This window comes from Papio anubis, chromosome 14, assembly GCF_008728515.1.
Source record: "Papio anubis isolate 15944 chromosome 14, Panubis1.0, whole genome shotgun sequence".
Classification (NCBI taxonomy): Eukaryota; Metazoa; Chordata; class Mammalia; order Primates; family Cercopithecidae; genus Papio; species Papio anubis.
Genome location: NC_044989.1, coordinates 62,068,534 through 62,140,622, shown reverse-complemented (window position 1 = coordinate 62,140,622; position 72,089 = coordinate 62,068,534).

Here is a 72,089-nt window from a genome sequence, read left to right as displayed (position 1 = left end):
CTTGACTTGTCCAAGCTCCTTCCAAAGCTTGGGAGTGGGGCTCCCTCATGATGTGTTCATGCAGCCGTGTGTGTCTGTAAAACTGGCAATCAGTTCAGACTGTGGTCTCGTCACTCTGGCTCCTCCTCCATCACACGTACCCTCCCATCAAGTGGCACTGGAGTGACTGTGGACATTTTTGGGATAATGCTGAATTGGGGATTGGGGGCTACATCTGATTTGGGTTAGTTCACAATCTCTCTTGTGTAAAGTTAAACTATCACTGCCTGTGTTGCTGTAGGAATGGCTTTTAGTAATATTCTTACCATTCACTGCGAGAACTCATCTGGTGGTGTTACAGTTCAACCAAAGGAGTTAACAAATGGTGGAGAAGAAAAGAAAATATTTGGGAGGCTGTGGCGAGTGGATCACTTGAGGTCAGGAGTTCGAGACCAGCCTGGCCAAAATGGCAAATCCCCGTCTGTACTAAAAACTCAAGAATTAGCCGGGCGTGGTGGTGCATGCCCATAATCCCAGCTACTTGGGAGGCTGAAGCAAAAGAATTGCGTGAACCCAGGAGGCGGAGGTTGCAGTGAGCCAAGATCACACCACTGCACTCCAGCCCGGGCGACAGAGCAAGACTCTGTACCCCACCGCCCCCACCTTGCAGAAAAGTAGAAGCAGTTAGAGCAAAAATTACATTTTGGACATTTAAAATTAAACTTGCATAAGAATTCATAAAATTTAAATAAAAGTAGGCTCCTTTTAGAATTAATTAAACCATTAATGAAATTAGGTACAATATAGTATTTAAACATCTTAGAGAGATTTTTATTAAATGGTTTATATAAATGAACATAATTTTTCTGGGTAATGCGCTTATAGGAAGCAGCTTATTCCCCTGTGGTGAATGATGAATCATGAGTTTGATGAAGAACCCAGGCATATTATGACATACAATGGGTGATAAATTTGGGACTCTCTCAGCTTGAATTGTCAGATGAGCAGTGACGGCCAGGTCTCTACCTTCCTGGTACATAGTTACTGAAGCATTTGTCAAATTAATGATCAAATCAATGAGTGAATGAATCATCAGATTTATATACAATCCTCTAGATCGAGACCCCTTGGTTCAGAGAGGCTGGGTGATTTATCTCCCATTGATCAGTGGCAGGATGAGACAAGGACCTGGGTTGCCTCACTTTCAATCCTGCGTTCTTTAATAAGATTTCAAACTGTGAATATTTTCTAGAAGGCTTTAAATAAGTCTCCACAATTTCCAACAACAATAGTACTGAAAGTATATCATTTATACCCTGGGGACTGTTGTCCTATAGTTAAGGATGCCTCCTTAGAAAATCCAGGAAACAAGGCAGTGATTGCTTTATACATGCTTTCATATTATCCGACCTGGTTCTGATCAACAATATGCCAACAAAGTGTTGGGGGGAGGGGGGGGAGTCTCTCCAGATCAAGTGTTTTTAAACTAAGGGTCTTGACCCCTTAGTGGTTAATGAAATCAATTTAGTAACTGACTTTTAAAAATAGAATAAAAAAGAAAATAATCAGATTGCATGGCCACATGGTAAGGGATTAAGTATTATTCAGGGAAAACTTTATACCTTGTCACAAAGTAAAATATATATATATATTTTACCGTGGATCATAGTAAAAAAAAACTAGAGTTGGTGAGGCCGGGCGCGGTGGCTCATGCCTGTAATGCCAGCACTTGGGGATCAGATCACGAGGTCAGGAGATGGAGACCATCCTGCCTAACACGGTGAAACCCAGTCTCTACTGAAAATACAAAAAAATTAGCCGGGCGTGGTGGCAGGCGCCTGTAGTCCCAGCTACTCGGGAGGCTGAGGCAGGAGAATGGCGTGAACCCGGGAGGCGGAGCTTGCAGTGAGCTGAGATCCCGCCACTGCACTCCAGCCTGGGCAACAGAGCGAGACTCCGTCTCAAAAAAACAACAACAACAACAAAAAAAAACCCAGCTAGAGTTGGTGATTGAGTGCCTAGCACAGAATAAGAGGGTAACGTTCAGCATAATATGTATTTAGGAAAAGTAAGCCTAGGTATAAATGTAACTGGAGTTGAGGGGGAAAGGAGGAAGAACTACCACAGTTGGGTGGGCTCTTAAATCAAGCACAGAGGAGAAAAAGCTCAGGGCCCACGTGCTGAGGCCAGAGTTCAGGGTTAGAGGTTTCAGCAGACTGGGCTGGAGACCCAGGATCCTGAGAAGCCTCTCACTAGGTGGAGATTCAGCCCGAGTTCAGGTCTGTGATGGAATACAGCTGGAGTTCAATTGCGAGGGGCCAAGGCCAAGCTGAGGTGTCCCTGGGCATGGGCGAGGATTAAGGTGTTGACTTTAAAGTGCGTTGAGCCCAAGTTTCAGGTGTAGTTGATTTTATTCAGTGCTGGGTTTTGAAAGAAACACTTGAAGAATGGACTCTGGATGTGTCCAGCGTCCATTGGAAGTGTATGTAAGAGTACTGGGGAAACTGGAACTGGGAGCCTATTGAATTGTGTGGGATGCAGTAGCCAATGGGGAGGGGATAAGGCAAGGGTCATACAGTGGGCTTAGAAAATCCTCTCTATTACTTGTTTTTTCTTTTCTTTTTTTTTTTTTTTCTCGGATTACTCAGTCCATAAACAACTATCTATGAATGATACTGTAATGCTGCTATATTAAATATTATCCAAGTAGAATAATGAGTATAAAAGTGCTATATGTGCCTTTTCGTTAGCATTTTCCTACTGAATCTTTTTCCATTCCTTTATTTTTAACTTTTTCCTTGACTTTTTTTTTTTTTTTTTTTTTTGGAAACCAAGTCTCGCTCTGTCACCCAGGCTGGAGTGCAATGGCACGATTGGCTCACTGCAACCTGTGCCTCCCGGGTTCAAGTGATTCTCCCACCTCAGCCTCCCAAGCAGCTGGGATATTTTGGGCTCCCGCCACCATGCCCGGCTAATTTTTTGTTTGTTTGTTTTGCTTTGTTTTTGAGACAGAGTCTCGGTTTGTCACTCCGGCTGGAGTGCAATGGCGCTATCTCAGCCCACTGCAACCTCCACTTCCAGAGTTCAAGCAATTCTCCTGCCTCAGCCTCCTGAGTAGCTGGGATTTTGGGCGCCCGCCACCATGCCCGGCTAATTTTTTTTTTTGAGACAGAGTCTTGGTCTGTCACCCAGGCTGGAGTGCAATGGCACTATCTCAGCCCACTGCAACCTCTGCTTCCAGAGTTCAAGCAATTCTCCTGCCTCAGCCTCCCAAGTAGCTGGGGGTTATAGGCATGTGCCACTATGCCGGGCTAATTTTTGTATTTTCAGTAGAGACAGGGTTTCACCATGTTATCCAGGCTGGTCTCAAACTCCTGACCTCAAGTGATCCACCCGCCTTGGCCTCCCAAAGTGCTGGGATTACAGGCATGAGCCACCGCCCCTGGCTGGCATTTTGTTTTATTTGTGTCTCTTGTAAATAGGATATAGGTATTTTTAGTTAAAATATATCAAAATGTGAAACAGTTTTTTGCTAGGAAGGTGAGTAACTGTCAAGATCCAAAAAGTTTGAAGTAGCAATTACAAAAGAAAAATACTTTAAAATGCTAATTATCTAACTAGATGGATTAAAACGTGGATTAAAACGAATAATTTGCCAACTGGCTCAAAATACAACTCAGTAAATCTTAATCTATGAAATTATACTTTAGAGTAAGTGACCACAAAAAAAGGACTGTGGGGAGCAAATAGTGCTATCAGATCATATTAAACCAATTCCAGAGTACTGGCGATTTGATATCCACCAACTACAACCAGGAGGAAAAAATGATAAAAACATATATTTTGTTTTATTTTATTTATTTTTCGAGACAGAGTCTTGCTCTGTTACCCAGGCTAGAGTGTAGTGCCACCGTCTTGGCTCACTGCAACCTCTATCTTCCAGGCTCAAGCGATTCTCCTGCCTCAGCCTCCAGAGTAGCTGGGATTACATGCGCCCACCACCACGCCTAGTTAATTTTTGTATTTTTAGTAAAGACGGGGTTTCATCACGTTGGCCAGGCTGGTCTTGAACTCCTGACCTCAGGTGATCCACCCGCCTCAGTCTCCCAAAGTGCTGGGATTACAGGCATGAGCCACCATACCTGGCCAAAACATATATTTTAAAATCCTATCTACTTTTAAAATCCTTTGAGACTTTAGAAAAGGGTCAGAATTTAACTTGAAACGTTTTATTTATTTTTTGAAGGAGTGTATAGGCTGTAATTGATGGATAGACTGTGGAATTAAACTGGGTACAGCCTCAAGCCCCATCTTTACCTTGTGCAGTGACTCATGCCTGTAATCTCAGCACTTTCGCAGGCTGAGGTGGGCGGATTGTCTGAGCCAGGAATTTGAGACCAGCCAGGGCAAAATAGTGAGACTCCTGTCTCTACAAAAAGTAAAAAAAAAAGAAGTAAGAAAATGATTTGGGTTTTTCCACTCTTTTAACTTTTACTTTTATTTATTTATTTTTTTTCCACAAAACTAGTTCAGAAGGAATTTTTTATTATATATATTATATATAGCATATAATAAAATATATAATATATAATAAAGATATATATTATATATAATAAAAATATATTTTGTATATGTATCATTATATATATGATTGTATCATATATATGTATTTGAGACAGGGTCTTCCTCTGTCTCCCAGGTTGGAGTGTAGTGATGCAATCATGGTTCACTGTAACCTTGACCTCCCCAGCTCAAACAACCCTCCCACCTCAACCTCCCAAAAAGGTGGGACTACAGGCACATACCACCATACCCAGCTAATGGTTTTTTTTTGTTCTTTTTAGAGATGGGGACTCAGTCTGTTGCCTGGGCTGGTTTCAAATTTCTGGACTCAAGCAATCCTCCTGCCTTGGCCTCCCAAAGTGTGGAGATTACAGGCATAAGCCACTGCACCTAGCTATTCTTTTACTTCTCTAGAAGAAAAATTATGTTTTTAAACGACAGGTTACAAAAGAAGTGACTGATACTGCAATTAATATAACTGGCCTCTACTACAAATTGGGTTCATACCTTTGCACCAATTTTTGTGTATATATGTGTGGGCTAGAATGTTTATGATATATGGTAAGTTTGAGTGAATGTTTTTGGAAGTACATATCACAATGTAGATATAAATAGACATTCTTATTCCTTTTGAAAATGACAGGTGACCATTGTCATTGAAGCTGATAGAGGGCAGCACGGTCTTGTTATTCTAGCAACAGATTCTGAGAAATGGGCCGTGATCCCAGTTTTGCTAACTAAAAGAAGCAGACCAGCTCAGCCATTATTTAAGTGACAGTCATTAAGAGTTCAACACCTTACTGGAACAATGTGGCATAATGGCTGGAATCCTGACTTTGGTATTTATCAGCTATGTGACCTTGGGCAAATATTACACAGCCAGGCTCAGTTTCCTCTTCTGTAAATGGGAAGAAGAATACCTAGTTCAAAGAGCTGTTATAAGGATAAAATAATATATAGTTCATTAAATATCTAGGATGAAATACATTTCATTAAGTATTTAGAACCGCATCTGGCATGTGGTATGTGCAATAAATGGTAGTGTTATTATTACTGTCTGCCCCAGTAAGCATAATAATACTGTCTCCAAAGTGGTAAGTAGACAATAGAAATATTCCTAGCAATAAGTAGAATATAGAAATATTCACGGTGGTAAGTGAAATATAGAAATTGAATTTTTATCTTGCACTAGGCATCCCAAGCTAGACATAAGCAAGACAACCTAACTCTTGACATGGGCAGCATTATCCAGACACGGTTTCCTTGGGCAGCATGTCAGGGTCCTTGACTTTTGAGGATCTAACATCTAAGATTCCCTTTGCCTCCTGGGGCTGGCATTTTGAGGACTTGAGCCAGTAGGAAGCTGGCCTGCCAAAGCCTGTGCTGTCCTCTCACCTGGCATCTCCACTGCTGGACTCCTCTTCCAGGTGCCCTTACTTCCAATTTGTCTGACTCCAGGGAGACCCCTGTCACCATGAAAATTGCCCAGAGTTCCCAAAGTCAGACGCTACCAGCCCTATCCTTTGCATGCCATTGCCTGTGTGGAGTTTGGCCACTCTCCCTAGGACTGGGTGTGAAGACTTCTAGTCTTCCCAGCTAGGAGAGAGTCCACCTTTTCTAATGATGGCTCTCCCACTGCAGCCTTCTCCCAGGTTCTATGTCCTACCCACCCCCAACCTATCCTAGCATGCTGTATGACAAGTGTAAGTATCTAGCATATAGAAGATATTCTGTACATTTTGTTCAATAAATGATGTTTATGCTCATGATGATGAGGGTGGGAGGATATCAGTTGGAAGGGACATGGCCATGGGTATGGAAACCAACTAGTCAGAATGGACACCAGCCACAGGGCTGGAGAAAAGTCCTGAATGCCCCCCCTACAGTACTATGTATTAATATTTTAATGTGTGGGCTTCTTGAGGATCTCTAGAGAAGGGCTGGGCAGCAGGAGGGCCCTTAGGGGGTCAGGTTAGAGGCCATTCCCAACCAGTATGAGAGATGGTATTTCAAGACAACAATCTCGGTGCTAGGGATGCTTATTGCTTCTAGGGTCATCAGTGTTTTTAGGCCTTTTCAGTAGACAGGCCTTGGAATTGTGTATCTAGTTTTTAAAGATAAAGCATCTCAAAAATTCATGCAGACACGCACTTCCAATTCAAATTAAGGACTCAGCGTTTTTACTTACCCTCTTCTATATCATATTTGCATCTTCTTTCTTTCACACCAAGAATCCTGATTCTCAAGAACACAAGGAATGATAGAATTAGAATAACTCATAGTTTCAATGCTATTAGCAACACTAACAGTACCACCACTGATGTGTTTACTGAAAACAGCTACATTTTTTTGCCTATGCTATCTCCATTTCCCCCACTTAAAAGCATCTGTTCTTTAACTTCACTAAACAGAGCATGTAGCCATTACATGCTATACTCTCTCTTTCTATGCTCATTTGTCTTAGTTCTATAAGTAATTGTATATTTAATGTTCACCCCTACCCCCCAGTCCTTATGTTGATGTCTTCCTAGTCATTTTGATGGACTGAAGCCCATTCTGTAATATATTCCTGAGGAAAGGCACAGGACAACATATTTCCTGAGAGCAGTTTGTTTGTGTCCTTTATATTTGAGTCCATTTTGCTAGATATAAAATCCTTGGCTTCACTCTCAAGCAGGCTTTCTATAGGTAGAGATAAGATGTCTACCAGTGGCTCCAGAATTATACCTTTCTAGCTTAATAACCCCAGAAGACAGAGAGTTTTGCTTTTTAAATAATTCCAGCAAGTCTTGGGATGAGTTCTGATTGCACTGTCTTGAGTCATGTTCTCATCTTGAAGCCAGTCACTATCGCCAAGTGGATGAAATGCAAAGATGAGCCAGGCATGAATTGCACACCCATTCTGGATCTAAGGAGTGGGATAGCCCCACCCAAGCTAAATGGACCAAGAGTGGGAAGGGATGGATTCCCAAAGGACTATCAGTGTGCTGTCAGTGGAAGAGGCAGGAATCAAGGTTAGATAGGCAAAAGCAATAGGTTGATGCCCACTATAGTTTCACATGTATGGACAGATTTTCCTCAAATTATTTGCCAGTTATTTCAGGGACTTATCCTCCATCTGTCCAACTAGGAATGGAGCAGGCCTACTTTTGTGATTGTGACAGCACCTAATAAGAGGCCAGATATTTACTTAGTTGGGCAAAGCTACCTCAACACCCCAATACTTAGATGAATCTGCTCTAACATTGTAATAGTATGAATCCTGTGGCCAGATGTATTGTCATGATCAGTTATTAGGATAAATGCTTAACTGAAAAGACATTCAGACATATCAGTTGACAACAAATATGTGAAACAAAGAGACCAGCAAATAGAAAAACACATTAAGAGAAGGCTCTGACCTTTTGAAATATAATCAGAAATAGAATTTGCTTTTAATGCTGCAAATGGAAACTTCTAATGATAGAATCGGTTAAAATTACATATTAAATCTAAATAAAATTCCATTTCTAGTAGCAGAAGAAGAGAATGTTATGTGTCACTATCAAATGCAACAAATTAATTTGGCAAAAGAATCTTTTGAAGTCAGGGGCTTGAAAAAGTCCAGTTTCATGGACTGGGTTCCAATTGGGTATCAATATTTTAGATGACAGAAATGAAGTAGCAGTTACTCCATTAGATGGGGAGGGGGTAGGTCTTTTGTAGATAAAGCATTTAGATAACAGAATACAAAGTCATTTTTTAAAATTCTAGCATTTGTCACATGCGTTTTCCCTTCTGATTTTCCTTGTTGCTTGGGCTTGAGCTATGGAATGATTGAACCCTGCCTTTTTCCAGTGATTTCTTACTGCATCTCCCTTAGTACCCATGGGGAGCAGTTACATTAAAATTTAAACATTCCATTAAAAAAATCTCCCAAATACAATTTACCTACATTGGTATCTCCTTTCATAACTGTTTTAGCTATAACATGTGTACTTCTAAAATAATTAAGGTAGCACAAGAAAATGTGACCTAAGATTACTTCTGAAAAAATAATTAAATAAAACAAGTTCCTTATTGATAATGGTTTGGATTTATGTACCCACCCAAGTCTCAGGTCAAATTGTAATCCCCAGTGTTGAAGGAGGGGGTTCCTGGGAGGTGATTGGATCGTGGCGGCAGATTTCCTCCTTGCTGTTCTCATGATAGTAAGTGAGTTCTCACAAGATCTGGTTGTTCTTCTTTTTTTTTTTTTTTTTTTTTTTTTAAATAGAGATGGGTTTTGCCATCTTGCCTAGGCTGGTCTTGAATTCCTGACCTCAAGCAATCCACCCACCTGGGCCTCCCAAAGTGCTGGGATTACAGGCATGAGCCACCACGCCTGAGATCTAGTTGTTTATAAGTATGTAGCACCTCCCTCTGCTCTCTCTCCTGCTCCAGCCATGTAAGACATGCCTGCTTCCCCTTCGCCTTCTGCCAAGATTGTAAGTTTCCTGAGGCCTCCCCAACCATGCTTCCTGTCAGCCTGAAGAACTGTGAGCCAATTAAACCACCTTTCTTTATAAATTACCCAGTCTCGGGTAGTTCTTTATGCAATGTGAGAACAGACTAACACAATCATCTTTTATATTGTCAGTAAAAGCTAAATATTGATTCTGTTTTTCTCTTTACCCCTTTTAAATCTTCATACCACTCATTTAAAAACAATCAGATAATTGGATTTCTCAATTTATGAAGCACAGTAGATTTTGTCAAGGGGACATAACTCCCCACAAACTCGGATAACGTATCTCCTCAAGATACAGTTGAATATGCCTAGAGTTTTAATTATAAGGCACTTTCAGACTTCTCGTCTCAAGTTCAGGTTAAATTGGAATTTGTTAGGATGTAAGAAGATGGAGTAATTTATATACACACACACCAATTTAGACATTCCAGATCCATTCTGATGGACCAAAAAAGTACTGAAAGATAATTTTGGCTTTATAAAATTGTTGCAGAATATATGATTATTATAATTTTGCTCTATTCCAATTTGTCCTTACGTTTGTGCCCTTCACACACGAATACACACTTCTTCAATTTTTTCCCATTTCTCAAAAATCCAAGGATTCTATACATGTGGTACAGCTTGTCCCTGGATTTTCTGACTTCATTTTTGCATAATACTTTAGTCTCCATGAATACATTTCTCTATCAGTTGAAGATCACTAAACTTTTCTTCCCTGAGCAGTATAGAGAAAAAACTCTTTTGTTCAACAGGAACATGGACAATTAGGCTTTTATTAGGTAGAGCATGGGAAATTCATTATGTTCAGTAAGTGTTTCATTTCATCAATTAGGTACTTTTAAAGACCTTTCATGATAGTCACTGGTCCACTAGGGAAATATAACAGTTCATATCATTATCATCATGGAAATGTCTGCTGCTAAATGTCTCAGTTCAAATGACTCATCACTCTCCACGCCAGTGATTTCCAACTTTAACTTCTCAAATCTCTGACCACCCCCTCTTACCCTCTCATTGGCAACAGCTAACCTCACCTCCTACGTTGTAGAGGAAATAGAAGCCACATCTTCTCAATATAAGACATATAAGCCTACCTTTCCTCCTTCCTGTTGTTACAATAGAGAATTTATACTGATTGCTCTTTAATGTTAATCCTTTCTTCCTGATTTACAGTCCATTCCCTCCCTGCTTCTAAGGAGCACTACTTTATCAGTTATCCTTTTCTGCTCTTGTACATTCAATCTCTCCCCACCCATCTTGATTAGATCCTCCTAATGGAGCTCTAAATACATTTAAGTCATTCCCATTTTTATTTTCATTTATTTTATTTTATTTTGAGACAGAGTTTTGCTCTTGTCGCCCAGGCTGGAATGCAATGGCACAATCTCGGCTCAGTGCAACCTCCACCTCCCGGGTTCAAGTGATTCTCCTGCCTCAGCCTCCTGAGTACCTGAGTACCTGGGATTACAGGTGCCCACCACCACGCCAGCTAATTTTGTATTTACAGTAGAGACGGGGTTTCACCATGTTGGCCAGCCTGGTCTCAAACTCCTGATCTCAGGTGATCTGCCTGCCTCGGCCTCCCAAAGTGCTGGGATTACAGGTGTGAACCACTACGCCAGCCTCATTCCCATTTTTAAAGAAGTCACTCAGTCCCACATCCCCTTCCAACTATAATCTCATCTCTCTCCTTCCCTTTATGGACACACTTTTTGAATGTGTGATTTGTACTTGCTGTTTAGCTGCTGTAGTTACCTTCCCCAAATCCACTTCCCCTTCTTTCTAACAAAAACTGATTTGTGGGAGGGGAGCAGCAATGGGTCCAGCTAAAGAACTACATTTCCCAGCCTCCCTTGCAGCTAGGAGTGGCCATGTGACACAGTTTTGGCCAATGATGTGTGAGCTGAAGTCAGCTGGGAATGTATAGCGAATGTTTGCTTTCCTGATATAGCACCAGACCTTTCCCCCTTGATGTTTCTTCCTTCTTCCTATCTGAAACACTGATTTGAGGATTAGCAGCCTTCTTGCATTCACAATGGAAAAAAAAAAAAAAAAAAGAAGAAGCCACATACTGAGGATGACAGTGCAGAAAGACAGAAGGATTCTAGAACATTGATGACATTGTGTAATCACTGCACCAGCTTGAACCGTCAACCTCTGTCATTCTTGTTATATGAGAGAAATAACCCAATATAGTAAAACTATCGTCAGCAGATTCCATTACATGTGGCCAAGTGCAATTCCTAATCAATGCTCTTGATCTCTACATTTGCTCATCCTCCACTCACTCTCAAGCCATGTCATTCTGGCTTCTGGCCTGTCATTCCACTGAGCTCACCAATGACCTACATGTTGTGAAATCCAGGGGACATTTTTAGGTTCTCATATTAACCTCTCAGCAGCATTTGCCTCTGCTGTCCATGTCCTCCTTTTTGAAACCATCTCCTCCCATGGCCTCCATGTCCAGTCCTCTCTGGGTTTGCTCGTTCACCTCCAGCTGCTCCCTCTCTGTCTCCTCCACGGGTTCATCTTCCTCTTCTAGCCACACTAACCGTCTTGCAGCCTCTAGGACATACCATGGCCTTTGCCACATGCTGTTCCCTCTGTCCAGAATGCTCTCTTCTCCTTCCCTTTGCCTAACTAACTCTTCCTCAACCTTCAGTTCTCCATTGATTCTCCATGTCTTCAGGGAAGCCTCCCTTGACCTCCTTGTGAGATTTCATTTCCTTGTTGAATACTTCTTCATAGCTGTTAGCCTAGGTGCAACTTCACCTTCTCTAGCATGACTCCTTGAGTAAGTCATCTCTTCCTTCAGACAGTAAACACTATGAAGAGAGGGGCCAGTCTATTTTTGCTCTTTATTGTAATAAACCCACATAATATGTGCTCAATAATTATTTCGTGAATGAGTAGACGGATCAATGTGTAATTATATAGTGATCTACTTGCTTACTTGCTTATTATCTGTCCTTCTCCATGACAGCGGGAAACAAAACTGTTTAGTACATACAGTTCCTAGCACATCGCGCATGGCACACAGCAGGAAACATTTTAATTTTTGAATCAATGAATAAGGAGGATTCCAAAGAAGACATTCTAGTAGTTCTACCCATAGTATGTCAGTGTTTTGAGGTTTTTATTTTTATTTTTTTACTGTCTTTTAATATAGTTTCTGGTTACAATAGAACACCAAATACCTTTATTGCCTGTAGAGAAGAGTTATTTGGAAAATGTTACCAAATAGTTTGTTCTCACAATATGTGATGTATAAAATAGACTGTCTATGAAGATCTTGAATCTATACACTTCTCCCTCTCTTCATGGCCACCACCTTACTTGAAATTACTATCATATTTCCCCTGGACCACATTGAACCACACACCTTTCCTTAAGTGTGTTTTATTGAACTATATATAAACTTGGATGGCTCAGAGTTTTGATTGAATCTTAAAACCAAGAATCATATCTAATTATATTATCCCCAAAGAAAACTAGGCACATATGGGTGCATAAATAGTTTTTTATTTTGTTGCGGCAGATTATTTCCATTCTGCATTTGACAAAGTGTTTAGTTCAGTTAAAGAAAATAAGTATTTTTAAACTAGCAGCAAATTTTTGTTTTCAAATGACCAAACTGAAAATATTCAGTTAAAATAAAACATCAGTCGTCAGGTGTGGTGGCTCATGCCTGTAATCCCAGCACTTTGGGAGGTGAGGTGGGAGGATCACTTGAGGCCAGGAGTTCGAGACCAGCCTGGGCAACATAGTGAGACCCTGTCTCTACAAAAAAAAAATTGTTTTTTAAATTGCCATGGTGCGACCCATGTCTGCAGTCCTAGCTACTCAGGAGGCTGATGCGAGAGAATTGCTTGAGCCCAGGCAGTTGAGGCTACAGTGAGCCATGATCACACCACTGTACTCCAGCCTGGGTGACAGAGTGAGATGGTATCTCAAAAAAACAATAATAGGCCAGGCGCAGTGGCTCACACCTGTAATCCCAGCAATTTGGGAGGCCAAGGTAGACAGACCACTTGAGGTCGGGAGTTTGAGACCAGCCTGGCCAACATGGTGAAACCCAGTCCCTACTAAAAAATACAAAAAATTAGCAGGGCTTGGTGACATCTGCCTGTAATCCCTGCTATTTGGGAGGCTGAGGCATGAGAATTGCTTGAACCTGAGAGGCAGAGGTTGCGGTGAGCCGAGATTGCACCACTGCACTCCAGGCTGGGCAAAAGAGCGAGACTCCGTCTCAAAATAAATAAATAAATTAAATAATAATAATAATAAAAAGAAAAAAAATCAGTCAATGACTTTTTAAGTCCTCCCCCTCTTTCCTGCCCCATGAATTCTTAGCCATTAAGGTACCCGAGACGTTCAATGAAGCTGACCAGAAGAATCATTTATGCAACTATGACAGCCCTGAGCATGCCCTCTGCCTGTGGTCAGCTCATCTGGCTCCTGCTTCTCTTCTAAGGCCAAGCTCCTGTCTGTCTCCTTGACAGGCCTTCCTTGACTCCTCGTCCTCTCACACACGTGCCACATCACTTATTACATGTTTATATAAACATACGTGTGGATATTTCCTTTCTCCCCAACCACCCAGGGAAGGGTGAAACAAGTATCTTATACATTGTTTAGCCACAGGGCCTATGACAGAAAATGTTCCACTCCTGCCAATGCTTGTTTTCTTTTTAGCTAATGCAGTTTAACAATCATTTACTATCTGCTGGGCATTGTTACACTCAATAGGTGCTGCTGTTGTTCCCTTCCCACAGATGAGAGTCTAACCAACTTGCGCAAGTCTCACAGTTAGTGAGTAGTGTGCCCCAGACTCAAAACCCAGCTCACCAGATTCCAGAGCTAAGGCTCTAACCATCAGACCACCCTGCTCCTCATCGATATTCCAAGGTGCCAGACTCCAACCAGGCTGCACTTGCTCTAGACTAACTTTGAAGGCATCAGGTGACCAGTTTTGCTCACAACTAGTCGGAGACATTTCACATCGTTCTCAAATGAAATCCTAAGTCTGCAAATAATTAACAAAGAAATCATTTTGGAAACAGCAGGAAGGGGTGATCTGTAGAAACCCACTTTGACGTTGGGATGTGCATTTAGACACACAGCTCAGGGCTATAAAAAACCATTACACTAAGATTGCAAAAGCATTAAAAATAAAATTGCCTTATAATTTTTTAGAGAACTGTAAATGGCACCCTATCATCTCTGAGGAGATCTTTCCCTAAAGCTCCAATCCTCTTGGTCACTCGGATGAATAAATTGGCCTGCTTCCTTTTCATCTCTTCATTCTCTGCCCCATCAGGTCAAAAGGAAACCATCTCATTTTAAGACTTGTTGAAGTTTCTAGCTAGTTAAGCTGAAAGCAAGAAAAGTCACTTTGGCCAGGTGTGGTGGCTCCCACCTGTAATCCCAGCACTTTGGGAGGCCGAGGTGGGCGGACCACCTGAGGTTGGGAGTTCGAGACCAACCTGATCAATGTGGAGAAATCCCGTCTCTACTAAAAATACAAAATTAGCCAGACGTGGTGGTGCATGCCTGTAATCCCAGCTACTCGGGAGGCTGAGGCAGGAGAATCGCTTGAACCCGGGAGGCGGAGGTTGTGGTGAGCTAAGATCGAGCCATTGCACTCCAGCCTGGGCAATGAGAGCGAAACTCCGTCTCAAACCAAAAAACAAGAAAGAAAGAAAGAAAGAGAGAAAGAGAGAAAGAAAGAGAAAAGTCATTTCATGTTGGCATGATAGTAGAAAGCATTTGGCCACATTTTAATTTAATAATGGAAGATTATTAAGATTTAGCCTCCCCATTTAACTCATAAGGTCGGTTAATACCTTTCCTGTTAAGAAGAAGAAGAAAAAAAAAAGCTGTGCAATGTCTTAATTATAGATATTTTAACCAGATTACTCTTTTGTATTTTGAGTGTAAGGCACTATATTATGGACCACTGAGTTCCTCGAAAGCTCAAGAGACTTTAACATTTGGGGAAAAGTCCAGGGGTAAGATAAGTCAGAGGCATAAACCTGCAGCAAAACGGAATTTCTTCAAGTTAGGCATCAGGAGAAGCAACAGATAAAAGCAACTGGCAACTGGAGATATCCTTTTTATTCTCTGGGCTAGAAGCAAGCTGGCAGAGGCTTTAACTAACTAAATTTACTTGCAAGTTCTCCGAAGGGAGCGATCATATTGCACGAGGGTAACTTTTCAGAACATTTTACTTTGCAAACAAGTTCCTAGGGCCTTGTAAAATACTCCATTCTGAACCTCAATATAAGTATAAAAATGCCAGCATGTCCATTGCATATCCCAACTACAAAAAACATGAGTTTAAGTATTTGCTGAAAATGGAAACTTCAGTAATATTTATGATTTACTGGAGCATGCAATCTTCATTTTGAAAGACTTAAAGCATCAAGGAGGTATTTATCCAAAATTAGCATCCAGTAATAGCACCTTGGGATATCCCTGTTTGGCAGCATCTGTACCCAGATCTGGTTACAGCTCAATCAAATGCTGGAGCCATTGACCTCAGGAAGACAGGTGTCCTCTCCAATAGCAGGTCCACATTCTGGGCAATGAGAAATGTGCTTGATCTAATTGCCTGGAGGCCTGGCCTGTTTGCTCAGGTATCTGGCCAGCACAGTGGCCCCTTCACAAAGAATGAAGTTTTCATCTCTTCCTCAAATTAATTGCCCTGTAATTAATTTAGCATTATATTTCCCCCCCACCCCCCCAAAAAAAGGTTTGCTTGGCTGAATACAATACAATACAATACAATACAATACAATACAATACCATTTATTGACTTATCTATTAATGAATCCAAAGTTTATTGAATGTCCACTATGTACCAAGCACTTGGCAGGCCATGGAGATAAAAATATTAAACGACAAGGAATTTCTTTCATTAACAAGCTCAACATAGTAGCTCTATAATTGTTCAAAGGACCCAGAATAGATTTTCTATCTATATTTTATCCTTCCAGCTCAATCTTTTTTTTTTTTTTTTTTTGAGACGGAGTTTCGCTCTGTCACTCAGGCTGGAGTACAGTGGCGCCATCTCGGCTCACTGCAACCTCTGCCTCCTGGGTTCAAGCAGTTCTCCTGCCTCAGCCTCCTGAGTAGCTGGGATTATAGGTGCGCACCACCACGCCTGGCTAATTTTTGTATTTTTAGTAGAGATGGGGTTTCACCATGTTGGTTAGGCTGGTCTCGAACTCCTGATCTCGTGATCTGCCCACCTCGGCCTCCCTAAGTGCTGGGAGTGAGCCACCTCATCCGCTGATTTCCATCTCAATCTTAAAGGCCCAGTTCAGGTCTTATCTCCTTGTTCATTTATTTAGGAAATCTCTATTACGTTCCCAAAACAGTGTTGGGCACTGGAACTGCAAAGATATGGAGATTGCAATCCCCATCACTAGGAGCTTTTAGCATTGCAGGCAGAAGGTAAGTGAGGCAGACAGGATCGGATCATGGCAGGTATAAGCCAGGCTAACCAAGGAGTATGGGCTTTATCCTACAACAGTGAGGAGGTATTAGACAATCTAAGGAAGAGAAGCCTGATTACATTTTCATTTTGGAAAGATCAATTTGAGAATGATAATAAAGATGGATGGTAAGGAAATGTGGCTGAAGGGAGGGAGACCAGAGGAGAGGAAAAATCAGATTCCAAAGCTATGGAAGATTTAGCTAACAAGATTTAGCAACAAATCAAATGCGAAGACAGAGGGAAAACATAAAATCTAGGATGACTCTTAAGATTCTGGCATGAGTGGCATTAGCAGAAGGAGAAGGAGGAATAGGCTAGTAGAAAAAATGAGTTCAAATGTGACTGCGTATTGTTGCCCCTTTGTAACATCCAGGTGTCACCATCAAGTTTGTTGTTTAAAATATTTGCCTGAAACTCATGAAAGAGGTAAGGATTCATGAATCGTCACCTTGTAAATGGCAGCTGAAACATGATTGCGAATGACATTGCCAGTTCTGTAGCCAGCCCATACTACTCCCTGGTTCCAAATACCTTGTACTCATCCCCACTGTGTTTAACAGGAGCCCTGCCTCCACCTGCTAATCAGGGACAATGACCTCTGCCAAGAGGTCTGCTTGTCTCCTGGCTCCTGGACACAAGGACTCCAAAGTATCCATAGGACACTCCAAGGACTCCAAAGGTGGCAGCCATAGCTTGTAGTTCACTGCATCCCCTGGCAGGAATGCACTCCCTTACCAGGCCCTTCAGCCATGCGGAGCCCAGAGTTGCAGGGGTGGAAAGAAAATCCTCCAGTGGGGTTTTCAGAGCGATGATAAGTCAAGGAAAAAAAAATGTTTTATGAAGTCTTGACTTGATATTTTAACCAGTTTACCCTGTTGTATTTTAAGTGAAAGGCACTATATTACTTAAATACAAAAGGGTAAGCTGGTTAAAATATCAATAGTCATATCAATGACTCACCAGCATTCATTTTTTCATTCATTTATTATTCATTAATTAATTCCTTTTTGGCCAACTAATACAAATGGAACTTCTATCTCATATCCTAGGTAATGTGAAAGACTATGGTGGACATGGATGAGTAAGCTTTGACTCCCTACCCTAAAATATCGCATAACCTGGTTTATGATGTTTAGGAAGTTAGGTGTCTTTTTTCTTTTCTTTTCTTTTTTTTTTTTTTTTTGAGATGGAGTTTCACTCTGTCACCCAGTCTGGAGTACAGTGATCTGATCTTGGCTCACTGCAACCTCCACCTCCCGAGTTCAAGTGATTCTCATGCCTCAGCCTCCCAAGTAGTTGGGACTACAGGCGCCCACCATGACACCTGGCTAATTTTTGTATTTTTAATAGAGACGGGGTTTCACTATGTTGGCCAGGCTGGTCTCAAACTCCTGGCCTCGTGATCCGCCTCCCTCGGCCTCCTAAAGTGCTGGGATTACAGGCGTGAGCCACCGCATCCAGCCTAGGTTAAGTGTCTTAAATGCATTTTCAACTTATTTTCAACATATGATGGGTTTTTCAGGATATGACCCCATCATAAGTCAGAGAGCATCTGAATTAAATTATCATCATAAAAAAAGAAACATTAAACATTAAAAAGATAAAGAAAATAACAATCATTTTTAATATACTGTCCAAATATAAGCACTATTCATATTTTATGTAGAATACTCAGTCTTTCTTCTAACTATAAAAACATCTTTTAAAACATTTTTGGTAAAATGGATCATATTAAGCACATATTTGTGCTTTCTTTTCATTTATTCATGTTATATCATGAACATACTCCCATGTCATGAAATATAGATTCTCATCATTGTTTTCAACTGTTTCATTGTATCCCACTGTATTGCATCCCATGATTTATTCAGCAGTTTCTGTACTGATGGAAACTTATATTTCCAAATGTTCACTACTATAAACAATGTAACAATGAACATCTTTGTACTTAAGACTTTATACATTATGTGGTTTATTCCATATAATAAACTCAGAGAAATTGGCTTATATATTTCTAAGACCCTTTGGGTACATCACCAATTTGTTTTTTTGTTGTTGTTTTGAGACGGAGTCTTGCTCTGTCACCCAGGCTGGAGTGTAATGGCACGATCTCGGCTCACTGCAACCTCTGCCTCCTGGGTTCAAGTGATTCTCCTGCCTCAGCCTCTCCAGTAGCTGGGAATACAGGCATGTGCCACCTAATGGCCAGCTAATTTTTGTATTTTTAGTAGAAACAGGGTTTCACCATGTTGGCCAGGTGGTTCTTGAACTCCTGACCTCAGGTGATCCACCCTCCTCAGCCTCCCAGAGTGCTGGTATTACAGGAGTGAGCCACCACGCCTGGCCACGAATTTGTTTTTTCAATACAAGACTATCCCCACCTAGAGTTTGGGTTTCAAAATCCTAATTAAGGTTCTTTATTAAGGCTATTTGGAAGCCAAAGGCAGAGATTCATGACTTTTTTTAAAAAATGAAATATAGCATACATAAAGTTCACATGCCAAAAATGAGCTTGATAAAAATTTATAAAATAAACACACACATAAAACCCAGATTAAGAAACCGATCATTACCCTAAACCCTCTCCTGCCTCCATCTAGTCCCTACACACCATATCCATTTTCTTCCCAGAGAGCTCGCAGCCAGTGTCTGAGCACAGTCTAGCATGGCACTCCTCTAGGATTTTCTCAGAGCTACACCTTAGCCTGAGGCTCTTCCTGTTCAACCCTCTGTCCTTTCTCCTCTGCTTTCACAGGTGTCAGACCTGCACCATAGCCTAGAGACTTTCCCTGACTACTGCTGCTCCTTTTCCCTCTTGTCCTTTACCAGAAATTACCCACAATGAATCTCTTGCCCTTCTAACTTTGCCTTGATGTCTGCTTCCTAAGGACCCATCAGCACAGTTGGTCCTGAAGGCAATCAGAAACAACAAGCTTTGTTTGGGAACTGGACTGCGTGCCTCCCAGCTGGCAAGGAGAACCACATCCCAAGTGGTATGTGGACAGGGATAGTCCCAGTCACAAGGGCTAGCCCAGTTGCTAAAAATACTATCAGTAGTGACTTGAGAGTGACATCCCAGTGGAGAAAATGCCGGCTGGTGATAGGATTCAAGCCCTGGAAAGCATGGGGGCCTGGGGGAGGGGAAGCACCTCACACAGGAGCGATGGAGTGAGCTGATTGCTCAAAAGCTGCATTGACATCCTACAGAACAGCAGTCCCCCACCTTTTTGGCACCAGTGACCAGTTTTGTGAAAGATCATTTTTGCACAGACTGGGGTGGGGTAGGGGAAGGTTTTGGGATGATTCAAGTGCATTACATTTATTGGGCACTTTATTTCTATTATTATTACATTGTAATATATAATGAAATAATTATACAACTCACCATAATGTAGAATCAGTGGGAGCCCTGAGCTTGTTTTCCTACAACTAGGTGTCCCATCTGGGGTGATGGGAGACAGTGAAAGATCATCAGGCGTTAGATTCTCATAAGGAGTGCGCAACCTAGATCCCTCGCATGCATGGTTCACACTGGGGTTTGCATTACTGTAAGCATCTAATGCTGCTGACCTGACAGGAGGCAGAGCTGGCAGTAATGATAACTCGCCTGCCATTCACCTCCTTCTGTGCAGCCCATGGGTCCGTGGCCCAGGAGTTGGGGATCCCTGCTACAGAGGAAGCATTGCAAATAGAGGGCAGTCAACAGTTACAGCTAAGTGTGAGAACCAGAGGGTCTCTTCAGTAGTTTACAGGGTGAAAGAGCTACCACAACTAAGGAACAAACTCAGGATCTGAGAGTCAGGGACAAAGTTCTCCAAAATGGCTGAATGCTCAGTCAAGACAGGTCTGTTGTGCCCCAGTCGGGAACTTCCGGGGCCCTGAAACATAGGATGGGAAAATCTGGGTGGATGACCTGAAAGATGGCGTATCTGCAGACTCCCTGGTACCCCCAGAATGTGCATAGGTGGCCCACCTCTCCCTGTGCAGAAATACACCGCAGAGGCCTCTTCCCTCCAGGCAACTGGTGTCCCCCTGAGAAGCTGTGCCCACTTCCTCTCCTGGCTGCCAGGTCGATAATTCGGGGTAATCCCAGCATAACTTCACTGGGGACATCTGGGCCTGACAAGGGCACTAGCGTCCCTACCTCAGCTCACACCCGTGGCCCTGGGGAACATCACGACCAACTGATGGAGGAAGAAACTCCTATGCTTGGTTTATCGGTGGGTCAGCTTGATGTACAGGTACAAGCTTTGTCATTGGAACGGGCACAATGGGCAGGTGAAGGGGTGGCCACAGTGGCAGAGACAGAGGCTACGTGTGGACCCAAAAGCATGGACTCCACTGACCAAATCTGACTTTGCCATTGCTGCCTCCGAATACCCAACCCGGCAGCAACAGAGAGCAACGTTCAGCCTCTGATGCAGCTCCATTCCTTGAGGATACCCACTCGCAATACATTGACTAATTGGGCCCCTTCTGTCCTGGAGAGGCAGATTTCATTCTCAGATAAACAGACACTGATTTGAATGTGGATTTGCTTTCTCTGTCCTCAGAGCTGCGGCCATTACCACTATCCAGGGGTTTATGGGGTGCTTGATCCACGGGCATGGAATCTCATACAATATAGCATCTGACCAGGGGATCCAGGTGCTATGGGCTGAATGTTTGTGTTCTCCCAGATTCCTATGTTGAAACCCTAACCCCCAATGTGATGGTGTTAGGGGGTGGGGCCTTTGGGAGGTGGTTAGATCATGAGGGCAGAGCTCCCAGAGCTCTCATGAATGGGCACAAGGGGTGGCTCGTGGCAACCACAGAGAGGTGCACTGTTTGCATTTCCCTTCAAGAAAGAACTGAATGATCAGCTGCAAGCAGAATGGTCAACTGACAGCCTCCAGTTGCAGCACCTTTGGGACCCGCTGCAGTATTTGAGCTGAGGCCATGCTTTTCCCCACTCCTGCAGTGCCAGCCAATGACTGAGTGTGGCAAGCGCCCACTCAGCACCCTCCCTTATATTTGGGAACTTGTTATCCAAATCCCCAACCCCAATCACGGGATTCCAACAGGAGCAATCATGCTTTTATATGTCCTGGTTCCCATGGTCAAAGTAGAACTTGTATAAGGATGAATGCCCAAGCTAGGCCACTCATAGTCCTTTCCCTGGCTTTTGTTATTTTTTAAACTATAGTTGAGAAGAACATCTCTCTAGTACAGGAAGTTGCAAGAGATAGCCTTGGGAGTAGTTGATTTCTGGCCACATGAGGAATCCCATCTGCAGTGAATGAGAAAGAAACCAACAGACACAGATGCACGGAGAGGAGACAGAAAGTGCCTATAGTGGCCAGGTGCAGTGGTTCACGCCTGTAATCCCGGTACTTTGGGAGGCCAAGGCGGGCAGATCACCTGAGATCGGGAGTTCGAGACCAGCCTGACCAACATGGAGAAATCCTGTCTCTACTGAAAATACAAAATTAGTCGGGCATGGTGGCAGGCACCTGTAATCCCAGCTACTTGGGAGGCTGAGGCAGGAGAATCACTTGAACCTGGGAGGCGGAGGTTGCAGTGAGCTGAGATGGCACCATTGCACTCCAGCCTGGGCAACAAGAACAAAACTCTGTCTCAAAAAAAAAAAAAAAAAAAAAAAGTGCCTGTAGTGTTGGAGCTCTAAGGTGCAGCTGTACCCAGCTCTCCTGGGTTTGATTGTTCTAACCTTTTCTAATATTGGGTAAGATAGTCTGGTATGTTTCCAATAAACATTCTAATTAGAATCAGCTGTCTATCGCGTGTGACCAAATAAGTTCCGACACACATTTAGAAGTCTCCTATACCTATTTTATATTAATAGTTAATATAGAGTGAGTTGATGGTTTATTATGTTCTAAATAATGGGCTAAGCACTTTACATATATGAATTCATTTAGTCCTCCAAGCAACAATATGAGTCTCTTCTCTCTCTGTAATTTCTCCCAATTTACATATAAAGAGACTGAGGCTAATTTCTCTAGAATCAAGGCTACTACATAAGGTATTTTAGCACATGACCTTATAATGGGGACTTCGGAGAGCAGAAACTTTGGAAAGTGCCATCTTCAGTGTTTTAGTTTCTCACCCAGTGATGACATCTCTGTCTTGTGGCATGAGCAGGACAGGTTTGCAGCTGCAGGTGTCCTACAACCTTGGCTGAGGGTTGAAGGACCATTTTAAGGAATAAGGAGGGCAGCATAACACAGAAGCAGAACTGATCATTCCCTACATACGCATATTTTGGAAGCTTAAACTGGGATTCAAGATTGGACAAGTATGAGTACTTACATGGTCAGAACATATACATTGGGACAATCCTAGAAATCTAAGAAGTAAGGATATCAGGGGTACCTACCAATAGATAGCTCTCAATAGACACTCCTGGAAGGCCAAATCCTTCCCTCCCAGAGGCCTGGAGTCCAATGTCAGTAGTCAGTCCTTTATGTGAAGCATCCACATGACCTCTGCTCTCTTTTAAAATTAATCTCTGAGGCCAGTCAAGGTGGTTCATGCCTGTAATCCCAGCACTTTGGGAGGCCAAGGTGGGAGGATCACTTCAGGCCAGGAGTTCAAGACTAGCCTGAGAAACATGGTGAAACTCCATCTCTACAAAAACTACAAAAATTGGCCAGGCATGGTGGGTCACGCCTGCGGTCCCAGCTACTGGGGAGGCTGAGGTGAGAGGACTGCTTGAGCTCTGGAGGTGGAGGTTGCAGTCAGCCAAGATTACACCACTTTACTCCAGCCTGGGGGACAGAGCTAGACTCCGTCTCAAAAAAAAAAAAAAAAAAAACAAAACAGAGTAGTAAAAGGTGGGAAAGGCCTCTCCAACCCTACCACTAAGTGGAACTTCTGTTAGTACCAGGACTCGGCCTCTAGGTCAAGAACATCCAAAAGAATATAATGCGAACCATGTATTTCATTAAAATGTTTCTGATAGCCATATTTAAACATTTTTTTCTAAAAAGAAGTAAAGCTAATTTTAATAACATGTTTACTTAATGCAGCATATCAAAAATATTTCAACAGGTGGTCAATTAAAAATTATTAGTGAGCTATTTGATGTTCTTTTTTAATATAAGTCTTTGAACACTAATTATCTTACACTTATGGCATATCTCAATTTAGATGCTAAATTCTCATCAGAAATACTTGATCTGGCCAGGTGCAGCGGCTCACGACTGTAATCTCAGCACTTTGGAAGGCTGAGGTGGGTGGATCACTTGATGTCAGGAGTTCGAGACCAGGCTGGCCAACAGGGTGAAACCCCACCTCTACTAAAAATACAAAAATTAGCCAGGCATGGGGGTGGGCGCCTGTAATCCCAGCTACTTGAGAGGCTAAGGCAGGAGAATCGCTTGAACCTGGGAGGCAGAGGTTGCAGTGAGCCGAGGTCATGCCATTGCACTCCAGCCTGGGCAACAGAGCAAGACTGTCTCAAAAAAAAAAAAGAAAAAAAAAGAAAAGAAGAGAAATACTTTATCTGTATCTAGACTTCATAAAATTGAAAACTGAAAAATTAGTTTCATACAGCAAGTTGTTCAAAATATACTTAAATTTTTCCAATAACTGAATCCAGTATCAGTTTTCAAATTTAAATTTAAACTAATTAAAATGCACAAATCCCTCCCAAAGTGCTAGGAGGCACACAATTAAAACTCCCATTCGTTGGTCACAGCAGACACATTTCAAGTTCTCAGTGGCCCCAGTGGCTAGTGGCACCATGTCAGACAGCACAGGGAACATTCCAACAGCACAAAAAGTGCTTTGGGACTGTGCCACACTAGATGGTTCCAGCCTTGGTCCTGCAGAGTCGGAAGTGAGTTATGTAAACAAATAGGGTCCTCAACTTCCCAGAGGCCTTCCCATGCCTCTCCCTGGACTCCCAGACTAAAGTTCCTGAAGCCTTTCCTCCACCCATTCCCCAACGACCTCCCCAGCAAAGTAGTTAAGAGCAGGGGCTCTGGAGTCAGAGATCCCAGGTTCATCTCAGCTCATCACGTACCAGTTATTTGACTTCCAACAGGCTAATTAACTTCTCTGAGCCTTGGGTTTCTCATTAGTAAACAGACGATAATATTTTAAAGGAAGTTGTGAGGAGTGCATGAGGTAATGAGTATAAGGCATTAGCACAATGCCTGACACAGAAAATAGTGAAAGGTAGTTATTATCAGACAAAAACCCCAAACTCTTCTGTATATGCTTTTGTAGATCCCTCCCCAGCATCCTCCTGCCACCCGGGCTGGGTTATTCCTTGGTATCCCCGGGAGGGATCAGGAGTCAGTGGGGGTGGGGAGGGACTGGGGAGGGCCTGGTGTGTGGGTACCGGGGTGCCCCTGTGAGCCCTGTGGTTGTTATTTTACAGGGCATTTGTGCTGCTGCTCTCTTCAGCTCTTTCTTCCCTGCTTATCGGTTCAGATGGCTTTTGCTCTGGAACTCTCAGTCCTGTACGGCCCCCTCTGTTTTCTGTGACCTAGAACAAATGATTAAACACACCAAACTATCACCAACACCCTCTTTCCAAGGACATCAATGACCTCATTCAGTCCAAACCCACGGGTACTTTCTCCTCCACCTCTTGGCAGTGTGTGAGCTGTTATTTCTCCCCCTCCTCATCCTGGCTGCCTCTGCCACCCTACAGACCCTTCCTCCTCCTGCCTTTTCGAAGGCCGATCTTTTTACTGCTCCCTAGGCCTGAGCCTTCTCCAAGCCACAGTCTCACTTGGGCAATCTCATTTACTCCAAGGCCTCAGCTCAGGGCCCCTAAACTGACAACTCACAAACCTGCACCTCCAGCTCCCACATCAGGCCCAATTCACAGCTCCCCACTGGTCTCGCCTCCTGCATGACCCACCTCTGAATTCATCCTTATTCCCTTCAGACCACTCAGGTTCTCACTTGCTGTGAGTGGGGGAAGAGAACACACAAGTAGCTACAAGTGCCTGTGTGCCCTTCCTTTGCCAAGAACTTCATTTAACCTTCACAATGACTCTGAGAGGAAGGAATAACGGTCTCCAGTTTACACCTGGAAAAGACAAGACTCAGAAGAGGAAGAAACCCAAATCCAGGACCAAGCGTGTTGGCTCACACCTGTAAACCCAGCACTTTGGGAGGCCAAGGTGGGTGGATCACTTGAGGTCAGTAGTTTGAGACCAGCCTGGCCAACATGGTGAAACCCTGTCTCTACTAAAAATACAAAAATTTGCTGGGCGTGGTGGCGCGTGCCTGTAATCCCAGCTACTTGGGAGGCTAAGGCAGGAGAATCGCTTGAACCCAGGAGGCAGAGGTTGCAGTGAGCCGAGATTGTGCCACTGCACTCCAGCCTGGGCAACAAGAGCGAGACTCTGTCTCAAAAATAAAGGAAAGAAAGAGAAAAGTAAAGAAAAGAAAGGAAATGAGTTTAGGAAGCTTCGAAAGGCAGCTCTCCTGAAAGCTTCTACCAGAAAAGCACCTGCTGCTGAAGTTCCAGCAAAAAAGATGATCACTACAGGCAAGAAGGCTCCAGCCCAGAAGATTCCTGCCCAGAAAGCCACAGGCCAAAAGGCAGCACCTCTTCCGAAAGCTCAGAAGGGTCAAAAAGTGCCAGCCCAGGGGGCACCTGCTACAAAAGCATCTGGCAAGGAAGCATAAGAGGTTACTATCAAAGTAATAAAGGCTCTTTTTGACATGTTAAAAAACAGGGAAAAAATGCTTTAAAAATTTCATCAAAGAAATATGTGCAAATGGTTCAAAAAAGCAACAGTCCTGAGCCACCCTGAAGAGGCAAGCACTTTGAACTGCTTCTGTGTTGTAGTAACCTCCAGATCACTAATTTACCCCGGCCTAACTATTTTTTGATTTATCAGCCTTAGACATTCTCTGTTAACTTCCTGATATGCTGGATGAGAATTTAGTTCACTTACACTCCTTTCGTTCCCCTCTCCTCCAAAGTGGTTGCATCACCGTTCTCAATCTCTCCACTGGCCCTCTTTGCAACCTTCTTACGATGGCTTTTTCATTCTATTTATCATAGATAGTGTCTCTTGACTCCCTACTTCTACGATAAGGACATTAATAGTCTATTCTTCCTCTAAAGAGAGAAAGTTTGTTTTGGTATGGTTTGGTTTGGTTTATTTTATTTCTAAAATGTGGAGATTCTTAAATAGGCTTAATGGGAAGGAATCAATGGCAGTAAATAATTGAAGATAGATGACAAAACAGTTGTTGGCGTGAGATCCCCGAAGAGGCATCAGAGGACGAGGTAGCGCCCAGTGTGGGACACCTCCTCCACAGCAGCACACAGTTTCCTAGCACACATCGAGGAATCTTCTGAGACCTATGGAACTCCTTTGCATCCTGGACCCAATCAGCTATACAATTTCATAGATTTGCTTCTTCAATTTCTCTCTTTCTATTCACTTCTCTCCTGCTCATGGCTTTAGTTCAGGCTTTCATTATTTCTGACTTGGACAACGGCCTTGTTTTTTGTTTTGTTTTGTTTTGTTTTGTTTGTTTTTTTTTTTAGTGAAGGCAAGTTTATTAGGAAAGTAAAGGAATAAAAGAATGGCTACTCCATAGGCAGAGCAGCTGACAAAAGACTTCTTTTTTGTTTGTTTGTTTTGAGACGGAGTCTTGCTCTGTAGCCCAGGCTGGAGTGCAAGGGCATGATCTTGGCTCACTGCAAACTTTGCCTCCTGGGTTCAAGTGATTCTCCTGCCTCAGCCTCCCGAGTAGCTGGGATTATAGATGCCTGCCACCTCATCCAGCTAATTTTTGTATTTTTAATAGAGACAGGGTTTCGTCATGTTGGCCAGGCTAGTCTTGAACTCCTGACCTCAGGTGATTCGCCTGCCTTGGCCTCCCAAAGTGCTGGGATTACAGGTGTGAACCATTGCACCCAGCCAATAAAAGACTTCTAACTGATCTCTTGCCCTACCCACTTTTCCCTGTCAAGTCTCTTACACTGATGCTGGGTTAATCTCTTACAGCAGAACTCTCATCATCCTACTCCCTTCTTCAACCTCCGCAGGCTGGCTTTCAAGGCCTTCCATAATGAGGTCCCAGCCCAGCATGGGATAATAAAAGGTTCAATCTGGGAAGAGTGAGGCAGACATCAGGGGCAAATGGAGAGTGTTCCTCAGGCACAAACACAGTTCCTCAGGCCCACCTATTTCAACAAGAGCTTCAGGGCCAAAGGAGGTAGTGAATAGGCACCCAGATGTGTCTACTGCGAAGTCAAATGGCCATAGCATGGGCTCTGGTTCAGAAATTCTCTTAATATTTCCTTTGGAAATTCACAAAAGAAATACAAAAAGCCAATAAACATATTTAAAAGTTCAACATCACTGATCTAGAAAGGCAACCATGAGTGTGTCCCATTTTGTAAAGGGCTTCCTCTGTATCTGTTCTTAAATGAAATCAGTTGCTGGACATCTAAGCTGGCAGCTGCCTTCCCCTCCTTCTCTGATCTGAGTCATTTGGGAACTGGATATGCCTGACTTAGGGCACTAACTGTGGAGAGCATGTGAGGTATGTACCTCTGTGTCACAGAAGCTCTAACCCTGAGCAAGATTATTTTTAGAGGTGACCTTCTAGGTTCCACGGAAAAGTAAACAGACAGATGCACATGATTTCCTCTGAGAGACTCACAGTAAACAAACCAGCACACATGTAGTCACTATTATCCTGTGTCAGGTGAAAAGCTTTATTGAAAGCTGGAAATCAACCAGAATGAAGAGGGGATAACTGAGTGAAAGATCGCAGCATCCAGCTACACAATCAGAAAACTGCAGGTGGAACAACTTATCCATTCTAAATTCTTGGAAAACATGTTGTTTTCAATAAATTTTCAATACTTCCCCATGAAAATATTTGTAAAATGTATTATTTAATTTCTTGCCTTTCATTTTGTGTTATTCTTTTTGTTATTACCTTCATTATTTTTCTTGTGTAATGTGTTTATTACTTTTAAATGAACATTAAAAAAATAGAAAAGTCTCCATAATCCTGCCCCTTGTTAATAGTTTGTTGGCCACTGGGGTGGCTCACACCTGTCATCCCAGTACTGTAAGAGGCTGAGGCGGAGGGATCGTTTGAGTCCAGGAGTTTGAGGCCAGCCTGGGCAATATGGTAAAACCCCATCTCTACTAAAAATGCAAAAATTAGCCAGGCATGCACCTGTAATCCCAGCTACTTGGGAGACTGACGTGGGAGGATCGCTTGAGCCCAGGAGGCAGAGGTTGCAGTGAGCTGAGATTGCACCACTGCACTCCAGCCCAGGCAACAAACCTGTCTCAAAAGAAAAGAAAAAAAAAAAAAGAAAAAAGAAAAAAATTGTTGTATATGCCTCCAGATATTGTATACAAATACTCATATCTATATATATCAACAAAATAAGAAATACAGTCTTACAACTTTCTTCAGTCATGTAGCAGTATATGTTGGGCATCTTTTCATGTTAGTGTATATAGGTCTCATTCTATTGTTGGATGTTTCGGTCATTTCCAGTGTTTCACTGTTACAAACAACACAGAAGTAAGCATCTTTGAAAGATATCTTTGGGCACTTGCACTCGTCCAGCAAAAACTTGGACAACTTCTGGGAGGGAGAATTCTGGATCAAAATATTTACATATTTTAAAAGTTTTAATGTGGTTACTGCCAAATTGCTTTCCACCTGTCTCCTGAAACATATAAAAATAAATTTATTTCTCATGAAGACTTAGTACCTGATGCAGTGCCTGGCACACAAGAGCTGTTTATTAATTGCTGTTTAGATTAAATCATCATAAATATTCGTTATTGTTCTGATTATGAAAAACGATGCCTCTGACACGACTGAAGTGCTTACCCTGTCTGCCTCACTCCTAATTGTCCCAGACATCGGAGGTATTTAAGTGCTGGTAAAGCACTAGAGTAGTAGTGGTGGTAGTAGCAAATATAATTTTCAAGAAATAGTACAAAGGCCAGGCTCAGTGGCTCATGCCTATAATCCCAACATTGTGAGAGAACCAGGCGGGAGGATCACTTGAGCGCAGGAGTTCAAGACCAGCCTGGGCAACATGGCAAGATCCTGTCTCTACAAAAAATTTTTAAAATTAGCCAGCCATGTTAAAAATTGGACCTGCAGTCCCATCTACCCAGGAAGCTGAGATGGGAGGATCGTCACCTGAGCCCAGGAGGTCGAGGCTGCAGTGAGCCGTGATCGCACCAGTGCACTCCAGCCTGGGCAACAGAATGAGACCCTGTCTCAAAAAAAAAAAAAAGTCCATATCACAATACTCCTGATTGACTGCTTGCTGGCAAGCTATTTGTTGTCACCTAAAATCATAGAATTCTACAGTAAACAGGAGCCTAAACATTAAATTATCTAAATGTTTCTTTTTTTATATGAATAAGTAAAAGCCCAGAGAGGTAGTGGTTGGTCAAAGGTTTGAGAATTGTAGATTTTACTTAAAGTACCTCTTCTTTCCCACCTTCTTTTTTTGACTTAAATGCACAGATTTAGTATATGTTTATTGCACTTGACTATATCATATAAATAAGGCACATTATTGACTAGAAGATGTTTCCTCAAGTCTTTTTAGGTCTGTCAATTTATCTGCCTAGAGCTTCCCTTCTTGGCTTCCTGATTTTCTACTTCAAGTCAGCCAAGGATTGAAAATCTGATAACCAAGCTTATTAGAACTGTATGTCAAGCGTGAAACTATTAGAACTACATGTGAAGAGGTGGAATCACTGTGTGGTCTAAGGTTTTCCTACGAGTGAAACACAGGATCTCAATACCTTTTTGTCAGCTGTTTTGGCCACTCAGGACAGCTCATGTGTGTGTGCAGGCACATCCAAGGCTTTAGCAGTGTTGCCATGTTCTGGATTGTAGGGCAGATACACCTGACAGTAATAACTTAACTTGCGCATACCCTGAGAATGACCCTTCTGGCAGATGCACCTGACAGCAATAATTTAACTTAAGCATACCCTGAATGGCAGATGCACCTGGCAGCAGCAATAACTTAAGAAATGAGCGTTGCCGGCTGGGTGCAATGGTTCACGCCTATAATCCTGGCACTTGGGGAGGCCGAGGAGGGTAGATCACTTGAGGTCAAAAGTTCAAGACCAGCCTAACCAATATGGTGAAACCCCATCTCTACTAAAACTACAAAAATTAGCCAGGTGTGGTGGCAGGTGCTTGTTATCCCAGCTACTTGGGAGGCTGAGGCAGGAGAATTGCTTGAACCCAGAAAGCAGAGGTTGCAGTGAGCCGAGATCGTGCCACTGCACTCCAACCTGGGCAATAGAGGGAGACTCTGTCTCAAAAAAAAAAAAAAAGGAAAGAAAGAAATGAGGTTTGGCACGTGGAGGTTGCTGGGGGGAGGGTGCTGAGTGAGGGTGCTACATACACTGCATGCCTTTTGCAAGTGGTTGCAGTTCTTCTGTCCAGCCAGCCACCGCTTGACTGTCCCTGTATGTAAGTTCTTCCAAATAAAACCCTATGTCTTGTTTGCTGGCGCTGGGTCTCTTCTTCAGCCTCTTGAACCTGGTGTGATCCTGGTTAAAGTTAATCGGGATCTAGCATAGCATAGATAGATGAGATTATGTATTATATAGGGTGAAATCTTAGACGGTATTCAGAACCCTTTAGATTTCAAAACTTCCCAAATTCTATGAAAACAAGTAGCTAAAGAGTTTGTCTTCAAATGCTGTTAGCTTTTGGCCAAGGTCTAAAGTACAGTGAAATAAGAATGCTTTCTCCATCCCTTTGCAGAGATATAATACCAACTTTGGTTTCATTATTAGGAATTTCAGAAATAGCGTCCACAACAGACAGAATAATGACTGAAAATGTTCATGTTCTAATTCCTGAAATCTGTGAATATGTCACCTTACATGGCAAAAGGGAGTTTGCAGATGGGATTAAGTTAAGGATCTTGAGATGGGGAAATGACCCTGGATCTTCCAGGTGGGCCCAATGTAATAACAAGCATTTTTATAAGTGAAAGAGGGAGGCAGGAGAGTCAGAGTCCAGGCGGATATGACAACAAAAGCAGGGGTCAGGGTGGAGAGGAATGCCAGAGGAAGAGACCTTGAGCCAAGGAATGGAGGCAGCCTCTGGAACCTGGGAAATGCAAGGAAACGGATTCACCCCCAGAGTCTCCTGAAAGGTATGCAGGCCGCTACTGACATCCTGATCTCAGCCTAGCAAGACCACTTTGGGTTTCTGACTCCAGAACTGTAAGATGATACGCCTGTGTTGTGTTTAAGTCACTAAGTTTCTGGTAATTTGTTCTAGCAGCAATAGGAAACTAACACAGTGTTTTACCATAAAGCAGTTCAAATCTGCATTTTGACTGAAGGACAACTGTTCTTTTGCATATTAATCAGGGCAAACATCTCTTAAATATAAGTGGTAATTTAGGCCAACATATTTAAACAGTATCCAGTGAGAATTTACTAGAATCCCCTGGTTTTATTTCCTTTCCAAAGAATCGCTGCTGACATATCTGGTAAGTGTAAATTATCTGTAGAAATACAAAGCAGTGCTTTTTTTTTTTTTGTAGCAACAGGGTTTCACTATGTTGGCTAGGCTGCTCTTGAACCCCTGGCCTCAAGCAATCCTACTCCCTCAGCCTCCCAAGTAGCTGGGATGACAGGCATGACACCATGCTCAGCTCTGCTTATTATTTTGAAGAACATGATCATGATTATTAATACTGCACCCCAAAAGTAATAAGAAATAAAACTGGCTGGGTGCGTTGGCTCATGCCTTTAATCCCAGCACTTCGGGAGACCAAGGCAGGTGGATCACCTGAGGTCAGGAGTTCGAGAACAGCCTCAACATGGAGAAACCCTGTCTCTACTAAAAATACAAAAATTGGCATAGTGGTGGGCACCTGCAGTCCCAGCTACTCAAGAGGGTGAGACAGGGAGAATCGCTTGAACCCGGGAGGCGGAGGTTGCAGTGAGCCAAGATCATGCCACTGTACTCCAGCCTGGGCAACAGAGCAAGACTCCCTCTTAAAAAAAAAAAAAGAAATGAAATAAAATGTATATAACCTATGTTTATCATGTTTCACATTTTAATATACATTATGCCAAAAAACTATTAAATATGATTTTTATCATTTCAATTATGAACTTTATTACAAACTATCGCCATTTATTTATTTATAGCCTGTCACCCAGGCTGGAGTGCCACAGTGCAATCATAGCTCCCAGCTTCCAACTCCTTGGCTTAAGCAATCCTCTGGCTTCAGACTACCAGCTAGCTAAGACTACAGGTGTGCACCACCACACCCAGCTAATTTTTTATAGAGATAGCATCTCACTTTGTGCCCCAGGCTTGTCAGACAAACCATCCTCAGACAAACCATCTCAGGAGAGCAGAAAAATATTAAGCAACTAGCAAATTCACATAATTCTGTGCCTTAGTTAAAGCTGGAAATGCTTTGATAAACTTTTTTTTCAGGATGCCCCACCTAACTGAACATAGCAGAAGCCTCATAACTTGCATGGACTTGGGTATAAAGCATTCCGGGGCCTCAGGCAGGAACAGGACTAGAGTGAGGTGAGAAAAGCACAAAATTTAAGGAGACACCCCAAATTTTAGTAATCAAGATAAGTGATATTTATTTATTTATTTATTTATTTATTTTGAGACAGGGTCAAATTCTGTCACCTAGGCTGGGGTGCAGTGGCACAATCTCAGCTCACTACAGCCTCCGCCTCCTGGGCTCAGGCAATCCTCCCACCTCAGCCTCCTGAGTAGCTGGCCTACAGGCGCACACCACCACACCCAGCTAATTGTTGTACTTTTTGTACAGATGTGGTTTTGCCATGTTGCCCAGGCTGGTCTTGAACGCCTAGGCTCAAGTGATCCTCCCATCTTAGCCTCCCAAAGTGCTGAGATTACAGGCATGAGCCACTGAGCCCAGCCAAGATTAATGGTATATTAATGTAATATTCTGAAAAATCAAATCAACAAACCATGGCCTATGGGCCAACTGCCTGATTTTTTTGTAAGTAAATAAAGTTTTATCAGCAGCTCTAAGTGGGCCAGGAGAGGAGAAATAGGGGCCAAGAAAACTGAAGTTAGCTGTAGTATCGCCTAAAAGACAACCAAGTAAACAAATGCACCTACTGAAAAATGCATAGTAATGTGCCAGAAAGCAGCAGGAAAAGAGAACAATGACCACAACAACTTAGGAAACCATATCAGTCACAAATATATCAAAAAGGTAATAATGTGTACATAGTTAACAGTCAATAAGAAAAATCGTGTTACACAACTATACAACTGAGCTAAGAACAAATAGATAAAAAACAAATTGGCAATAAAGGCACCAAAAATGTCCAACCTCATTAGTAAATAATACCTGCAAGTAAAATAGAGATGACATTTCAACTATCAAATTAATTTGCTTTTAAAAGATAGTGCAGGCAGACAAATCTCAAGGAAAGTATAAATGGTATAACTTTTTGGAGGGAAATTTCGCGATCTGTATTAAGAGCCCAAAATGTTTTGTACTTTTAGACATAGTAATATCATCTCTGGGAATCCATTCTGAGAAAATATTGCACAGTGTCGTGAAGGAGTTCCATACAAGGTTGTTCCCCAAAGCTTTAAACTTTCATTTATTAATTAAATATTTATTGGTTGCTTATTTACTAGAAAAAAACCTATTTACTTTGGAGACTGAAATGAACTCAGTTATGAAAACATCTGTCTCTGACAAGCTGCAAGTCAAGACATTCATTTTCCCTATGGGTCTGTTGTGCAGTTTTCTTTTAACATTCTTAATGATTGGTCTTGAATGTGTGATCAAAGGATAGTAAATAGATGATACTCATTTGCTGAAAGTCCTGCCATTCCTTGAAAGAAATGGAATTTGACATATGTTTCCAATTGAGTTTAACTTAATTACAAACTCACAGGGGAAATATGTATTCATACACTCTAGGCAGAAATATACAATGGTAAAACTTTATTAGAAGGCTTTTTAGTATCTGCTATATTTAAAAATACTCTTTCCCTTTGACCTAGTAATTTTACTTCTAGGAATACATTCTATGAAAACACTCACATCCACAGAAGTATAAAAAAATATATGCACAAAGATGTTCATTGAAGTACTCTTTGTAATTTTAGGCCAGGTGCAGTGGCTCACACCTGTAATCCCAGCACTTTGGGAGGCTGAGACGGGTGGATCACTGGAGGTCAGGAGTTCAAGAACAGCCTGGCAAACATGGTGAAACGCTGTCCTACTAAAAACAAAAAAATTAACTAGATGTGGTCGCACATGCCTGTAATCCCAGCTACTTGAGAGGCTGAGGCAGGAGACTCTCTTGAACCAGGAGGTGGAAGTTGCAGTGAGCTGAGATTGTGCCACTATACTCCAGCCTAGGCAATAGAGTGAGACTCTGTTTAAAAAAAAAAAAAAAAATTTATAATTAAAAAAAATTAGAGACAATTCAATTTTCCAATATGGGGGCTGGATAAATAAATTATGGTACTCCCATTCAACAGAATAGTATTAATATTAACAATTAGCCAGTTGGGCATGGTGGCTCACACCTGTAATCCCTGCACTTTGGGAGGCCGAGGCGGGTGGATCACTGAGGTCAGGAGTTCGAGACCAGCCTGCCCAACATGATGAAACCACGTGTCTACTAAAAATACAAAAAATTAGCTGGGCGTGGTGGTGGACGCCTGTAAACCCAGCTACTCTGGAACCTGAGATAGGAAAATCGCTGAAGCCTGGGAGGTGTAGGTTGCAGTGAGCCGAGATCGTGCCACTGCCCTCCAGCCTCGGTGACAAGAGTGAAACTCCGTCTCAAAAATAAATAAATAAATAATAATTAGCCAGTGGGAGCGCCGGTAAGTTGTCCAAAAACAAAACTTTGATTTATAGTGTTTGACAATTTTCAGGGTACATGTTCTCTCACCACGGCCCTATTTATTTACTTAAGAGACCATGTCTCACTATGCCCAGACTGTTTCAAGTGATCCTCCCACTTCAGCCTCCCAAAGTGTTGAGATTACAGGCATGAGCCATCATGCCTGGTGCCATGGTCCATTTTGAGCTACCAAGGTAAGGTGATGTTACTTGAAGTTTTAAAGAGATGTGCATATTTGGCTCTCTCAAGCCTGTACAAGAAGGTTCTGGCATACTGCTGACTCAGTAGAAAGATAGTAGGGAGGAAGGAAGGAGAAAAAAATGAGATAGATCTAACTATACTGACATAAAAAGATGTCCAAGATGTATGTTTAATTGAAAAAAGAAGTTAAGAAGTATTAGCATATGGTTTTGTAGAATAATTTTTATTTTTCTCTATTTATATATTTTTTGAGACAGTGTCTTACTCTGCTACCTGGGCTAGAGTGCAGTGGGACAATCACAGCTTACTATAGCCTTGACCTACCAGGCTCAAGCAATCCTCCCACCTCCACCTCCCAAGTGGCTGGGACTACAGGCTCACACCACCATGCCCAGCTACTTTTTATTTTTTGCAGAGACTGGTATGTCTCAGGCTGTTCCCAAACTCCTAGGCTCAAGCGATTCTCCTGCCTCGGCTTCCCAAAGTGCTAGGATTACAGGTGTGAGCCACCACGCCTAGCCATATATTTGTTAATATTTGAATTTGTATAATCCATGTGTTATTACTGTAATCAGAAAAATAAATACAGTATTTAAAATCTACAGCCAAAGGCCTTAAACTGTGAACAACGGAACCGTGTTTAAATAGCACAAATAGTGCTTTCTCACACTCTGTTGCTGGCAGTATAAATTGGAGCAATCTGGCCAGGCGTGTGGTGTCTCACACCCGTAATCTCAGTACTTTGGGAGACTGAGGTGGGTGGATCACCTGAGGTCAGGAGTTCAAGACCAGCCTGCCCAACATGGTGAAACCTGTCTCTACTAAAAATATAAAAATTAGCCAGGCGTGGTGGCAGGCGCCTGTAATCCCAACTACTAGGGAGGCTGAGACGGGAGAATTGCTTGAACCCAGAAGGCGAAGGTTGCAGTGAGCCAAAATCATGCCATTGCACTCCAGGCTGGGCAACAAAAGTGAAACTCCATCTCCAAAAAAAAAAAAAAAAAAAAAAGGAGCAATCTTTCTGGAGAGTAATTTGTAATATGAACCTAAGCTCTAAAAATGTATTTATCTGTTGACCCAGTGATTCCACTTCTGGGGATTTATCCTGGAAAAATGGTTAAGGATGCAAGCAAAAATTCAGCTACAAGAATATTCTTTGTGTTTTCTGTCAAATAATCTAAATGTTCAATAATAAGGAACATTATTAAATGTTCCTTAAAAAGGAAAAAAAAATTGTTGTAGATTCATATAAAGTATTCAGCCATTAACAACAATATAGAAGTCTATTGATGTAAAAAGGTGCTTACTTGTTTTAAAATGTATAAAAATAAAAACAGATTACAGCTCGGGCATGATGTGGCTCACACCTGTAATCCTAACACTTCGGGAGGCTGAGGTGGGCAGATCACTTGAGGTCAGGAGTTCGAGACCAGCCTGGCCAACATGGTGAAACCCATCTCTACCAAAAATACATAAAATTAGCCGGGTGTGGTGGCACACGCCTATAGTCTCAGCTACTAGGAGGCTGAGGCAGGAGAATTGTTTTAACCCAGGAGGAGGAGGTTGCAGTGATCTGAGATTATGCCACTGCACTCCAGCCTGGATGACAGAGCAAGACCCTATCTCAAAAAATAAATAATAAAAGCAGATCACAAAGCCATACGTACGGTATATTCCCCACTTTTATAAATCTAAAGCTACAGATCTTTTGACTTCACTAAGTCCCTGGCTCACATTCAGGTATATGATTTGAGAGGGGAATGAGGCTAGATGTAAACTATGACTTTTCCCAAAGCAATTCAGTAACTCGGGTTGTATGATTTTCACTGCCTGGAATGGCCTTCTCTGCCCTGTGTGAGGAATTCTATTCAGGCTGTTCATCATCTCTTTAAATATTATTTATTATGCTCCTAACCAATGCCCTTTCAGTGCTCAGGAGGACTCCTACAGGAATACTCAGTCTATAAGTGCTCAGGACTGGGCTGAGAATGGGGCAAGGTGATTTACAGAGTACAGTATCAATCTGCTTTGGTACAGGCATGAAGCACCTGGGACCATCAGTTACAGCAATGTGTGGATTTGACAATTTAAGGGAATTTAATAAATGAAGTTTATAAACTGTTTTAATATGTAAGAGAATTTGATTTGTTAAATCTGTATGCTTTTATAACTTTACAATGCTTAAGAAAATTCTATTATCTTTATAAATAGTGTTTAAATGGGAAATTTAATATGTCAAATTAATAAGCTCACTGAACATTAATCAAAGCACAAGTGAAAGTGTTTTGTTTTAAAATGAATTGATGGGCCAGGAGCCCTGGCTCACGCCTGTAATCCTAGCACTTTGGGAGCCAAGGCGGGTGGATCACCTGAAGTCAGGAGTTCGAGACCAGCCTGGCCAACATGGCAAATCCCTGTCTCTAAAATTAGGTGTGGTGGCGGGTGCCTGTAATCCCAGCTACTGGAGAGGCTGAGGCAGGAGAATCACTTGAACCCCGGGAGCGGAGGTTGCAATGAGCTGAGATTACACCACTTCACTCCAGCCTGGACAAAAGAGCAAAACTCGGTCTCAAAAAGAAAAAATAAATAAATTGATAGATTTACACATAAATTTCAGAAATGTGGTTAAACGTTTAATAACAATTAGGCTTAACATTTACTTCCGCAATAAATTAAATATCAACTGAGATGCAAGCAGCTTTATGAGTTCCTTCCCATGCACAAAAAAGTACTCTCAGCCATTTAAAATCTCAATTGGCAATTGGTACAGATATGGTGCCATTTTGCAGAGGGGGAAACTGAGGTGAAGATAACCTCCCAAGGTGATGGAACTAGGAAGTGGTGGACCCTGCATTCCAGCTCAGGTGACACCAGATTGCTAGAGTCAGAACACTCCACCACTTTCCTCTACCACCTCCAGTATATGCAGAGAGATTCCATTACTATATAAAACAATGTTAGTTAGGAATACATAACCTGGAAGAATATATGCCAATATGACAACATTGGTCTTTCCTGGAGTGGGAATTACAAAGGACTGGCTTTTTTTTTTTTTTTTTTCTGTAATGTTTATGATTTGAGTAAAAGGAATTCTCTACCTCTTCACCCCATTTTTCAACTAATCTCTTTGCTGCCAATTTAAAATTAAGGTAATGGCCAGGCACAGCAGCTCATGCCTGTAATCCCAGCACTTTGGGAAGCAGGAGGATCGCTTGAGCCCGGGAGTTGGAAACTAGCTTGGGTAACATATCCAGACCCCTCTCTAGAAATTTTTGTTTTTTATTCTGAGAGGGAGTCTCGCTCTGTCTCCCAGGCTGGAGTGCAGTGGCGCAATCTCGGCTCACCGCAAACGATTTCAAACGATTTTGAACCCTGGATGACAGAGCAAAACCCTATCTCAAAAAATAAATAATAAAAGCAGATCACAAAGCCATACGTACGGTACATTCCCCACTTTTATAAATCTAAAGCTACAGATCTTATGACTTCACTAAGTCCCTGGCTCACATTCAGGTATATGATTTGAGAGGGGAATGAGGCTAGATGTAAACTATGACTTTTTATAGTCATAGTTTATGACTCCGGGTTCAAACGATTACCTTGCCTCAGCCTCCCCAGTAGCTGGGATTACAGGCGTGTGCCACCATGCCCAGCTAATTTTTTGTATTTTTAGTAGAGACGGGGTTTCACCGTGTTAGCCAGGCTAGTCATGATCTCCTGACTTCGTGACCCGCCCGCCTCAGCCTTCCAAAGTGCTGGGATTACAGGCGTGAGCCACTGTGCCTGGCCTAATTTTTATTTATTTTTATTTTTATTTTTTTGTTTGCTTTTGAGACGGAGTCTCGCTCTGCCGCCCAGGCTGGAGTGCAGTGGCCGGATCTCAGCTCACTGCAAGCTCCGCCTCCCGGGTTCACGCCATTCTCCTGCCTCAGCCTCCTGAGTAGCTGGGACTACAGGCGCCCGCTACCACGCCCGGCTAATTTTTTTGTATTTTTAGTAGAGATGGCGTTTCACCACGTTAGCGAGGATGGTCTCCATCTCCTGACCTCGTGATCCGCCCGCCTCGGCCTCCCAAAGTACTGGGATTACAGGCGTGAGCCACCGCGCCCAGCGAGAAAAAAATTTTAAATTAGCCAGACGTGGTGGCCCACGCCTGTACACCCAGCTCCTAGGGAGGCTGAGGCAGGAAGATTGCTTGAGACCTGGAGTTTAAGGCTGCAGGGAACTAAATGATAGTGCCACTACACTCCAACCTGGGTGATAGAATGGGACCTGTGGAAAGAGAAAGAAAGGGAGAAAAAGTAGAAAGATGAGAGAGAAAGAAACAGAGAAAGAAAGAAAAACAAAGGGAATTCTGCACCTCCTTATGTTTCTTTTCTGTGTTGTCAATCAGCATTCTGTAGTCACTTAGTAGTATCTACTTCTTTTCTCTTTTTTTGAGACAAAGTCTCGCTCTGTCGCCCAGGCTGGAGTGCGGTGGCGCGATCTCGGCTCACTGCAAGCTCTGCCTCCCGGGTTTACGCCATTCTCCTGCCTCAGCCTCCTGAGTGGCTGGGACTATAGGCGCCCGCCACTACGCCTGGCTAATTTTTGTATTTTTAGTAGAGATGGGGTTTCACCATGTTGGCCAGGCTGATCTTCATCTCTTGACCTCGCGATCCACCTGCCTTGGCCTCCCGAAGTACTGGAATTACAGGTGTGAGCCACTGCACCCGGCCAGGGGCTTTCTTTTATTACATTCCTGTTGGTGCTTCAAATGCCCCCTCAGATGGGCCTCACTCCGGGTTGAAACTTTTTGTTTGTTTCTTTGAGACAGAGTCTAGCTTCTTCGCCCAGGCTGGAGTGCAATGGCTCGATCTCGACTCACTGCAACCTCCACCTCCCGGGTTCAAGCAATTCTCCTGCCTTAGCCTCCCCAGTAGCTGGGACTACAGGCACGCCCCACCAACGGGGTTTCACTATGTTGGCCAGCCTGGTCTCGAACTCCTGACCTCAAGTGATCTGCCCACCTCGGCCTCCCAAAGTGCTGGGATTACAGGCGCTAGCCACTGCGCCCGGCCAAAATTTTTTCTTAGGCTCCCATTCCCCACATCTCATGAAATTAGTCACTCCCTCACCTATGCTACCTTTGTGTCTACCATATGTTTTTGTTATTAAATGTATAATGCTGGAGTATAGTTACTTTTCTGTGTCATATGTCTTTGTTTTCCCACCGTGTAGCACAGAAGTTGGCTGGTTAAACTGAATACATAAAAATCAATTATATAGTTTTCTTTCTTTCCTCTAAAGGCTTAGTCTCCTTTGATCCTTTAGACTTAACATTGGGGTAGGTGACACAATCAAGACTTAAGCTAAAGTAAAGGAATTCAGTTAAGAGGGTATCACAAAACTAGAGAAATGGAATAGTCTCTCTGAAAAAATCATGTGCAGGGAGCTGCTGAGAGAGGACCCATGTCACATATGAGCAATTGCGAAGGAGGGAGAACCTTGTCTTCGTTTCCCAGGGTGTGTCATGTCCTGCTGCTCACAAGCTAGCCTGGCCGTACGTATTTCTCAGGGTCCAGTTTTCTACTTAAAGCAAAAAACAAAATACAAAAAACAAAACAAAACAAAACAAAAAATCAGGTAGGGGGGCAACTAACCCGTTAAGCTGGAAGAATATTTTTAGATAGCTGAGGCCTGGGAATACGTCTATTATTTATCATGACCCCAGCCAGTGTGCACTTTATTCTGGACTGCCTCAGGGGTGGGAATCTCCGTGAGGTTAGGGTGGCACTGCTGAGGGGTAGCCCTGAAGATGCCCTGCCCACACAGCGCAGACCCCCTGCCTGTGCCCCCGCGTGGGAGCCAGCCTGAGGGCGGAGGGGCGAAACAAGGGTCTGCCCTGCCCCTTTCTCCCCTCCAAGTCAGCAGCGGCAGTGGAAAGTGAAAATGAAAGCAGAAACCATTCTGAGCACCCTCGCTCAGGCTGGCGACCCACACTGGTCATGTAGGCTGTGGGAGAGGAAGGGAAGCGCGGGGGGCTTACAGGCAGGTGACGCTCTCAAGGGAAACCAGGAGGTGCTTTCTCTGGCCGCGGCCCCGCCCCGCCCTGCCTCCCTTGGACCCCGCCCCCATGAGTCTCCTCCCCCCACGAGGCCCCTCCTGGTTCCTGCGCCTCAGCCCCGCCCTTCGCTTTCGTTTCTGAGGCCACGCCCCCTAGGACCTGACCAAGCCCGGTATTGAGGCTTCACAAGGCCTCGGCCTGTGCGGCCGCTTCCTCTTCCTCCTGCCTCTCCTCTTTTTTGGGGGAGAGGGGCACGCCCTGCCGCTGGCCCACAGACCTCGTGGATGCCGCATAGAATGGCCCGAAGTAAACACGGGGTTCTTTCCCATAAGGGCCCCGTCCAGGGACGGGGGTTGAGTCACCTTCTCCCCTGTAGTCTTTGCGGTGAGACCTGTTGGGGGGTGCAGACGCTGAAAATCCCTTTGGGTTTCTTCCTCCTGGCTCACCGGCCGGACCCAAGTGATGAGAAGGGGAGCAGGGAGATGAATTGTGGAAAGAAAAGAATGCTGCTGAATTACTGAGTGCCTAACCGAAGAAAAATTGGGGAGCAAGAGCATGACGGGGCACTAAAATTTTTTGAGGAAGATTCGTTGTCAGAAAATAGAAATGGCTAGAATCATCATCAAAGTGTCAGTCATTTCAAACTGCCTTTTAATTACAGTCCTCAGGATTCCTGGTAATTACAGTAGACATCTGACCTCATACTCGCAAACCAAGTTCAGATGGAAATATTTAGAGAAATGCAGACACAAAGCAGGAAATTGGGGTATTGGTGTTTTCAGAGTTCTCTTTGGGTATCTCTGGGTATTGGGGGGAAAAAGCTCCAATGAAATATATCAGACGTGATAAAAAAAAAAAATGACATGAAACCACTGTCTGATTTTCCTTAGGCCCAACATCGGGTAGCATTCATAGCAAGTATTCATTGGCTGGTGGAAGCCCTTGTGATCAAAATGAAGTCAGGTGATTTAGCACATACAGTTGTTTGCCTGTGTTCTCCAAAACTGAAGAGACTTGCATTCACTTTTCTTCTAGGGAGTTTAAAGGAAACAAACCACTCACCTGCTGCAAGTGCTTAGCATTGTGCTAGAATAATTACAGAAGCTATCTCAAGCTGGGCGTGGTGGTGCACGCCTGTAATCCCAGCTACTTCGGAGGCTGAGACGGGAGGATCGCTTGAGCCCAGGAGAGATCACAACACTGCACTCCAGCCTGGGTGACAGGGTGAGACTCTGTTCAAAAAAAGGGGCAAGAATAATTCAGCAGTAGTTGGTTACAGAGTGAAAAGTACTCCCACTTGATTTTTATTTTATTATCCTGGACTCGATTTTATTATCAAGTGGGATTTTTACCTGGGCTTTCAGAAGTTAAGGTAATTTGCCCAAGGTCACATGATTAGTAAATTATCAGTTTAGGATTGAACTCAGGTCACCTGTCTCCCCCAAAGCATACAGAATGCAGGTGTGTACATTTATCTAAGTGTGTCAAACTGTACAGTTAAAATGGGTACATTTAATGTTACTTATAACCCAGTTAAGTTGGTTTTTTTCAATCATGCAGAATGAGTGATGTTATAAAACTCGTCAAATAAACCACATTATGATTTCATACATGAAAGTATAAAGGCTGGGTGCAGTGGCTCACGCCTGTAATCCCAGCACTTTGGGAAGCTGAGGCAAGTGGATCACCTGAGGCTAGGAGTTCAAGACCAGCCTGGCCAACATGGTGAAACCCCATTTCTACAAAAAATACAAAAATTAGCTGGTCATAGTGGCACATGCCTGTAATCCCAGTTACTCGGGAGGCTGAGGCACAAGAATTGCTTGAACCCGGGAGGCAGAGGTTGCAGTGAGCTGAGACTGTACCACTGCAGTCCATCCTGGGCAAGAGAGTAAGACTGTCTCAAAAAGAAAGTTTATGTATGAAGATATGCCTTTATTTATAATTAACATACATATTGAAAGGTTGGTGACACAACTGTCAAGCGTTGTTCATTCAAGTGACCTTTCCAAACTTCAGTACAGATGTATATAAATATCAAGCAGGAAGCTACCATGGGTTAGGGTCATGAAAGTCTGTCTTGGAAATCAACCAAGCATACACAGAATTGGAAACAACATTGGAAGTATGTGATACCACACCTATCTAACAAAAACGTCTTCAAAGTGCAGGGCACTGAACGGATCAGACACTTTTGCTATTGGGTATGCACAAAAGTCACCTTTCATATGTATAATATACTATGTATGGTACTAAGGATTGTATAATATACTATGTATGGTACTAAGGATGGTGATTACAAGCTGTGCAGCAGAACTTAGAAGTTTTTATTTTCAATTATACCAAGGCTGTGTTTGACTGTTTAAAGACAGTATACTGACGACTCTTTCATTTTATAATGTTCCACTTTGAAGTTTTACCAGTTTCAGAAACATCTTGAATTTAAGGCTTTAATGAAATTTTGTGAATCAAAAATTTATAAAATTGGTATTCTGAACAATCATGATTGTCCACACATATATAGAAACAGGATACAGCATAACTCAGTTTTTCTCACAAGTGGTAAACTGGCTTTCATAGAATGGTTAAACTGATGCTAGTTGCCACCCCGGCCCAATACACATATGTTTCTGTCGGTCAATTTAACAGCCCCTCTTATAATAATAAACTCCACAGTCCTCAAAATAGGATGTGACTGATTGGATTTCACTGTTAGGAATTCTGCACAACCTTGTGTTTTCCTAGAAAATATTTTCTTGGCCAGGCACAGTGGTTCATGCCTGTAATCATTCTCTACGATTGGTCTTCCAGCACTTTGGGAGGCTGAGGCAGGGGGATGACCTGAACCCAGGAGTTTGAGACCAGCCTGGGCAACATGGCAAAACCCCGTCTCTACCAAAAACACAAAAAATTAGCCAGATTTGGTAGCGCGTGCCTATGGTTCAAGCTACTTGGGAGGCTGAGGTGGGAGGATCACTTGAACCTGGGAGGCTGAGGTTGCAGTAAGTGGAGATTGCACCACTGCACTCCAGCCTGGGTGATAGAGTGAGACCTCATCTCAAAAATAAGAAAAAACTTAAAATGTAAAAAATTTAACCAAGGCCAGGCATGGTGTCTCACATCTGTAATCCCAGCATTTTGGGAGGCCAAGGCAGGCAAATCACTTGAGGTCAGGAGTTCAAGACCAGCCTGGCCAGCATGGCAAAACCCCCTCTCCACTAAAAATACAAAAATTAGCTCGTGTGGTGGCAGGCACCTGTAGTCCCCGCTACTTGGGAGACTGAGAAAGGAGAAACACTTGGACCCGGGAGGCGGAGGTTGCAGTGAGCCAAGATCACACCACTGCACTCCAGCCTGGGCAACAGAGTCTGGGCAAGAGACTCAGTCTCAAAAAATTTCAACCAATATGTATGTATAAAAGATATTCACTGCAGTGGCATATATAATGACGAAATTGGAAAACTTAATCTAAATCAACAATAGTAACATATATAGCATAGATAAGAGACTATAAACGACTACATCAAAATGTTAATTGTGGTTATTGCTCAATAGTAGGATTATGGGCCACTTAAATTTTCTTTTTACTTCAACATTTTTTCACATTCTCTACGATTAGCATTTTTTTATAATCAGGTAAATAAATACTATTTTTTAAAAAAGAAAATCCTTGGAGGGCTTAAGAAGCACTTAACTTCTTGATCATAGCCAATAGAATAAAATATTAGTGCTTATACATGGTAAATAGCCAAGAAATAATCCTAAGCAATGACTACTTTAGAAACCAGTCTCACTCTACCACCTGCTTTCATTCTTATCCTCAACTAGTTGTCAAAACTGTTTCCTGTGGTTGAAAGCCTGTTTCTCCCAAAGTAGAATAGTATAAAATGAATATAGTCTAAAAGCTTACTCCTACATAGATCTAAAATGTTAACATTATTAAAAAACAATAACACAAACCCAAAAAGTAATTTTATGTTTAATAATGCTTCCTTTTTCCCAAAAAGCCTAAGAGCCCCAGAGCCTGTGCTAAATACTGTTAAAGTGCGCAAAGTGAGGGTCTTTTTAACTAAAACACTCATCTACATATATAATAAGTTTCATATGTCCTAGAAAAAGGTCTGGAAAGCTATACATCAAGTTATTAAGTCTCCAATGGTGAAATTATAAATGTTTTCAGAACATTTTTGCTTGTCAATATTTTCAGATTGTTGTACAATGGGCAAATATGGTCTTTTGTCAAAAGAAAAAGGTGTTTTAATGTCATTTTGACAAAAATAAATGCTACCTAGAGCTGTTAGAATTTGTGCCTTTTAAAAGACCTTTCTAACTTGCAAGTGGGAAAACAAGTTACTAATTACAGAATGGAGTTTTGACACACTAAGCAATATAGCTTTATATTTGGTGTCTGCCTAATACTTGGGAAGGAAAAAAAATAAGTCCTTTGAATATGTTTATGAAGCAATTTAGGAAATCTTCTTGGATAACTCAGTTGTGTCCCAACTATTTAAATAAGTAAAATGAATACCTTCCATTGGCAGTTGTATCAGTGGAGTCATACATCAATGAAAGATTTAAAACAAGACGAGTACTCTAGTAGAAAATTGAAGAAACAAAACACCATGTAGAAACAGCCAAGTTTCCCAACAGAACAGCATCAAGTTAATAATTAGTCTTTAAATAAAAACAGCTGAGACATGTTTGCATGTCACAGATTTCTAAGATGGAACATTACCTGTGGGTCGGTAACCTGGCCCATTTTACAAAGTCTACTGGCCCTCTGTTTTGTATAAAGTAGATGTTCAATATCTTTTTATTTAAAAAGTTTTTGATTCAAACTTATGCAATTGAAAAATGATTCCTAAGTTTAATTTACAAATGAAGATTAATTGCTTACTGGACAAAATTTAATACTAATTTTTTTCCTAAATTTGAGCATCTGGAGGAAAGTCTCAATTAATTTGAGTTCACATGTAATAAAATGAAACAAAACCATCTGACTGAGGCAACATGATGTAGGGAAAAGAGCTTGAACACTGGAATCTCCCAACATTGCAACTATTTTGTAACTTTGGGTTCATTTTCTCCTACTCTAAAAGCAGATGATTAAACCCATCATCTCCAAGATCTTTTCAGGTTTTAAGGGTCTGTGACTTGGGCTGGGAGCCGTGGTTCATGCCTGTAATCCCAGCACTTTGGGAAGCTGAGGCGGGGAAGATAACTTGAGCCCAGGAGTTTGAGACCAGCCTGGACAATATCATGAGACCCTGTCTCAATTTTTAAATAAATATAAATAAAAAAGAGTCTACGACTTGAAAACAAACATGAAGATTCTAACAGGTGGAGAGAAGGCAGACTGGCTAGGAAACTCAGGGCCTAAGGAACAGCAGTGCATCTTCTAGATCGTCTTTCTATCTCATCTATACTGCACTTAGAGCTGAAGAAGCTGGCAGCTCCCACAGAAGCCTGCTCTCCTTAGCCAAAGGACCTGAAAAAGAGAAGCCTAGTAAGACAGAAAACCTTTAGACAATAACTTCTACACTTGTGCCAAACATGGCAGAAAAAAAACGTGGCCGCAACCCATCACCTGAGTGGAAGCCAAGTGGGAAACTTAGATTTCCACCTTTGCCAGACTATAATGAGGTGTCCCGTGCCACCCACCACCACCCTGCCACCACCAGTGTGGTGCCAGAGGAAGCCTAGTGAAGAGGCAGGACTTTGACAACCACTCAGAAAGTCATGAGGTGGAGGCGACACACCCTACCTCTGTGATGTCAGAGAGGTCCACCTCAGGAGCAGACTGAGGCCCTCCCTGTCACGGAGACATTCGTGGAGGCTTAGTGAAGACCTGGAACGCCCATCTCCACCCAGAAGTAATGAAGAGCACCTCCAACAGAGGCCAAGTAGGCCCGAAGAGTACAGCACCCAACTGGACTTCTACCCCCAGCCAGCAGTGACGTGCTGACCAGCCCCACACCTCCACCCTCCTTGCTGGAGCATTATCAAAGAAACCAGCTAAAAAAGAATGTTTCAATAAGATCCATGTGCTATCCTTTAAAGCACAAAAGTTTTTTATTTTGGCTAGGCATGGTGGCTCATGCCTGTAATCCCAGCACTTTGAGAGGCCAGGGTGGGAGGATTGCTTAAGCCCAGGAGTTTGAGACCAGCCTAGGCAACATGGTAAAACCCCATCTCTACAAAAAAAATAGAAAAATTAGCCAGGTGCAGTGGTGCGGGCCTGTAGTCCCAGCTACTCGGAAGGCTGAAGTGGAGCATCACTTGAGCCCTGGAGGCGGAGGCTGTAGTGAACCGAGATCACACCACTGTACTCCAGCCTGGGCAACAGAGTGAGACCCGGTCTCAAAGAAAAAAAAAAAAAAAAGTTTTTATTTTGAAGTCCAATTTGTCTATTTTTTCTTTTGTTGTTCATATTTTTGTTCTCATATCTAAGAACCTTTGCCAAATCCAAGATCATGAAGATCCCTATGTTTTCTTGTTTTCTTTGAAGAATTTTATAATTTTAGCTCTTACCTTTAGGCTTTTCATCCTTTTTGAGTTAATTTTTGTATATGGTGTGAGATGAGTTCAACTTAATTGTTTTGCCTGTAGTTATCCAGTCATCCCAGCACTATTTGTTGAAAAGAATATACCTTCCCACTGAATGGTCTTGGTACCCTGTCAAAATCAACTGAATATTGACCAGGCACGATGGCTCACATCTGTAACCCCAGCACTTTAGGAAGCCGAGGAGAGCAGATCACCTGAGGTCAGGAGTTCAAGACCAGCCTAGCCAACATGACAAAACCCGTCTCTACTAAAAATACAGAAATTAGCAGGGCATGGTGGTGGGCACCTGTAATCCCAGCTACTCGGGAGGCTGAGGCAGGAGAAAGCACGAACCCAGGAGGCAGAGGTTGCAGTGAGCAGAGATTGAGCCACTACACTCTAGCCTGGGCGACAGAGTTGACTACAGATGTAAGCGTTTATTTCTGGACTGTTAATTCCAGTCCCATTCATCTATATGTCTGTCCTCGTGCCAGTACCACACTGTTTTGATTACTACTGATTTGCAGTAAATTTGAAATCATGAATTGTGAGTTTCAAGTTTTATTCTCCTTTTTCAGGATTAATTCGAATATTCTGGGTCCCTTGCAATCCATATGAATTTTGGAATAAATTTGTCAATTTCTAGGAAGAAGTCAGTGGGGATTCTGGTAGGAATTGCATTAGATCTCTAGATCAGTTTCAAGAGTGTTGCCTTCTTAACAATGTTAAATCTTATAATCCAAGAACATGGAATTTTTTTTTTCATTTCTGTAGATCTCCATTAATTCTGTTCAACGATGTTTTGTAGTTTTCAGAGCATAGGTTTTGTACTTTTTTTTTTTTTTTAACTTCAACCTTTATTTTAGGTTCAGGATGTTCCTGTGCAGGTTTGTTACATTAGTATATTACGTGATGCTGAAGTTTGGGGTACAACTGATCCCATCACCCAGATAGTGAGCATAGTACCCAGTAGGTAGTTTTTCAACCCTTGCCCCCTCTCTTCTTCCCCTTTCTAGTAGTCTGCAGTGCTTACTGTTCCTATCTTTATGTAGATGGGTACCCATGCTATGGGTGACTATTGATGAGAACAATAAGTACCAGGAACTACTAGCAGGGAGGAGGGTGGGTGCAAGGGATGAAAAAGTGGGAGCTAAATTCTTTTTTTTTTTTTTTGATATGGAGTTTCACTCTTGTTGCCCAGGCTGGAGTGCAATGGTGTGATCTCAGCTTACTGCACCTCCACTTCCCGGGTTCAAGTGATTCTCCTGCCTCAGCCTCCCGAGTAGCTGGGATTACAGGCACCTGCCACCACGCCTGGCTAATTTTTATATTTTTAGTAGAGATGTTGGGTAGGCTGGTCTTGAACTCCTGGCCTCAAGTGATCTGCCCACCTCAGCCTCCCAAACTGCTGGGATTACAGGCCTGAGCTACTGTGCCCACCTGGGAGCCAAACTCTTAAAAGCGAGAACATGTGGTATTTGGTTTTCTGTTTCTGTGTTAATTCGCTTAAGATAATGACCTCCAGCTGCCTCTATGTTGCTGCAAAGGACATTATTTCATTCTTTTTTATGGCTGCATAGTATTGCATGTGTATATGTACCACATTTTCTTTCTTCAATCCACCATTGATGGGCACCTAGGTTGATTCCATGTCTTTGCTATTGTGAATAGTGCTGTGATTAGCATATGAGTTGCACTTCTTTTGTTAAATTTATCCCTAAATATTTTATTCTTTTTAATGCTATTGTGAATGAAATTGTCTTCTTAATTTCATTTTTGGATTGTTCATTGCAAAACTGCAACTGATTTTTGTATATCAATTACATATTCTGCAACCTCACTGAAATGGGTTTCTATTTCTAGTAGACTTTTAGTGTATTCCTTAGGATTTTCTATATAAAAGATCATGTCATCTGTGAATAGAGATAGTTTTATTTCTTCATTTGCAATGTGGATACCTTTTATTTTTCTTTACTAATTGCCTTAGCCAGGGTCTCTAGTAAAAAAGGGAATAGAATATTCAAGTGGGGTTTATTCCAGGGATGCAAGGCTGGTTTAATATTCAAAAATCAATCAACATAATTCACCATATAAACAGCCCAAAGAAGAAAAATTACATGATCATATCAATCAATGTAGAAAGTGCATTAGAAAAAATTCAACATTCATTTATGATAAGAACTGTCAGATAACTACAAATAAAGGGGAACTTCCTCAACTTAATCACAAAAATCCCTACCACTAACATTATACTTCATAGTGAAAAACAATGTTTCTCCCCTACTATCGTGAACAAGGCAAGGTTGTTCAGTCTCATCACTCTCATTCAACATAGTGCTGGAAGTCCTAGCCAATGCAATAAGCAAGGAAAGAAAACATACAGATTGGAAGGGATGAAATAAAACTGTTCCTATTTGCAGATGACATGATTGTCTACATAGAAAATCCCAAGGACTCTACAGAAAAAAAAACCCTCCTAGAAGTAATAAGTATGTTCAGCAAGATTATAGAATATAAGATAAACACAAAAATCAATTGCATTTCTATATGCTGGCAATAAACATGTGAACACTAAAATTAAAAATGATTTATGGCCTAGCACAGTGGCTCACATCTGTAATCCTAACACTTTGGGAGACCTAGGTGGGCAGATCACCTGAGGTCAGGGGTTCAAGACTAGCCTGGCCAACGTGGTGAAACACTGTCTCCACTAAAAATACAAAAATTAGCCAGGCATGGTGGTGCGCACCTGTAATCCCAGCTACTCAGGAGGCTGAGGCAGGAGAATTGCTTGAACCTGGGAGGCAGAAGTTGCAGTGAGCCGAGATCGTGCCAGTGCACTCCAGCCTGGGCAACAAAAGTGAAACTCCATCTCAAAAAAAAAAAAACAAAAAATTATTATTATCCACCAAAAAAATGAAGTACTTAGGTGTAAGTCTACAAAACATATAGAAGACTTGTATGATGAAGACTTCAAAATGCTGATGAAAGAAATCAAGAAGATCTAAATCAATGGAGAAATGTACTGTGTTTCTAGGTTGGAAGACTCAGCTTAGTAAAGATGTCAATTCTCACCCAAATTGATATACAAGTTTAATGTAAATCCTATCAAAATTCTAGTAAGATTTTCTGTAGATAGATAAGATTATTTTAAAATTTAGATTGAAATGCAAAGGACCTAGAATAGCCAAAATTATTCTGGAGAAGAAAAATAAGGTGGGAAGAATCAGTCTACCCAATTTCAAGATTTAATTTTATAGCTACAGCAATCAATACCATGTGGCATTGGCAGAGGGATAGAGATATAGACGAATAGAATAGAATAGAATAGAATAGAATAGAATAGAATAGAATAGAAGAACCCAGAAATAGACATGCACAATATACCCATCTAAATTTTGACAAATATGCAAAAGCAATTCAATGGAGAAAAGACAGCATTTTCAACCAATGGTCCTGGAGTAAATTGAACATTCAAAGGCAAAATAATGAACCTGAGTCTCACACCTTATACAATATACAAAAATTAAAATGGACCATGGACTTAAATGCAAGGCATAAAACAGTAAAACTTTTTAGGAAAAATTATTAGGAGAAAATGTGCAAGATCTAAGGTGAGGGCTGGGCACAGTGGCTCGTGCATGTCATCTCAGCACTTTGGGAGGCCAGAGGGTAGATAACATGGACCCAGGAGTTCAAGACCAGCCTGGACAACATGATGAAACCCAGTCTCTATAAAAAATACAAAAATTAGCCAGGCATGGTGTCATGTGCCTGTAGTCCCAGCTACTGGGGAGGCTGAAGTGGGAGGATTGCCTGAGCCCAGGAGGTCAAGGCTGCAGTGCACCAAGATCACGTCACTGCACTCCAACCTGGGTGACAGAGGAGACTCTGTCTCAAAAATAATAAATAAATAAAAATTTAAAAATCAAAAGTGAGGTAAAGATTCTTTTGTTTTTCTTCATTTTAAGATAGGATCTTGCTCTGTTGCCCAGGCTGGAGTGACTTGACCTCCTGAAGTGCTGGGATTACAGGCGTGAGCCACCATGCCCAGCCTAGCTTTCTAAAGCCAACCTATAAAAGGAAAAATTGGTAAGTGGGACTTCATTAAAATGTAAAGCTTTTGCTCTGCAAAAAAACTCCTTAGAGAAAATGGAAAGACAAGTTACAGACTGGAAAAAAATATTTGCAAACTACATATTCAACAAAGTACTAGTGTCTTGACTGTATAAAGAACTCTCACATCACTATACTCCAGCCTAGGTGACAGAGCAAAACTCCATCTCTTAAAGAATAAAGAAAACAAAAACTACAAAGAGATATCACTACATACATGTAACAGAACGGCTAAAATTTAAAAAATAGTGACAAGACAATACCAATGCTGACAAGGATGTAGAGAAAATATATCACTCATACATGATGCCACAAATGTAAAATGGTACAGCCACTTTGGAAAAACACTTTGGCAGTTTCTTGAAAAATGAAACATGCAACTACCATAGGACACAGCAATAGCACTCCTAAGCATTTATGTCAGAGAAATGAAAACTGAGCATCCACCCTAAACCCTGTACACAAATGTTTATAGCAGCTTTATGCATTGTCTTAGTCATTTGGGTTGCTATAACAAAATACCTTAGACTGGGTAATTTATAAACAACAGATATTCATTGTCCACAGTTCTGGAGTCTGGGAAGTCCAAAATTAAGGCACCAGCAGATTAGGAATCTGGTGAGGGCTCGTTTTTCATTAATGGTGCCTTTGTGTGTCCTCACATAGTGGCAGGGGAGAGGGGCTAACAAGCTCCCTAATACCCCTCCTTTTTTTTCTTTTTTTTTCTCTTTTTGAGACAGGTTCTTGCTCTCTCGCCGAGGCTGGAGTTCAGCAGTGTGATCTCGGCTCACTGCAACCTCTGCCTCCCGGGCTCAAGCCTACTAAAAGTGGGCGTGGCTATAAAAAGGCAACATGAGGGATCCTTGTGGTGATGGAAATATTCTATATCAATGTCAGTATCTTGGTTGTGATACTATAGTTTAACTTTGCAAGATATTAACACTTGCGGAGACTAGGTAAAAGGTACATAGGATCTCTGAATTATTTTTTAGAACAACATATGACTCTACAATGATCTCAAAATTAAAAGTTTGTTTGTTTGTTTATTTATTTATTTATTTATTTTAAATAAGGTCTTGGCCGGGCACAGTGGCTCATACCTGTAATCCCAACACTTTGGGAGGCCAAGGTGGGTGGATCATTTGAGGTAAGGAGTTCAAAACCAGCCTGGCCAACATGGTGAAACCCTGTCTCTACTAAAAATACAAAAATTAGCCGGGCATAGTAGCGGGTGCCTGTTATCCCAGCTACTCGGGAGGCTGAGGCAGGAGAATCACTTGAACCCAGGAGATGGAGGTTGCAGTGAGCAGAGATTGTGCCATTGCAATCTAGCCTGGGTGACAGAGCAAGACTCTGTATCAAAACAAAACAAAACAAAACAAACAAAAAATGGCCAGGTGCAGTGGCTCATGCCTGTAATCCCAGCACTTTGAGAGGCTGAGTCAGGTGGGTCACCTGAGGTCAGGAGTTCGAGACCAGCCTGGCCAATCTGGTAAAACCCAGTCTCTACTAAAAATACAAAAATTAGTTGGGCATGATGGTGTGAGCCTGTAATCCCAGCTACTCCAGAGGCCGAGGCTGGAGAATCACTTGAACCCTGGAGGTGGAGGTTGTGGTGAGCCGAGATCGCGCCATTGCGTTCCAGCCTGGGCAACAAGAGCGAAACTCTGTCTCAAAAAAAAAAGAAAAAGAAAAGAAAAAAGGAAAAAAAAGAAACAAGGTCTCACTATGTTGCCAGTCTGGAATTCCTGGGCTCAAGTGATACTCCTGCCTCAGGCTCCCAAGCGGTTGAGACTACAGGTGTGCACCACCAAGCCCAGCAAAAGTTTAATTTTTTAAAAAAACCTAAAATTTGCTATTTAGGTAAGTGAGAGAAGCTGACAATATGATATCACTGTTGTTAAAAAAAAAAAAAAAAAAACAGTAACTATACCTTTCTAGCCCTCAAAAGCCTCATTTCCTAATACCAGCAACTTAGGGGTTAGGATTTAACATATGAATTTAGGGGGTAGGGGACACAAATATTCAGATCATAGCACCCACCTTTCCTCCAACCTTATCTCCCACTAGGCACCCCTGGTATATTGAGCTGCATTCTGGCTTCCTTACTTTTTTTTCATACCTGAAGCACATTCACATCTCAGAGTCTTTGTACTTCTGGTTCCCTCTGTCCAGAACACCCCTGCCCTAGATATTTGCAAAGCTTCTTCTTGCTTTCAGGTCTTTAATAAAATGTGATGGCTTCTGAGAAACCTGGTTGCCTCGCCACCCTATCTAAAGTAGCAGCGCTATCACTCTCTAGCCCTTGACTCTTTTTCTACAAAGCATCTACTGCCACTATTACATATCTATTTGCTCATTATCTGTCTCCTTCTCTAGAACATAGGTTCCATGAGGGCAGAACTTTGTTTACTGCCCAATCCCCAGAGCCTAGGTCAGCATTTGGAGCATAGAAAATGATCAATAGGCCGGCCGTTGTGGCTCATGCCTGTAATCCCAGCACTTTGGGAGGCCAAGGTGGGCAGATTACCTGAGGTCAGGAGTTCGAGACCAGCATGGTGACCAACATGGTGAAACCCCATCTCTACTAAAAGTACAAAAAAATTGGCTAGGCATGATGGTAGGTGCCTGTAATCCCAACTCCTCAGGAGGCTGAGGCAGAAGAATTGCTTGAACCCAGGAGACGGAGGTTGCAGTGAGCCGAGATCATGCCACTGCACTCTAGCCTGGGTGACAGAGCAGGACTCCGTCTCAAAAAAAAAAAAAAAGAAAATGATCAATAAATATTTGGCAAATGAATGAATTCCGATAGTAAGGGAAATGAAACATTATATTGGCCACAGAGATTGCCGAACAGAAAGACAGAAGTGAGAAGAATGTGAAAGAAAAGTCATACTGATATTCATTGAAGGCCTCATAGTAAGCCGGCTCAGTATCCGAGGTCACATTCCTGTTTTACTGAAGATCAGGAATTGACATACAAACGGTGATAATATATTGAATAGAAGTCAGACAATGTGCAGAAGATATTTTGTGAGACAAAGTATCTCTGTTCATATTTTAATCAATATTCCTATAGTATTAAAAATGGAGGCCAGGCGCAGTGGCTCATGCCTGTAATCCTAGCACTTTGGGAGGCTGAGGTGAGTGGATCACAAGGTCAGGAGTTCGAGACCAGTCTGGCCAACATAGTGAAACCCCATATCTACTAACAAAACAAAAAAATTAGCTGTGTGTGGTGTGTGTAGGAGCTGTAGTCCCAGCGACTCAGGAGGCTGAGGCAGGAGAATAGCATGAACCCAGGAGGCAGAAGTTGCGGTGAGCTGAGATCATGCCGCTGCACTTTCAGCCTGGGCAACCTAAGTGAAACTCTGTCTCAAAAAACAAACAAACAAACAATCAAAAAACAAAACAAAACAAAAAACCAAAAAACAAAAAAAAGAGGTATAGGGAGAAAACTCACTTGGGAATTTTGTAATATTTAATACAATTTTGGGTGATGGTTATGGCTATAGTTTGAGATGAGCTTTGGTCACATTTTTCTGAGAAGCTGTGATTCCTTACTAAAAATTATGAAAGCAAGCTTGGCCTGATTTAGCCAAAGTGACATCAATTTCCTGAAGCAACAGGTAGCTGCCCACTTTATACCAGCATAACCTACTTTCAGACTAATTTCTAGACAGGTGGGTGGTATTAAGGCCCTGTTGCTGGCGATTTGGGGACTTAGGATATTTATGACTATTTCTGATACCACATTCCTGCTCAGAGCTGTGAGACTACCTCACATCCTTAAATTCCATGTCTGATCAAACAGTGCAAGTCACAGAACCTGTGTCCAGTACATCCAGAACCAACCTGGCCCAGCCCAGTTTAGGAGTATCGGTGATCCAGGCGGGTCAGCAGCATCTCTGTTTGGAAAGAGGAATTTGGCCTGCCCTTACTGTATCATTCTCCTCTTCTAACATTTAGCAGTCCATTACTGATGGGTAAAGTACTCATTCCTCCATCCACAGGCTTGATGGTACCTATTGTACCTTTATTTGTTAGAATTCAGTGGGGAAGCCATCTGGGCACAGGATTTTCTTGGTGGTTGGTTTTTTTTATTATTAATCAAATGTATTTACTTGTTATAGATAAATTCAAATTGTTTATTTCTTCTTGAGTTAATTGTTGGTAGGTTTTGTCTTTCTAGGAGTAAATTAATTTGTTGGAACATAATTGTTTATAGGATTTCTCCTCATCATTTATTGCCCCACTGAATCAAATGTTCCTAAATATGACCCCTGCTTTCCTGCCCTTTCACTTTCGTACCCAGAATCCCTTCAACTTAGTCTCTGCTTATTGAAGTGTATTGAATACCTACTAGAACCAAAGTATTCTTTGGAGTTCTGTAGGGAATATATGAACAAATAGATATGGTAAGGTCTTGGCTCTCAAAGAGCTTATTGTCTAGTATAGTGTCTTCTGAAGTGTGTTCTTCAGAACAGAAGTCCTACAAAATGCAACTCAAAAATAAAGTTCTATGATCAAATACCTGAGGGGAACATGGTACCGTATGTCATTTCTTCTATAGGTGATTCATAATTCTCATTAGCATGTTTATTACTCTGAGAAGTTCTGCCATAGAGAAGCTCAGAGTTTCCCAAAAGTATGTGATCACAAAACTTGTTCGTTATATAGCAGCTATTAACAACCTAAAGACTTCTGTTCAATGGAAAATACTTCAGGAAACCATGGACTAGATAAAACACACAACCAAGTAGCTACAGTGCAAGTCAAATGTCCTAACTGAGAGCTAGTCCTGTAGCCCTCATAGGTCCATTGCTCAATGTGCACCGAAAGTCAATACACCGATACTCTGTGTTGCAGCAGAGACAGGTGTTTACTTGTAGTGCTGCCTAACGAGGAAACAGGACAAAACCTCAAATCCATCTTCCTGAGGAGTCTGAGGCTAGGAATATTAAGGACTTTCGAGTGGGCTGAAGTGTGGAGATTGTTGATTGGCTGACAAGTACAGGGGAAGTCATGGGAGAGAAAGATGAAGAAATGATATTCTAATGCTGATTTGGTTTTTTTGTGGTGGGGGTGTTTAAGCTGATTGGCATTAGCTGGTCTACTGGAATTCAGGATCTACTTAAGCAATTAAATAAAAGTCATGATTATATCAGAGATCTTATCTAATTTCAGAAATCCTGTCTATAGGAACAGTGGGAATGCAAACAGTCAGTATCTAGTGTCATCAGTGTCTAGAGACTTTCACTTACAAGGGCGTCAGTCAACGTGCAGGCTGATTAGTGCTTAATAATAACTATATTTCTGTCCAGAATTCTTGTTAACCCTGTGAGCATGGCTTTGGTCCTTGAAACATGAGTAGGAAGATGGGGGAAACAAATGAAGGAAAGGCAGAGAAGGAAACATAATAAAGCATCCAGGGAATAGAAAGAAGAGCAGAAGAGGTGGAGACAAGAGTTAAAGGAAAAGAGAGTGGATTAACAATGTCAACAAGGTCAACGAGACCAAGAAATGACTCTTGGATTTAACGATCTTGAAGTCAGCATCAACCTTCAGAATAAAAATTCCAGGAAAATGGTGGAAGTAAATAAAAGGAAATAAGGAGTAAGTAGAATAGTTTGTGAGTTCCAAGAAAGCAGAGATTGTTGCCTCTTTTATTTGCTGGTGCTCCCCAAACCCTAGAACCATAACTAGTGTTAAAAGAAAAACCTTTGACACTTAAATTTAATAGAATTTAATTGAGCAAAGAACCACTCATGAGTTGGGAAGCCCCCAAACCAGAATAGGTTCAAAGAGGGTTCGGTGCTACTGCTTGGACAAAGAAGTTTTATGGACAGAAAAAGGAAGGTGAGGTACAGATGAAGTACAGAAACAGATTGGTTACAGCTTGGTGTTTGCCTTATTTGAACCCAGTTTGAAGAGCTGGCCACCTTTGATTGGCCAACACTTGGTGATTGGCACCAGAGTAGGTTATGTTATCACTTGATGGATTCTTCCTGCCCATCACACAGGCAAAATCAGTTCACTGAGGCCATGTATTGCTGTAGAGAAAGAGTTTAATTAATGCCAGGCCAGCCACATGACAGACAGAGTTACTACTCAAATCGGTCTCCACAAAGACTTGGAGATTAGGGTTTTTCAAGGATAGATTGGTGCCCAAAGGACTAGGGAATGGGTGCTGCTGATTGGTTAGGAATGCAATCACAGGGTTGTGGAAAAGAGTCTTTGTGTGCTGAGTCCACCTCAGGGTAGGGGGCCACAGGACCAGTTGGGTCAGGAGTCACAAGTCTGGGTGGGGCCAGTCAATTGCCAGAATGCAAAAGTCTGAAATACATCTCAAAAGACCAATCTTAGGTTCGCAATAGTGATGTTATTTCTAGAAGCAATTGGGGAAGTCACATTCCAGCCTAAGCAACAGAGTAAGACCCTTTCTCAAACATAAATAAGTAAATAAATATACTAAATTATTCCCACGATTAGCTTGCCCTATGTCCAGGAATGAGCAGAGATAGCCAGCCTGAGGCTAGAAGCAAGATGAAGTCAGCCATGTTAGATTTCTCTCACTGATAATCTTTGCAAAGACAGTTTCAGTTACATTCTGTTTACACATCCAGTTAGATTACAGTTCACTATGTACAAAGAAACCTTTAATATATGTAAATGTGGCTGGGTGTGGTGGCTCACGCCTATAATCCCAGCATTTTGGGAGGTTGAGGTGGGTGGATCCCTTGAGCCCAGGACTGTGAGACCAGCCTGGGCAATATGGCAAAACCCCATCTCTACAAAAAATGAGCCAGGTACAGTGGCATGCACCTGCGGTCCCAGTTACCTGGGAGGCTGAGGTGGGAGGATTACCTGAGCCTTGAAGGTCAAAACTGCAGTGAGCCATGTTGCCACTACTGTACTCCAGCCTGGGTGACAGAGTGAGACCCTGTTTCAAAAAATAAATAAAATATGTAAAGAGACAGCTTTAGGCTAAGCTTAATTTAGTGCTAGCACATTGAAAGCTCTCCATAAATATTTGTAAATAAGTGAATGAATTAATGTATGATGAGTGGTGGTTTAAAAAAAGTGAGATAGGGGCCGGGCACAGTGGCTCACGCCTGTAATCCCAGCACTTTGGGAGGCCGAGGCGGGCAGATCAAGAGGTCAGGAGATCAAGATCATCCTGGCTAAAACGGTGAAACCCCATCTCTACTAAAAATACAAAAAATTAGCCAGGTGTGGTGGCAGGCACCTGTAGTCCCAGCTACTTGGGAGGCTGAGGCAGGAGAATGGCGTGAACCTAGGAGGCGGAGCTTGTAGTGAGCTGAGATGGTGCCACTGCACTCCAGCCTGGGCGACAGAGCAAAACTCCATCTCAAAAAAAAAAAGTCAAGCAATGGGGGTAATAAAGGAAAGACTACAACAATAATGTAGTTGAGGAAAGGGGCAACTTGAACACACTTCTAGGCGGAGGACTCCAGTGGAAAAGTAAACATCAAAGATGCAAAATAGGGAAACTGATGGGACACTATCATAATTAAAGCAAGAGGAAATGAGAACAATGTCACAAGTAGGAGGATAGGAGAAAGTAGGTCTCATTATGGGTTCCATATTTCCATTAACTATATCAAAATCAACTCAACCGGCCTAGCGCGGTGGCTGACGCCTGTAATCTCTGCACTTTGGGAGGCCGAGGCGGGCGGATCACAAGGTCAGGAGATCGAGACCATCCTGGCTAACACGGTGAAACCCCGTCTCTACTAAAAATACAAAAAATCAGCTGGGTGTGGTGGCGGGCACCTGTAATCCCAGCTACTCAGGAGGCTGAGGCAGGAGAATGGCGTGAACTTGGGAGGTGGAGCTTGCAGTGAGCTGGGATCATGCCACTGTACTTCAGCCTGGGCAACAGAGCCAGACTCCGTCTCAAAAAAAAAAAAAAAAAAAAAAAATCCACTCAGCCACCCAAGCTAGTATAAATAAAAATTGTTGGAAGCCGTTGTTTTGGACTAAGCTCCTGTACTAAGCCCCAACAGACCAGGCTAAAAAAAATGGAGTCGCCCATGCTAAAGTTCTAAGTCATCAAACCCACACTAAGTTTTTATCTCACCTTCCTAGAAGGCAGGAGAAAGAGATAACAGCCAATTTCCTCGAACAGGCTAGTTTCAATCTTCAATCCACATGATAATGAAGTTCCCTCTGCTTTAATCTGTATACAAAAGAAATAGCCTGATGTAATCTGACATTAATAAGCTGTTTTTCTGTTGTTTTAGCCTCCTGTTCCCACCTTACAAGAAGAGTTGCTTTGAAATGACTAATATGCTCTGTTCTTTGCTTCTGCTTTCTTCAGCTTTCTTTAGCCCTTATCTGTCTATAAAGCCAACCTCTTCTGCTCAGCTCATTGTGCTCCTAAATGCCAGAGGTTTGGTCTAGGTGCTGCTGCTTGGTGTGCAGACAGCCAATCATTGAGGCATTGAGTATTGTCCGGGAAGAAGATGTTAAATCAAGTCCTACAGCTGAGTAGATGGGAGATCAGTCTTCAATCCATCTCCCTGACCAACTAAAATCAGGGGTTTCTGTAGCAGGGAAGAAATGTAACTATAAGCAAATCACAGGAATTAGGCAGAGGTAATGAAAATAAGTTGGTCAATAGGAAGCAGGTGGTCAGTTAAGCAATCATGATGGGTAAGAAGTCTTGAGTCTCTTTGTCCAGATGCAATGATCTGGTAACTTTCAGCTCTCTGGTACTATATGGGAGGCCTGATGGTTGGTTTCCTCAGAAAGGAACTCAGATAAGAGAAATGTAACTCTCAAGTTTTAAGACTGTGAGGGTCAATTTCTATGTTTATTCAAAATAAATCATAAACATCAGTTTTATGGAACAATTAGGCCAGTTTCAATCCAAACACCTACTATATTTTATGGAATAAAATATTGCCTGATTCTAGAATCTCAAACAAAGCCTACTGAGATCTTTAAATTTGTAATTTTGTTCCTTGATGCTAGAAACTCCTGTCTTCTTTAACACGTCTTTGACTTTCATCTTCTTGCCTGCTTAAATGGGCACTAAGCTTTCTCAATTCCATACCTGTCATGCTCCACAGCCATTCTCATTTTTTATCCCCATTGGTACTACCCTAAGTAAGACATTTGCCATTTCTTTCCTGAAAAAATTTAACGATTTTCTGACTATGATAGATTAAATTTAGCCTAAAGCTCCTTAAGTATGTTAAGTTTGGCCGAATGGTTTCACCATACAGTGAACTTTAACCTACCTAGATGTGTAAATAGACTGTAAATTACACTTGTAAAAAAGAGCCAAGTCTCAACCAATCACAGAAGCCATACTTCAGCCAATCACAGGTGGCCAGCTGTTCAAACAGTGCTCAAGTAAGACAAGCATCCGGCTGTAACCAATCCAGTTGTTTCTGTACCTCACTTCCGTTTTCTGTGTCACTTTCCTCTTTCTGTGCATAAATCCCATCTGAACATGTGGCACCCCAGAAGTCTCTCTAAACATGTTATAGTTGGGCGTGGGATGGGCTGCCCAATTTGTGAATCATTTTTTGCTCAATTATACTCTATCAAATAGACTTTGCCTAAAGTTTTTCTTTCAACATTAAACCATAAACTCAGTGGTTTTCTGTTCTCAGCCCTTTCTCTATACTGTCATCAGCACTGCGGTCTAAATCACAGATGTGATCATGCCATTTTTTTCTTCAAAAGCGCAGCAATAGATCATTCCTTCATTTATTGAGAGCTTCCTATGTGCTAGCTTCTGGGGATGCACTGGTGAGTTATAATAAAGGGAACATTTCCAACTAGGGGCAAAGAAATCAAATGGTCATCACAAAATGAAAAGATGCTCAATGTTATTTTTCTCCCATGATATTGGCAAAGAATTTTCTTTTTTCTTTTTTGAGATGGAGCCTTGCTCTGTCGCCCAGGCTGGAGTGCAGTGGCGCAGTCTCAGCTCACTGCAACCTCCACCTCCCAGATTCGAGCGATTCTCCTGCCTCAGCCTCCTGAGTAGTTGGGACTATGGGTGTGAGCCACCATGCCCAGCTAATTTTTGTATTTTTAGTGTAGATGGGGTTTCACTATGTTGGTCAAGCTGGTCTTGAACACCTGACCTCAGGTGATCCACCCACCTCGTCCTCCCAAAGTGCTGAGATTACAGGCATGAGCCACTGCGCCTGGCCAGCAAAGATTTAAAAGAATGAAAATATCCAATGTTGGCAAATATGTGGGAAAACAAGCAACCTCATCCACTTGTGGTGAGAGTATTAATAGATACAAACTTTTTAGAGGGAAATATAGCAATAATTATTAAAATTCTAAGGCTAGGCACAGTGGCTCACGCCTGTAATCTCAGCACTTTGGGAGGCTGAGGCAGGCAGATCACTTGAAACCAGGAGTTAGAGACCAGCCTGGCCAACATGGCGAAACCCCATCTTTACAAAAAAATACAAAAATTAGCTCGGTGTGGTGGTGTGTGCCTGTAGGCCCAGCTGCTTGGGAGGATGAGATGGGAGAATGGCTTGAGCCCAGGAGGTGGAGGTTGCAGTGAGCCAGTATAGTGGCACTGCACTCCAGCCTCAATGACAGAACCAGGCTTTGTCTCAAAAAATAAAATAAAATAAAATAAATTTTAGTAATACTCATTTGCCCTAACAATGGTTATCTCTGGAGTTGTGGAATTATATATATATATATATATATATATTTTTTTTTTTTTTTTTTTTAAAAACAGAGTCTCATTCTGTCACCCGGGCAGGGGTGCAGTGGTGCAATCTCAGCTCACTGTCACCTCCACCTCCCAGGCTCAAGTGATTCTTGTGCCTCAGCTTCCCAAATAGCTGGGATTATAGGTGTATGCCACCATGCCTGGCTAATTTTTGTATTTTTAGTAGAGGTGGAGTTTCCCCATGTTGACCAGGCTGGTCTTGAACTCCTGACCTCAGGCGATCTGCCCATCTCAGCCTCCCAAAGTGCTAGGATTATAGGCATGAGCCACTGTGCGAGGCCTGGAATTATTATATAAAAAACTTTTTATATTCCTAGGAATCTGTAAGGCAAAAATAAAAAATAAAGAGAGAAAAAGAAAAAAAAGTAACTTTTTACTTCTCCCAGTATTTTTCACTACTTTTCATAGTATTTAAATGTTTATGTTTATTATTATTATTATTGTTTTGAGATGGAGTCTCACTCTGTTGCCCAGGCTGGAATGCAGTGGCAGGATCTTGTCTCACTGCAATCTCCGCCTCCCGGGCTCAAGTTAATCTCCTGCCTCAGCCTCTTGAGTAGCTGGAATTACAGGTGTGTGCCACCATGTCTGGCTAATTGTTTTGCATTTTTGGTAGAGACGGGGTTTTGCTATGGTGCTCAGGCTGGTCTTGAACTCCTGGCCTCGAGTGATCCGCCCACCTCGGCCTCCTGAAGTGCTGGGATTACAGGCATGAGACACCACACCCAGCCTTATTTATTTATTTTTTCAATTTAAAAAATGAAGATACAAAAATGACACCAAAAAAATTTTTTTTCTTTAATAGATTCATGCTTTTTAGGTCAACATTCAAGGCTCTTCAAAATGAGCCCCTAGCCCCACAATTTCACCTCCACCATTTCCATCCACCCTTCCGTCACCCAGAATTATCCTAGGTGATACTTCTTGTTCTATTTCACTCCCTCCACCGTTCCTCCCACTGGAATGCCTTCCCTCCTCCTGTATTAATCAAAATAATACTCATCTTCCCGGGCAGCCCAGGCATGACTTCCCTTTCTCTGGGATGCTTGTGCTCTCATCTGGATTAAATTGTCCTCCTTGGTGCTGAGGCGGTAGTTTGTTTACACCTCTAGCAGAGCACAGTTTGGCTTGCACTGTTGTCACTTGTGTCTGGTGTCTCCCTTGCCAGCATTTATTCTCCGCTTTCCTTGCCTTTTCTGGGAAATAAATGTTCATTTCAAAATATTTATTCAGAGCATTGCATGTTCCATACATAAATCCACGCTTAAATTATTCAGCTCCTGGAGATACACAGCTCAGCCATGTGGGCAATTACCTCAAGTCACAAAATCCTATTTTGTATTAATTTGTATTTGAAGAGAGTACAGGAATGCATTAAACATGTCTATAGCTGCCTGGTGTTTATTCACTGACAACGAGCCGGAATTATTACTTCACTTTAAGCCTTTCTCTGGTGATTTGTTTACAAAGAGTTGTGCTAAATAGCTGAATTGTTGTCATGACCCTTTGCCTAGATCTTTTCAAAACAGTCATTAGATTTGTGTTTTACATAACACACACACACACACTCTCTCACACAAAATCTCATAACCAGGAGGAAAACTGAAAACAATTTAGAATTTTAAACTTGAACATGAGTTAAGACTGGGTTTACGGTAATGGGGATAGCCCATGATTTTGTAACTAGACAATAATTTAATTTGTACCACTTGTAAGTACTAAGTTTCTGTGGTTGCCAAAAGTAAACTATGACAGTGTGTGGAATGAACTAATAACTGTAAATGAACTTGATCAATAGGGCTCCTCCCAGTAAATCAAATAATTAGTCAATTTTTGCTGTGTTGGAGACTACAGTTTCAGGTCCCCAAGTGGGAGTAGCTCTTAAAGCAAAAGTGGCAGCCCAGTATCATTTGTAAATTTCCACTAACAAGCCAGCCTGGCTGTGTCTTTTGGCAGCCAGGGCTGTGACCTTTCTAACAGCCCAGTGTTTGTCATTGTTTTGTTTAAGAGCATCTATATATGCCATAGAAGTTCTGGGGAGAGAGAGTCAGAAAAAGAAAACTAAAACTAAGAAGGAAATCAAAAGCAAAAAGCCAGAAACTACTTCTTTAGCCTTTTCTTTATGATCTCAGGACTTCAGGGACCTCGAAAGATTGATTTCCTTTCACTCAAGTTTCTCATAAAATTAGCTTTGGCTCATACATCTGTTACACAGTAGTTAATTTTACAAGATAAGCAGTACATGGGAAATGTGTCTGAGGGAAAAATCGAGTGCTGGAAGCTCAAGAGACACTTACAAGGTCACAGAACAAAGCTAGTAAGTAAAATGGTCCTACTATAGACCTGCAAATAGCAAAGGGTCTGCCTTGGGTTAATTTCAGTGTATCTTTAATCACATTTCACTTTTCTTCTCCAGCAGCATTAAATATAAGTGGGTTTTACTGAACCTGTTCTGAGAGAGCCTTTTGAATTGCTCAGTCGAAGAGCAATCATGATTCAAGTTCATGAAATGTGAACTTTGTATTTTAGCATCCACTTCCCTGTAATGATGTCAAGACTGTACTAGCCACAGCAATGAATGTACTAACCAGTTATTCATGTTCACAGCTACTTATGACATTCTTAGATACTAAATGTGCTTCCACAAAAGCACCATTTGCTATCCCACTGGTAGGAATTATTAGTAGTCTTTTAAATTCAATCTTCTTGCCCAATATAAGGAGTCCCAGAGGTTGGCCGGGTGCGGTGGCTCACACCTGTAATCCCAATAGTTTGAGAGGCCGAGGCAGGTGGATCACCTGAGGTCAGGAGTTCGAGACCAGCCTGGCCAACATGGTGAAACCCCGTCTCTACCAAAAATACAAAAACATTAGCCGGGCATAGTGGCGAGTGCTTGTCTACTCAGGAGGCTGAGGCAGGAGAATCATTTGAACCTGGGAGGTGGAGGTTGCAGTGAGCCAAGATGGCGCCATTGCACTCCAGCCTGGGCGACAAAAGCAAAACTCTGTCTCAAATGAAAAAGAAGTCCGAGAGGCTCAGAAGGCTCCTAATGATCTAGCAGGTTGTTTGAGAGCAGAACTGGAATAAGAACCAGGTATCTCAGCTAATCTAGACTCCTAATCTAGAACTCTTTCTAATCTGGCTGACTAAATGCCAGAATAATTTCTCACTTACACAGTCAGAAAAAGTCTCTGTTAATTAATCTTTTTATTTGGATATGTTAGTCTTTTATTATAATATATGCAAAAGGCTGATTTAACATCAATATATGTCAGCATTGGGGAAATGCTCACAAATAAACTTCCTTACGGAGCATTTTAAGGCCAGGCGTGGTGGCTCACACCTGTAATCCCAGCACTTTGAGAGGCTGAGGTGGGCAGATCGCTTGAGCTCGGGAGTTTGAGACCAGCCTGGGCAACATGGTAAAACCCCATCTCTACTAAAAATATAAAAACTAGCCAGGCGTGGTGGTGCATGCCTGTGGTCCCAGCTACTAATAGTTAATCTCATTCCTTTTATTATGTTAATTCACATATTTCTTCATTCCAACAAATATTTGTTCAGTGCCTACTGTGTGTCAAGCCCTTTTTAGGTACTTAGGATGCAGGGGTGAACAAAAAGGACACAAATCCCTGCTCTCAAGGAGCTTACGGACATTATAATGTGGATAGCTTTTGCCTTCTGTTAAAATAATCCTTAAATTAACACCCTCTTAAGAATTAATTATTGGCTGGGCACGGTGGCTCATGCCTGTAATCCCAGCACTTTGAGAGGCCAAGGCAGGCAGATCACGAGGTCAGGAGATCGAGACCATCCTGGCTAACATGATGAAACCCCATCTGTACTAAAAATACCAAAAAAAAATCAGCCGGGCATGATGATGGGCGCCTGTAGTCCCAGCTACTCAGGAGGCTGAGGCAGGCGAATGGCGTGAACTGGGGAGGCGGAGCTTGCAGTGAGCCAAGATTGCGCCACTGCACTCCAGCCTGGGCAATACAGCGAGACTCCATCTCAAAAAAAAAAAAAGAAAAAGAATTAATTCTTAAGTTAAATACCAAAAAATGGGACAAAAAAATGCGTAATTAATAATTTGCAATAATAAGTGCTATGAAGGAAAAATCCAAGGTGTTATGGGAAGATATAATAAGAGTTATTAGAGACTTGTTACCAGAATCCCTTGTAGAAGGGTTACTCACCTTAATGAGATTCTGAGTCTGGCTGTGGATAGGGAGAACTTGGTATTTTGAAACCCCCTTCTGGTGCATCTGGCCCCCTCCCTGCCTCCCTTTCCTTTGTGAAAGCCTACACCACACCTTGGATCTCCACTCCTGAGCAAAGCAAAAACTTAGCACAGCAGTTACCATGGCCCTCAGGTGCTTCTTCTCACCTGGATGCATGTTCTGGATGAGCAACAGCAGCAATTACTCCAGGGCTGAAAGCAGAGCAGAAGGGCATGACTCAGGCTCTCAACTTTAAACACGGAGTTCTGGCCAGGCATGATGGCTCATGTCTATAATCCCAGCACTTTGGGAGACTGAGGTGGGAGGATTCCTTAAGGCCAAGAGTTCAAGGCCAACCTGGCCAACATGGCAAGACTCTGTCTTACAAAAAAAAAAAACTAGCCAGGTGTGATGGCACACATCTGTGGTCCCAGCTACTTGAGAGGCTGCACCAGGAGGATCCCTTGAGCCCAGCAGTTCAAGGCTACAGTAAGCTATCATCACATCACTGCACTCCAGCCTAGGTGACAGAGCAAGACCTGTTAAAACAAACAAACAAACACTGAGGGTTTCCTCTAAACTTGACATCTAAACAAACTTTTTCCAAATGTTCAAATATAAAAATATTAACTTTCCTGTCAAAAACCATGAAAGTGTTTATACACTTGAACTCAGCAATCCTACTCTTGGATATTTAAGAATTAAGTCAACAGAAGAATGAAACTATGTACACCGATTTGGTCATTGTAGTGTTAAGTATAATAAGGAAAAAAAGCAAAAAGCCTAAATACTCTATAGTTGGGAAACAGTTAAGTAGATTGTGGGATATTAACTTGTCAGGATTACTAACTTATGGCCATCGTGTCACCTGTGGGAAAATATGAATGAAGTAAGTGCACATGAAAAAGCAGAATACAAAATTCAATGTTAACCAATACAAGCTACATAAACAGGAGTATGCAGAACACAGATGACAAGGCAAAAAGGAAAATTGGAATCAATTTGCTAGGGTGGTAGGACAACAGGACAGAAACCCAGACTGAAAGATTGAACTGGCTTAAGCAAAAAGGAGAAAATTCATTTGCTCAGATAACCAAGTGCTTCGGTTGGGCGAGAGAGGCACGGCCTTGGGGATGTCCCGAAAGAGGGACACATTGCCATCAGGACTTCCCATCCCCCTCTCTCTTCACTTCCCTCTCCAGGGAAGTATCTTTCCCTCAACCCAACCTCTTCCCAAGATGACAATTTATCCACTAAACTCACATTCTCCTATCTTCCCACCAGGATGACAGTGCCTACTTAAGTTGTGGCTCTAGTTTAAGAATAACTCTGGGAAAGGTACTGATTGATCTGGTTTGGGTCATGTGCCCATCTCTGGACCATCAATGGCCAGGTTACTGGGCTTGGCACACACCTCGCAACCAACCCTGTAGTCAAGGGATCTGGGCTATTTAAGAAGAAAGTTGGCTGGCCACAGAGGCTCACGCCTGTAATCCCACTTTGGGAGGCTGAGGCGGGAAGATACATTGAGCTCACGAGTTCAAGATCAGCCTGGGCAACATGGCAAAACCCTGTCTTGGCTAATTTACAAAAATTAGCCAAGCATAGTGGTGCATGCCTGTAGTCCCAGCTACTCAGGTGGCTGAAGTGGGAGGATCTTCCTGAGCTTAGGAGAGAGAATGTGGCTGCAGTGAGCCGTGATCGTGCCACTGCACTCCAGCCTGAGTGACAGAGACCCTATTTCAAAAGAAAAAAAAAAAGCTATTTGGATATATTTTTTTATTTTAAAAAAAATAAGAGGAGAAGAGAGAAACTTCCACGAGGATCCTATGTTTAGAGGAGGAGAGAAGTGCTGCTCCCAATTGAGTCAATTTGTCTATTGCCCAACTTAACATTTCAGAAAGATATCTTATTCCCTTAATACAGGTTCCAAGGGCAGATTGAGATTTCCTGGTGCAATGTGCTTTATTAATAAGGCCACTTGGTACAGTAGGAAGAGCGCTACACCAAATGCCAAGAAAATGGATTCTGGTCCTGACTGCCATGAATAAGCGGCATGACGTTGGGCTAGTCCTTAAACTTCTCTGGATTTCAGTTTCTTCACCCCTGCCAGAACAGTATAATTTCCTTGAAGGTTGGAATCAGGTCTGTGTGTATGGAGATTTGCATTTGGGAACAACTCTAGGGGCTTGGATGGGAAAAGGGACAAGTTGAAAATACAGTTGCAACAAAGTCCTCGGCCATCCCATGGGGAGCTCTGGGCCTGGGATGGCCTTTCAGGGTTGTCAAAAATTTCAGCAAGTGGGTCTGGCTTTTATATCCCTGCCGTGGTTTGGATGTTTGTCCCCTTCAAACCTCATGTTGAAATATGATCCCCACAGTTGGAGGTGTTAGGGTCAATACACCCAGTTGCTGGGAGGATGAGTGTCTTCCTTCTGAAGGAGGGTATCTGGGCAGCATACTACAGCATCCACTATAGTCAATAGACACAGTGGCTGGGAGGGTAGGTGCTCATTAAATATTTGTTAAATTTAATATGTTATGTAAGATGGAAAGTGTGGATTAGACCCTTTCAGGAGTTGCTCAGAACCTCTTCTCATTCTGGGGGCTGCCAGATTTGCAAATTGTTAAATAAATAAATAGTCCATTTCAGTACTATTGCAGACACCTATTTGTCTCCTGGAGGATTTATGGAAAAGGGAAAATAAAAATCTTTAGTTTTTTTGTTTTTTGTTTTTGGGGGGTTGGGTGGTTTTTTAAATATAGGAGTTGGACTAGGAATAGGAGAAGAATGTCTACTAAAATGAACGTTGACTGACCTGTTCAGCTAGCAAGAATAAGGCATTCTTTGTGGTGGAGTTAACAGTGAAAGTATTAAGGAAGCAATTACTATATATATTACACACAGTCAAGCTGTGCTCTCCAGTACAGTAGCCACTAGCCACAGGAGACTTTGACTTAAAATAGTTAAAATTAAATAAAATTTAAAGTTCAGTTTCTTAATCACACTAGTCACATTTCAAGTCCTACACATAGCCATATGTAGCTACCGTATTACAGTGCAGATAAAACTTTTCCATCATCACAGAAAGTTCTATTGGAGAGCTCTGGTCTACACTGAATAGTTGTGTTCTTTACTTTCATTCAATAAAAATCCAGTTTACTCTCATGAATTGTGCTGCTTATTATCGTGACAGCACTGGAACGAGAGCCAAAAATTAAAAAGGCTTGGGCAAAAAGGATTGCCCTGAATCCAAGTTTCTTCTTGGAAATCCAAGTAGTACAGGACAATACTCAAATGGAATAAGTCTTTGTTGTCATTTCATCCTGTCCCTGCTGTCTGGATCATCTGGATGCAACCAGGACAAACCGCCCCAAGCTTCTAAAGTCAGCTCTGCCTGTGGCTCCCCACCGTCCACCTCAGGAACAACTGCTGAGGTGTTCCACCGTGAGGAACAACTGCTCCTTCAAGCCCCAAACCGTCAAGATTTACACATTCAACACCAGATTTGTGTTGCTTTTAAAAATGCTTCCTGGAATTTCAGCATTAGCTCTGAGTCTGATGTATTGAAGTCCAGGAGCAATGCCGTCTTGCTCGTTTCTATTAATTTTGTTTTCAGCAGGTGAGTTGTTACACAGTCCTTAGTGGATTCTGACGTCCATGGCCACCATCTATTAATTTTTATAAATTTTGACTTGTTAAACCTATGTAAAAGAAGCAGATTCATAGAGCGAATCCCCAAGAACTCATCAAGCAGTCTTAACAATTTTCAATCCATAGGCTATCTTGGTGTCTTTGTCTCCCCTACCCACACTCTCCACCCAGGATTAACTAGACCCAAATTCCAGATATCACATCATTTCATTTGTGAATATTTCCCTATGTATCTCTAAATGATAGGATGCTCTTTTAAAATAATATTAAGCATAATACCATAATAACAAATTAAAAATCCAATAATTCCTTAGTATCTTCAAAAATCCAGGCATCCAAATAAGGTCCATACATGCTGGGCACAGTGGTAATAAATGAAGAAAAATAATAGAATTTTTCTATTTTCCCCAGCTGCTGGGGAGTCTGAGGCAAAAGGATCACTGGAGCCCAGGAGTTCAAGACCACACTGGGGAATGTAGTGAAATCCCGTCTTAAAAACAAACAAACAAACAAAAAAATTAGCAGGGAATGGTGGCCCGGATGTGTAGTCCCAGCTAGTTGAGAGGATCACTTGAGCCCTGGAGTTTGAGGCTACATTGAGCTATGATAGTGCCACTGTACTACAGTCGGGGTGACAGTGAGAGACCCCATCCCTAAAAAATACAAATTTTTAAAATGTATAAATTAAAAAACTAGGTCCATACAACACAAATGGTTGATACATCTTTTTAAGTCTTTAAATCTTTACATCCTCTTCTCTCTTTTTTTTTTTTTATACTTTAAGTTCTAGGGTACATGTGTACAATGTGCAGGTTTGTTACATATGTATACATGTGCTATGTTGGTGTGCTGCATCCATTAACTCGTCATTTACATTAGGTATATCTCCTAATGCTATCTCTCCCCCCTCCCCCTCCTCACAATAGGACACGGTGTGTGATGTTCCCCTTCCTGTGTCCAAGTGATCTCATTGTTCAAGTCCCACCTATAAGTGAGAACATGTAGTATTTGGTTTTCTGTTCTTGCCATAGTTTGCTGAGAATGATGGTTTCCAGCTGCATCCGTGTCCCTACAAAGGACAAGAACTCCTCTATCTCGTTTTATTCCTCACAGTTTTTTGTAAAAGAAACCAAGTC